Consider the following 72,089-nt stretch of genomic DNA (forward strand, 5'->3'; position numbering starts at 1 on the left):
TATTAGTAACGGGGGTGTGTTTTCTTATAGTGATTTTGATAGGTTATACTTTCAAAGAGGTCATCTGTTCATTAATAACAGGGTGTAAAAAGTCATCTGTTTGTTCTTAGCAAAGTATATTACTCTGGCGGTTTAATAGATTATATCTACGCTGAGCTTAGTAAAGATGGGCTCAAATTGTTGCTAAGTTTTAGTAGTAGAGAATCGTTATTTAGTAGAGAATCGTTATTTATTAGTAACGGGGGCTTACTTTCTTAATGATTGTTTTGCTAGGTTATGTTTGCGTTCAGTTCGTCATCTGTTTGTTAATAAAAGAGTATTAAAAGTCATCTGTTTATTCTTAACAGAGGTATGTGTGACTCTGACGATATAATGGATTATATTTACTGGACTCAGTAGTGATAAGGGGAATCGAAATGGAAATTAAAATTAAGCGATAAATGAAAAAAAATAATATAACAGAAATAGATACATACATTAAAATGAGGGATACTTTTACGGGTTATCAATAATTCTGATATGAGGTACGTTTGTGTAACGTAACTCATGTTTCAGATTTTTTTAAAGTGCATATGTGTTCCTAAAATTGGTCATATTTGCAGGTTGTTTTGACCTACTAGTACATTTATATTATATTATATATGAAGTGTGAATTGATTAATAACTAATCGTGGAATCATTATAACCACAATCCTCTATCTTTCCATAAGACAAGGTATGTACTTTTCATAGTCAGATATTGGAGGTGGGTCCATATGTACATATAGGGGAGGGTAGTATATCATGAGGTCATAGTTGTTCGTATGCTTTGCTTTTGTGTGGGACCATATATTGCTTTTGTATGGGATCATATACTGTTTCTTGGTGGAGCTAATATAATTGAGGGGTATTTATCCTGCCTTCTTTTTGAACAGGATTTGTGTATTAATCACCTATTAGTTTTAGACTTGATTTGTTGGAATCTATTAGTCCGTTGGATGCCCCTTTATAGTCACTTATTTCTGGTTTAGTGTAAGGGGGGGGTTATATATATCGACTAGTACCTAGAGGGGAAGATCTATATTATAAGTCACCTTAGTTATACTAAGTTGTATAGGTGGGATAAATCTTCCTTATTGTTCAAACCCTTCGGATGAAGGCAATCCAATCTGAAAATCCACTTGGATTCAGCGGTAAGTAATTTCTTGGTGTAGTTTCCACCTCTCCAGTCTTTTCCGATCTTCTGGATGCCCATAAAGGTCAGTTCTTTGGTATTACCTTTATGTTTGGTGGAGAAGTGTCTGTATAAGGCTGTATCCATGTTTAGTTTTTCTATCTGTAGTATATGTTCACGTATCCTGTCTTTCAGGATGCGTGAAGTCTGGCCTATGTATTGGAGGCCGCATGAGCATTGTAGCATATATACTACTCCACTGTCATTGCATCTGATCAGCTCATTGATTTTGTATTTCTCTTTGGTGTGGAAATTGCAAAATGTGGTCGATTTTATACCACATCTGCACGCTTTGCATAGCGGGCAGGGAAAGAAGCCTCTTATTTCCTTTCCGAATGTGTCTGTGATGCCTCGCCTTTTCTTCTTTTCGATGCTTGGAGCCAGTCTGCTCTGTAGGTTTTTGGTCTTTCGATACACAAACTTGGGTTTGGATGGCAATCGGTCTCCTATTAGGTCGTCATCTTTCAGAAGTGGCCAATGTTTCTGGAATATTTTCTCGATCATGTCTTTGTTCTCACTGTATTCTGTGATCATGGCCACATTCAGACAATCATCTTCCGTTGGATATGTTCTTTCTTTATATTTCAGAAGGTCCTTCCTTTCGACATATTTTACTTCTTGAATCTTCTGGTCTAATAGGTGTTCATCATATCCCCTCTCTATGAACTTGTTTTTAATGATCTTGGCCTGTTCTTCCCATTTGTCGTTTCTGGAACAATTCTTCTTGATTCTCAGTAATTGCCCTTTGGGAATGTTATTTTTCCAGTTTCTATGATGGCAACTCATACTATGTATGTAGTTGTTGCTGTCAACACTTTTAAAATGTGTTGATGTTTCAATTTTGCCATCTATAATTTCAATTTTTAGATCTAAAAATACAAGTTCTGTTGTGCTCCACTTATATGTAAACTTTAGATTATTTGTACTTCTGTTCATGACCTCAATGGTATAATCCAGGTCCTCCTGGGTGCCTCTCCAGATGATGATTATATCATCTATATACCGGCGGTATAGGACCAGGTCCGCGCCCGCTGGGCAAGAGTCCCAAAAGATGTTCTCCCACTTGCCCATATATAGGTTCGCATAACTGGGCGCGAACCTGGTCCCCATTGCTGTACCGCATATCTGCTGGTAATAGTTTCCCTCATCATAAAAATAATTATGATTTAGTATATACTTAATTCCATCCAGAATGAATTCTTTTTGGACGTCGGGTATCTCTGGATCTTTATCCAGGAAGAACTTTACAGCTTCTATTCCGTCCTCATGGGGGATGCATGTATATAGCGACGTCACATCACATGTCGCCAAGATGTAATTTTCATCCCATGGGATCTCATCTAAAAGGTTCAACACCTGGGTTGAATCTTTGAGATATGACGGTAGCCGTTTTACATATCCCTGGAGGTTAAGATCAATATATTGTGAGAGGTTGCTACTAAGCGAACCAATCCCTGAAATGATTGGTCTTCCAGGTGGTCTCTGTAGGGATTTATGTATTTTCGGTAGATGGTATAACACCGGTGTGATAGGATGGTTTATATTGATATAATCGTATTCTTTTTTGTTCAGAATACCTTGTTCCTTTGCTTGATCCAGGATCTGTAATAGTTCTTTTTTATAGGTCCCTATTGGGTTTGATGGTAATTTCCGATAAGTTTCGGGATCATTCAAGATTCTGGCGTTTTCCAATTTGTAGTCCATTCGGTCCATGACGACAATTCCTCCCCCCTTATCAGCTGGTTTAATAATTAAATTGTGATTCTCTTCCAATGTTTTTACTGTCTTCATCTGTTGGTGAGAGAGATTTTGTGATCTTGGTTTTAGTTTTTTGGTTTGTAGTTCCTTAATCTCTTTGCACACTATGGTTTCAAAGGCTTCTATGGAGGCTCCTTTGCTGCTTATGGGAAAGAATGATGACTTTGGTTTCAAACTTGTATGTTTGTAACTGTCTTGATGTTCTTGAGGTTTCCATAGTGTCCTTTCCAGTGCTGATTTGGCAAAGAACCTCTTCAGTGTTAATTTACGGATAAATTCTTTGGTGTTAATAAAAGTCTGGAACTTATCCAAACCTCTTGTAGGAGCAAATGAGAGACCATATTTAAGGACAGAGTTTTCTTGTTCAGACAGAGTATGCGAACTTAGATTGAATATACCTTCGGTATTACCTGTGGGGGTTATTTCAATCTTGTCGTCAGTCTTTTTGTTTATTTTCGCACCTCCTCGTCTCCCTCGGTGTGTCTTCTTCTTGATGATGTTGTTGGTCTGTCTGCCTCTCTTTCTCTCTGGGATTTCAGGGACCTGTTCCGTTCCCTGTTGTGTGCTTGATCTGATCCTAAAAAAGATGGCGATGAGGTTTCTGTTGTGGTGGTAGGTGTGGATTTTTGAGGCTCTTTATGTTGATCCATCCTTCTAGTGCGCTGTTGAATTTTCCATTCTTCCCTTGTGTCCCCCTCATCTTTTCTATGAGTGATCGGTCCTTCTTTTCTCTTTGGAGTTCTGTACGTGTTGTTGTTAGTATGATATGTATCATCTCTTCTATCATTCGTCTCATAATGATGATAGTTTCTTTGATCTCTGTAAGTGGACTCTATATCATTTTGTCTGTAATAATTCGATCTCCCCTCATGGTATTGTCGTTTTGGTGAATATTGGTGTTGGAACTCTCCCCTATTATATGTTCTATCTTCAGTGTGGTCCCAATTATTGTACCAAGGATCCCTCCTTCTTGTGGGTGTGTATTCCTCCCTCCTTGTATACTGTCTATCAATCCCAAAACCCCATTGTTGATTATTGTTTTGCCATCTATTATTGTAGTGGGGTATTGGTCTATTATTATCGTGAAATGTTGGAACAAAGTAATTTGGTCGTGTGTATTGTCTTCTATATGGTCTGTTATAATAGAAGTTTCTGGGTTTGTAGTGTCTGTTTGTTTCTCTTCTAGGTTCTCGCCCGAATCTTGTATCTTGTTGTTGGTTATTGGCATTTTCAATATGGGTCACTGTATCTGCTGTCTCCTTCCCTGTCTTTGTGTTCGACATCTCTTCTGTCATAGTGTCTATGTGTTCCTCTTTTATCGTTTCTTTATTTTCTAATTCTCTTAGAAGTTTTTTTGTTTTTTTGTTTTTTTCATTATTGAATATAGAGAAAGTTCTATAATAGATATGGACTCAAAGATTAAAGAGAATGAGGAAATCCTAATTAATTTAGAACATTCCGGACAAGGGTCCATAGACATAACAGAGAAGAAAGATAATCTTTTTAAAAAGGTAAAAAAGACCAGAGATGATGTCATACAGAAAAAAACAAAAGAACTTCTAAGAGAATTAGAAAATAAAGAAACGATAAAAGAGGAACACATAGACACTATGACAGAAGAGATGTCGAACACAAAGACAGGGAAGGAGACAGCAGATACAGTGACCCATATTGAAAATGCCAATAACCAACAACAAGATACAAGATTCGGGCGAGAACCTAGAAGAGAAACAAACAGACACTACAAACCCAGAAACTTCTATTATAACAGACCATATAGAAGACAATACACACGACCAAATTACTTTGTTCCAACATTTCACGATAATAATAGACCAATACCCCACTACAATAATAGATGGCAAAACAATAATCAACAATGGGGTTTTGGGATTGATAGACAGTATACAAGGAGGGAGGAATACACACCCACAAGAAGGAGGGATCCTTGGTACAATAATTGGGACCACACTGAAGATAGAACATATAATAGGGGAGAGTTCCAACACCAATATTCACCAAAACGACAATACCATGAGGGGAGATTGAATTATTACAGACAAAATGATATAGAGTCCACTTACAGAGATCAAAGAAACTATCATCATTATGAGACGAATGATAGAAGAGATGATACATATCATACTAACAACAACACGTACAGAACTCCAAAGAGAAAAGAAGGACCGATCACTCATAGAAAAGATGAGGGGGACACAAGGGAAGAATGGAAAATTCAACAGCGCACTAGAAGGATGGATCAACATAAAGAGCCTCAAAAATCCACACCTACCACCACAACAGAAACCTCATCGCCATCTTTTTTAGGATCAGATCAAGCACACAACAGGGAACGGAACAGGTCCCTGAAATCCCAGAGAGAAAGAGAGGCAGACAGACCAACAACATCATCAAGAAGAAGACACACCGAGGGAGACGAGGAGGTGCGAAAATAAACAAAAAGACTGACGACAAGATTGAAATAACCCCCACAGGTAATACCGAAGGTATATTCAATCTAAGTTCGCATACTCTGTCTGAACAAGAAAACTCTGTCCTTAAATATGGTCTCTCATTTGCTCCTACAAGAGGTTTGGATAAGTTCCAGACTTTTATTAACACCAAAGAATTTATCCGTAAATTAACACTGAAGAGGTTCTTTGCCAAATCAGCACTGGAAAGGACACTATGGAAACCTCAAGAACATCAAGACAGTTACAAACATACAAGTTTGAAACCAAAGTCATCATTCTTTCCCATAAGCAGCAAAGGAGCCTCCATAGAAGCCTTTGAAACCATAGTGTGCAAAGAGATTAAGGAACTACAAACCAAAAAACTAAAACCAAGATCACAAAATCTCTCTCACCAACAGATGAAGACAGTAAAAACATTGGAAGAGAATCACAATTTAATTATTAAACCAGCTGATAAGGGGGGAGGAATTGTCGTCATGGACCGAATGGACTACAAATTGGAAAACGCCAGAATCTTGAATGATCCCGAAACTTATCGGAAATTACCATCAAACCCAATAGGGACCTATAAAAAAGAACTATTACAGATCCTGGATCAAGCAAAGGAACAAGGTATTCTGAACAAAAAAGAATACGATTATATCAATATAAACCATCCTATCACACCGGTGTTATACCATCTACCGAAAATACATAAATCCCTACAGAGACCACCTGGAAGACCAATCATTTCAGGGATTGGTTCGCTTAGTAGCAACCTCTCACAATATATTGATCTTAACCTCCAGGGATATGTAAAACGGCTACCGTCATATCTCAAAGATTCAACCCAGGTGTTGAACCTTTTAGATGAGATCCCATGGGATGAAAATTACATCTTGGCGACATGTGATGTGACGTCGCTATATACATGCATCCCCCATGAGGACGGAATAGAAGCTGTAAAGTTCTTCCTGGATAAAGATCCAGAGATACCCGACGTCCAAAAAGAATTCATTCTGGATGGAATTAAGTATATACTAAATCATAATTATTTTTATGATGAGGGAAACTATTACCAGCAGATATGCGGTACAGCAATGGGGACCAGGTTCGCGCCCAGTTATGCGAACCTATATATGGGCAAGTGGGAGAACATCTTTTGGGACTCTTGCCCAGCGGGCGCGGACCTGGTCCTATACCGCCGGTATATAGATGATATAATCATCATCTGGAGAGGCACCCAGGAGGACCTGGATTATACCATTGAGGTCATGAACAGAAGTACAAATAATCTAAAGTTTACATATAAGTGGAGCACAACAGAACTTGTATTTTTAGATCTAAAAATTGAAATTATAGATGGCAAAATTGAAACATCAACACATTTTAAAAGTGTTGACAGCAACAACTACATACATAGTATGAGTTGCCATCATAGAAACTGGAAAAATAACATTCCCAAAGGGCAATTACTGAGAATCAAGAAGAATTGTTCCAGAAACGACAAATGGGAAGAACAGGCCAAGATCATTAAAAACAAGTTCATAGAGAGGGGATATGATGAACACCTATTAGACCAGAAGATTCAAGAAGTAAAATATGTCGAAAGGAAGGACCTTCTGAAATATAAAGAAAGAACATATCCAACGGAAGATGATTGTCTGAATGTGGCCATGATCACAGAATACAGTGAGAACAAAGACATGATCGAGAAAATATTCCAGAAACATTGGCCACTTCTGAAAGATGACGACCTAATAGGAGACCGATTGCCATCCAAACCCAAGTTTGTGTATCGAAAGACCAAAAACCTACAGAGCAGACTGGCTCCAAGCATCGAAAAGAAGAAAAGGCGAGGCATCACAGACACATTCGGAAAGGAAATAAGAGGCTTCTTTCCCTGCCCGCTATGCAAAGCGTGCAGATGTGGTATAAAATCGACCACATTTTGCAATTTCCACACCAAAGAGAAATACAAAATCAATGAGCTGATCAGATGCAATGACAGTGGAGTAGTATATATGCTACAATGCTCATGCGGCCTCCAATACATAGGCCAGACTTCACGCATCCTGAAAGACAGGATACGTGAACATATACTACAGATAGAAAAACTAAACATGGATACAGCCTTATACAGACACTTCTCCACCAAACATAAAGGTAATACCAAAGAACTGACCTTTATGGGCATCCAGAAGATCGGAAAAGACTGGAGAGGTGGAAACTACACCAAGAAATTACTTACCGCTGAATCCAAGTGGATTTTCAGATTGGATTGCCTTCATCCGAAGGGTTTGAACAATAAGGAAGATTTATCCCACCTATACAACTTAGTATAACTAAGGTGACTTATAATATAGATCTTCCCCTCTAGGTACTAGTCGATATATATAACCCCCCCCTTACACTAAACCAGAAATAAGTGACTATAAAGGGGCATCCAACGGACTAATAGATTCCAACAAATCAAGTCTAAAACTAATAGGTGATTAATACACAAATCCTGTTCAAAAAGAAGGCAGGATAAATACCCCTCAATTATATTAGCTCCACCAAGAAACAGTATATGATCCCATACAAAAGCAATATATGGTCCCACACAAAAGCAAAGCATACGAACAACTATGACCTCATGATATACTACCCTCCCCTATATGTACATATGGCCCCACCTCCAATATCTGACTATGAAAAGTACATACCTTGTCTTATGGAAAGATAGAGGATTGTGGTTATAATGATTCCACGATTAGTTATTAATCAATTCACACTTCATATATAATATAATATAAATGTACTAGTAGGTCAAAACAACCTGCAAATATGACCAATTTTAGGAACACATATGCACTTTAAAAAAATCTGAAACATGAGTTACGTTACACAAACGATACCTCATATCAGAATTATTGATAACCCGTAAAAGTATCCCTCATTTTAATGTATGTATCTATTTCTGTTATATTATTTTTTTTAATTTATCGCTTAATTTTAATTTCCATTTCGATTCCCCTTATCACTACTGAGTCCAGTAAATATAATCCATTATATCGTCAGAGTCACACATACCTCTGTTAAGAATAAACAGATGACTTTTAATACTCTTTTATTAACAAACAGATGACGAACTGAACGCAAACATAACCTAGCAAAACAATCATTAAGAAAGTAAGCCCCCGTTACTAATAAATAACGATTCTCTACTAAATAACGATTCTCTACTACTAAAACTTAGCAACAATTTGAGCCCATCTTTACTAAGCTCAGCGTAGATATAATCTATTAAACCGCCAGAGTAATATACTTTGCTAAGAACAAACAGATGACTTTTTACACCCTGTTATTAATGAACAGATGACCTCTTTGAAAGTATAACCTATCAAAATCACTATAAGAAAACACACCCCCGTTACTAATAAACAATGGCTCTTCACCACAAAAACCTAGAAACAATTTTAACCTATGAACAGCGCCAACAGGTCGTGACGTCACGACCAATAGAAACTTCCGAAAAACGGGACTAAATTTACATCGATAGAAACCCCTAAATTCAAAATAAACACATGAGTCAAAATATATAAGTTATGAATATCCCCCATCTGACCATCTATACTAGTGATTTGATCGCCAAATAAGAAGGACAAAACTTAACTGATCGGTATCGATTTAACCGGAAGTGACGTCACAATCACGGAGGTTAGGGACTATTAAATATAAAGTAGACACGATTTAAGCCCTTCACAGTTGTCATACAAACTTCCAAAAACACAATACGAATAAAAGGGATTCAATACCTATAACTTATAAAAAACAATCTTATAAGTTACGAAAAAAACGGAAGTCAGAAAGCATTACTATTTCCGGTCACAGGTACACTTCCCCTATAAAAGACCCTCAATTAAAGCTTACCATCAGTCTTGATAAAGGCCTAGGAAAAGGCCGAAACGCGTAGACCTGGTAAGCAGTTTTTCAATAGGAGTACATATTTGAAATTGTTTTACACATTGTGTATTATTTCTATCCCACAGGTTTCTATTTTTGAATTTTAAACACTTTTTCTTCACCATTTTATTTTCATTTTTATTGTGATAAATCTGCTGAAAACTTCGCACTCAGCACCTCTCTTTTTTATATTATTCACTGGGGCAGGGACCCTCTGGCTGCATAAGGACATCACATAATAAGAGACAAGGACAACACTGTACACAGAGACTCCACTCTACATTCATTTCCCCTTTTTTCTTCACGTATTTTATTCATTTTTTCTCAGTTCCTCAGTGAACTCAGGATTGACATATTTTTCACTTGATTTGTCATATTTTTTCATTTGTATTTTCAACACAGGATTTACTCTTTTTATTTTTGGAACACTTCACACAGGAACACTGTCACATTTCCTTTTCTGGACATTGGATCACCGTCACATTTTTATATTTTTATATTTTACACTTTTTTTCAACATTGTCAATTGAAATATTTTTATTGTCATTTGAATTATTTTTATTGTCATTTAATTACATTTTTTATTGTCAATTGAATTGTATCTGTATCACCCACATTTACATGTTATATTATCTCCAACTAGATTTCTTCTCCAATGTGTTTATGCTTTCAAGATTTTAATCATATATATTTTTAGCGTGGATCCATGCACATGTAATATTGTGTTTTTATGAAACATTGCAATTTTATCGTCTCATATATGTTTTATCTACAATAAATTGTTTTAACACTTTTACCACATACTTGCAGCACACGACAGAGTTTACTCAAATATATAACCTTAGCCTCCTCATTGTTGGCGCCTGGGCATATTTCTCATAGTTCTATTTCTATAGGTGGGAGCTAGGTACCACCGCCTCAGGCTTAAAAGGTTTCAGTTGGCGCTGGGATATACCACTACATCCCTGTTGGAACTACCAGATACAGCATCAGCCCTTAGGGGAATGAAAGGTAGCAGAGTCTCCTGTAAAGGGATGAGCATGACAGGTTAGTGAAAATCCCAGTGCAGTGTAGTAGCAACAATGTTGCAAAGTTAGGGGAGGTCTTAAGCTTACCTCTTATAAGGGAAGTTCTGGAACAATCTGGCCTCTTCTGCCTGGGATTTTGCAAGGAGAAAGTTTCCCTCCCTCCCAAACCTCTCTTTTTTATTTTTGTTGAAAGGTTGATACAATCAACATATTGTTGGCGTCATTCAGGCAGATGGCTTCCTAATAGGTTGCTGGTCTTTAGATGCAAAAGGCAGGGATAGGGTTAGTTGGCCTAGTCGTTGTAAGTCCTTAGCTGTAGTTTTAGGTGCTTCCTGGAAGGATCCTTGCTGCATGGCTTGCCTTCACCAGTGCCTTAGAGGTAGAAGCGCATCATCAGATACATATATCTCCTAGCGGCGGGAGGTCGTAGCCTTTAACAATTGAGGGCGGAGTCTGCAGAGGTGACAGTTGGGCTATTGGGTGGGGTGTTGTCCTCAGGTCATGACCTGGGGGGCCCCACCCCATGGGTCTGCTGACTGAAGATCCTTTAAGACATCTGCGCCTACTAGACGGAATGGGGTGGGGCCGCCTTTGCGGACCCCTCTTGGCAGTTGCAATTCCACAACACCTGGCTGCGACCTCCGGTCATATGGAGTTAATAGTGATAATTTTTACTAGGCCTCGAATGCCGCCACATGTTAAATATTTACTGACTTCCGTTGAAGCCAAGTTATTCAATTTGTTGGAACTACCAGATACAGCATCAGCCCTCAAACGAAAAGGTCATTGTGCACAGGGAAGCGAGAATAAAGTGAAAAGGCCAAGGGTTGCAGGTTATGACACGGTGTTCACAGGGAAGCGAGTATAAAGGGAAAATGCAAAGGGCTGCAGGTTGTGACACGGTGTGCACAGGGAAGTGAGTATAAAGTGAAAAGAGTAAGGGCTGCAGGTTATGACACGGTGTGCACAGGGAAGCGAGTATAAAGTGAAAAGAGCAAGGGCTGCAGGTTATGACACGGTGTGCACAGGAAAGCGAGAATAAAGTGAAAAGGCCAAAGGCTGCAGGTTATGACACGGTGTGCACAGGGAAGCGAGTATAAAGTGAAAAGGCCAAGGGCAGCAGGTTATGACACGGTGTGCACAGGGAAGCGAGTATAAAGTGAAAATGCCAAGGGCTGCAGGTTATGACACGGTTTGCACAGGGAAGCGAGTATAAAGTGAAAAGGCCAAGGGCTGCAGGTTATGACACGCTGTGCACAGGGAAGCGAGTATAAAGTGAAAACGGCAAGGGCTGCAGGTTATGACACGGTGTGAACAGGGAAGCGAATGTAAAGGGAAAATGCCAAGGGTTGCAGGTTATGACACGGTGTGCACAGGGAAGCGAGTATAAAGTGAAAATACTAAGGGCTGCAGGTTATGACACGGTGTGCACAGGGAAGCGAGTATAAAGTGAAAAGGCCAAGGGCTGCAGGTTATGACACGGTGAGCACAGGAAAGCGAGTATAAAGTGAAAAGGCCAAGGGCTGTAGGTTATGACACAGTGAGCACAGGGAAGCGAGTATAAAGTGAAAAGGCCAAGGGCTGTAGGTTATGACACAGTGAGCACAGGGAAGCGAGTATAAAGTGAAAATTGCAAGGGCTGCAGGATATTACACGGTGTGCACAGGGAAGCGAGTATAAAGTGAAAAGTGCAAGGGCTGCAGGTTATGACACGGTGAGCACAGGGAAGCGAGTATAAAGTGAAAATTGCAAGGGCTGCAGGATATTACACGGTGTGCACAGGGAAGCGAGTATAAAGTGAAAATTGCAAGGGCTGCAGGTTATGACACGGTGAGCACAGGGAAGCGAGTATAAAGTGAAAATTGCAAGGGCTGCAGGATATTACACGGTGTGCACAGGGAAGCGAGTATAAAGTGAAAATTGCAAGGGCTGCAGGTTATGACACGGTGTGCACAGGGAAGCGAGTATAAAGTGAAATTTGCAAGACCTGCAGGTTATGACACGGTGAGCAAAGGGAAGCGAGTATAAAGTGAAAATTGCAAGGGCTGCAGGATATTACACGGTGTGCACAGGGAAGCAAGTATAAAGTGAAAAGGCCAAAGGCTGCAGGTTATGACACAGTGTGCACAGGGAAGCGAGTATAAAGTGAAAATTGCAAAGGCTGCAGGTTATGCTACGGTGAGCACAGGGAAGCGAGTATAAAGTTAAAATTGCAAGGGCTGCAGGATATTACACGGTGTGCACAGGGAAGCGAGTATAAAGTGAAAAGTGCAAGGGCTGCAGATTATGACACGGTGTGCACAGGGAAGTGAGTATAAAGTGAAAAGGCCAAGGCCTGAGGGTTATGACACAGTGTGCACAGGGAAGCGAGTATAAAGTGAAAAGGCCAAGGGCTGAGGGTTATGACACAGTGTGCACAGGGAAGCGAGTATAAAGTGAAAAGGCCAAGGCCTAAGTACTATACAGAGGCACTAAAAAAAATCACATGCAGCAGAAATGACAACCTCCACTACATCATGAGCAGTCCAATGTAGACTAACAGCACTATCCCAGCAAACACCCCTCAGTATAACCACAACAACAACGATCCACAGCACCACTTATAGGAGGAATTTTCTCGTCTTTATTTCTTATCTTGTGAAAAGCATGTAGACACACAGCAACAGCAAAAAGCAAAGTTTCGGGTTATTCACCCTTAATCATGCTAATCTAATTAGCAGGATTAAGGGTGAATTACCCTGAATAAGCATGATTAAGGGTAAATAACCCGAAACGTTGCTTTTTGTTGTTGCTATGTGCCTACATGCTTTTCACAAGCTAAGAAATAAAGACAAGAGAATTTCTCCTATAAGTGGTGCTGTGGATTTTTGTTGTTGTGGTCACTACATCATGAGAAGCGATGTCTGTTTGCTAGTTGTAAGTAATCCATTATTGACTTAAATACACAATATAAAAGTATGCTATTTAAACTGTATGGTTTGCATGATTTGATATTTGACTTCATTTTAAAGCTTATATCTAGATCCTGCACTGGCTTTGTTTCAAACAAGGGTAGTTTTCTACATAAATACTTTTGGGTGCATGGTAAATTGCATCTAAAGGAAAAATGCAGTGTTCTAGCAAGGACTCTTTATGGCTGCTGGAAGTGTTTTATGAAGCAATCATTTTGTTTGGTTTTCGTTTAGCAATCAGGGGTTAATCTACTGCAGCTCGTATATTAGTTACAAGATAAATCCTTGAGTGTGTTACTGGCGATTAAGCAGGTCAAAGTGAATGTAAACTTTCATGAATTAGTGCCCGGTTTTTAAAAATACTATTAAAAACAGAAGCACTTTAATTCATGAAAGTTTACATTGCAGCATATTTTTAAAAACACTTACCTTTCTCTTTAGGAAAGCTGGATCGGCGATACCCCGCCCGCTTCTCATGCTGTACTTACACAGCAATGACTAAACCAGCTTCCTCCAATCACTGCGTGGCCTCACGAGATGGACGCTCTGGGGGGTGGGGGGAAGCCATGATTGGAGGAAGCCAGTTTTGTCATTGCTGACGTAGGTACAGAGGAGCTGCGGGCGGGGGATCGACAATCCGGCTTTCCTGAAAAGAAAGGTAAGTATTTTTTAAAATACGCTGCAATGTAAACTTTCATGTATGAAAGTACCCCTGTTTTTAATAGTATTTTTAAAAACCGGGCACTAATTCATGAAAGTTTACATTCACTTTAAAACACTCCTTTATAGTAACACATGGGTTAAAAATGTGTGTCTCTGTGTGTTTATATGTGCGTATATTTATATGTGATTGTACAAAGAATAAGAGTGCGCTCAAAAGAGCTCTACCAAAACTACTAACTAGTTATTTTGAAAAGTATATAAGGACAATGTAAACCTTAATAAAATCAGATCTAATACTGTAAATAAGAATATGAATATTTATTTATATAATCAACTTTAAAAAACTTACGCCTAGATTTAGAGTTCTGCGGTAGCCGTCAAAACCAGCGTTAAGGGGTCCTAACGCTGCTTTTTATCACCCACTGGTATTTAGAGTCAGGCAGGAAAGGGTCTAATGCTCACTTTCCAGCCACGACTTTTCCATTGAGCTCGCATTCTATTGGCTGATCGGAACAGCCAATAGAATGTGAGCTAAATCTGATTGGCTGATCCAATCAGCCAATCGGATTGAACTTGAATCTGATTGGCTGATTCAATCAGCCAATCAGATTTTTCCTACCTTAATTCTGATTGGCTGATAGAATCCTATCAGCCAATCGAAATTCGAGGGACGTCATCTTGGATGATGTCATTTAAAGGAACCTTCATTCGTCGTTAGTCCATCGGTGAGGAAGGATGGCTCCGCGTCGGATGCTTCAAGATGGACCTGCTCCGCTCTGGATGGAAGAAGATAGAAGATGCCGCCTGGATGAAGACTTTGGACCCTCTAGTGGACCTCTTCTTGCCGGATAGGATGAAGACTTCGGACCCTCTGGAGGACCTCTTCTTGCCGAATAGGAAGAAGACTTCGGACCCTCTTCTGGACGGATCGGTGATACCCGGCTGGGTGAATACAAGGTAGGGAGATCTTCAGGGGCTTAGTGTTAGGTTTTTTAAGGGGGGTTTGGGTGGGTTAGATAAGGGGTATGTGGGTGGTGGGTTGTAATGTTGGGGGGTATTGTATGCTTTTTTTTACAGGCAAAAGAGCTGATTTCTTTGGGGCATGCCCCGCAAAAAGCCCTTTTAAGGGCTGGTAAGGTAATAGAGCTGTTAACTTTTTATTTTAGAATAGGGTAGGGCATTTTTTATTTTGGGGGGCTTTGTTATTTTTTTAGGGGGCTTAGAGTAGGTGTAATTAGTTTAAAATTCTTTTTATCTTTTTTTATTTTTTGCAATTTAGTATTTGTTTTTTTGTAATTTAGTGTTTGTTTGTTTTTGTAATTTAGTTTAGTTGATTTAATTGTAGGTAATTGTAGGTAGTTTAGTTAATTAATTTATTGATAGTGTAGTGTCATCTTGAAAAAAGCATTTCTGCTGAAACGCGTAGATGATTCAGACCTGTAAAAGCTGGCCAGCTTAATGTGGACGTCTCGTAAAGGAAAAAGATTGAACTTTGCATAAAATAACACTGAAGCCGTTAACACGTAAAGGTCCTTCTTAGGACACGACTAGGATTATTGGGAAGTTTCCTGCTCGAAATAGGTGTATAGCTGTTTGCATCAGCTGGAGTATTGCCCTTTGAATAACTTTTGATCTATTGCTGTCTACATAGCTTTCAGTCCTTTGAAAAAAAATTAACCACCGGTAATCTGACCCTGTGATTGGCGGAGGAGCAAAGCACGTGTGTGAGACACGTCAGAGCCAGATCCAACGGCTATCTGAACGCCGAATCTACACAGAAGGTAAAAAAAAGGGGTCAGAGAAAGGCAGTGAAATATCTGTGAACTTTCATATTCTGGTGAGTAAACTTTATTGTGGGCAACACTCATCCTCTACTACAAGACAATATTACACCTAAGAAATTAAACAGTACAACTTTTGGAAATTATTGTGCCAATATCGTAACTCAGCTGTCCGCTGGGTGTTACTATCTGTTTGATATATATTCAAAAATTGGATACATCTATTCAGAGTTGTAAAATACTTTGCTGCAAGATTTGGATACATTCTCATAAACACACTAAAAAGATAAAAAAAACTTCAATTAATTCTTTGTTTTTTCCTGATGTAAAGAGATATAAGTAACCCAATTGTGTATAAAATTTAATTGTGTATAAAATATAAGGTGCACCTTATTCTCATTTTATTGTATGAATGCTTATAAAGTATAAGTTTTTTAAAGTTGATTATATAAATAAATATTCATATTCTTATTTACAGTATTAGATCTGATTTTATTAAGGTTTACATTGTCCTTATATACTTTTCAAAATAACTAGTTAGTAGTTTTGGTAGAGCTCTTTTGAGCGCACTCTTATTCTTTGTACAATTGGATATTTTTAGTGTGATTGTTGGGAAATATCACGCTTCAAGAGTTGCTATAACTACCTTTCTGGGTATCTCTTATTTTATATTTATATGTGCATATATTTGTGTAACTATATGTGTATGTATTTGTGTCTATATATGGTGTCTGTGTATATGTATGAGGTACGTGTGTATGTTTATGTGTGCGTGTGTAAACAAAAATACCTGCCCACCCTGACAATAGAAAAAAAGAAACAAAGTTCTGGTTTAATATAACATTTTGCTTCTAAATTTGTTAAAAATAAGTCAATCCATTTTGTGTATTAGGGCTGTATGTTATTGCACTTTTTTTTAATAAATGGAGACTAGTTTGGGGAGGTTAGGTTACTGTCTCCTATCTTACCATAGGGTCAATATGTTACTAGTTATGCCCTTGGCTTTGTGAACCATGACACCCCCTAAACAAAGCAGGTCATATATCAGTTATTTATGTCAAATATAAAAATAAGTAAATGTAGTAAGCCTTCTATCTTTTTGGGAGTCTTATGTGGCATACATACTTGGTATAAGTTGTGCTTGGGGCCACACATTACAGTGATTTAATGTGGTATAATTAACATAGAGGTACAGAGGGACCGTGTATCTATTATGTGGCTTTTTAAAATGTTTGTGATGTTGTTTACAACAACCTTACTGTATAATATCTCTTTAGTCAAAATTTGAAAGGAACAAAGTTGTACCTGGGTCACTGTGTTGAAATTGCCCCCTGTGCTAAATGTTGCTAGTCCTCCCATGGTTTCTAATATTTTTGTAATTTTCTCTATGGGTTTTGCACCAAGGCTGTCCTGGAGTTAACTGCCTGAGTCCCTGAGAGCTGTGCAGCTCTCTATGAGTGCTGGTGAGTACCCAGGGCTTTGAGTTTTGCATGGTCATGGGATGTGCACCCAGTCTGGTTTGAGAGTGCAGCACATTTCCATGTTTTGTTTGTGTCTAGGACAATTTCAAAAGGCTGTGTCCCCCTTCTTTGTATCTACAGTATCTCACAAAAGTGAGTACACCCCTCAAATTTTTGCAAATATTTTATTATATCTTTTCATGTGACTACACTGAAGAAATGACACTTTGCTACAATGTAAAGTAGTGAGTGTACAGCCTGTATAACAGTGCAAATTTGCTGTCCCCTCAAAATAACTCAACACACAGCCATTAATGTTCAAACTGTTGTCAACAAAAGTGATTACACCCTTAAGTGGAAATGTCCAAATTGGGTCCAATTAGCCATTTTCCCTCCATGGTGTCATGTGACTCATTAGTGTTACAAGGTCTTAGGTGTGAATGGGGAGCAGGTGTGTTAAATTTGGTGTTATTGCTCTCACACTCTCTCATACTGGTCACTGGAAGTTCAACATGGCACCTCATGGCAAAGAACTCTCTGAGGATCTTAAAAATAAGAATTGTTGCTCTACATATAGATGGCCTAGGCTATAAGAAGATTGCCAAGACCCTGAAACTGAGCTGCAGCACAGTGGGCAAGACCATACAGCGGTTTCACAGGACAGTTTCCACTCAGAACAGGCCTCGCCATGGTCGACCAAAGAAGCTAAGTGCACATGCTCAGCATCATATCCAGAGTTGTCTTTGGGAAATAGACGTATGAGTGCTACCAGCATTGCTGCAAAGGTTGAAGGGGTTGAGGGTCAGCCTGTCAGTGCTCAGACCATATGCCGCACACTGCATCAGATTGGTTTGCATTGCTGTCGTTCAAAAAGGAAGCCTCTTTTAAAGATGATGCACAAGAAAGCCTGCAAACAGTTTGCTGAAGACAAGCAGACTAAGGATATGGAAAACTGGAACCGTGTCCTGTGGTCTGATGAGACCAAGATAAACTTATTTGGTTCAGATGGTGTCATGCGTGTGTGGCAGCAACCATGTGAGGAGTACAAAGACAAGTGTGTCTTGCCTACAGTCAAGCATGGTGGTGGGTGTCTCATGGTCTGGGCCTGCATGAGTGTTGCCCGCACTGGGGAGCTACAGATCATTGAGGGAACCATGAATGCCAACATGTACTGTTACATACTGAAGCAGAGTATGATCCCTTCCCTTCGGAGACTGGGTCGCAGGGCAATATTCCAACATGATAACAACCCAAAACACACCTCCAAGACAACCACTGCCTTGCTAAAGAAGCTGAGGGTAAAGGTGATGGACTGGCCAAGCATGTCTCCAGACCTAAACCCTATTGAGCATCTGTGGGGAATCCTCAAACGGAAGGTGGGAGAGCGCAAGGTCTCTAACATCCACCAGCTCTGTGATGTCGTCCTGGAGGAGTGGAAGAGGACTTCAGTGACAACCTGTGAAGCTCTGGTGAACTCCATGCCCAAGAGGGTTAAGGCAGTGCTGGAAAATAATGGTGGCCTCACAAAATATTGACACTTTGGGTCCAATTTGGACATTTCCACTTAGGGGTGTACTCACTTTTGTTGCCAACGGTTTAGACATTAATGGCTGTGTGTTGAGTTATTTTGAGGGGACAGCAAATTTACACTGTTATACAGGCTGTACACTCACTACTTTACATTGTAGCAAAGTGTCATTTCTTCAGTGTTGTCACAAGGAAAGATATAATAAAATATTTACAAACATGTGAGGCGTGTACTCACTTTTGTGAGATACTGTGGTGCCCATATATCAAGCTCCGGATGGAGCATGAGAGCCCGTGTTTCTGGCGAACCTGCTGGTGCAATTCTGAATACGCCAGACCTTTGTTAAATAGGGGCCTGTAAGTTTGTTTGGTTGAAGGCTGCATTGTTTGCCTTCTTCTTCTTCTTCTTTTTTTTTTTTTTTTGAGCTGGCTCCTACATTTTCAATCATATATCTTAGCATAAGCTCCTACTCAAATCAGTCTTTTTTTTTTTTTTTTTAAATATTTTTATTGAGGTACAAATACATTACAACAAATAAATGACATAAAAGTAAGAGAGTTACAATAATGGCTATATCTTCATATAGGGTTCAGTTTGTTGCATATCAAAAATAGTAAACACAAATTGAAAATAAACCTCAAATTTTCCATTTTTTTGTTGCTAAGAATCTAGGACATTTTCAAATATCATTTTCATATCTGATATACTCTTAGAGATATAGTCATAGCCATTAGATCTCAGAAAAATTTAGCGATACAAAATACATACCTCACATTAAAACAAAAAGAAAGCTAGCATAAATGAAATAGAAAAATGCCACAATAATACTTTCAAAATAAAACGTTGCGGTACATATAAGATTAACCGTTTAAGTAGCTCTTCCAATTAGGAAGGTACATTATGGGGGGGAAGAGGTGGTAAACTGAATATAATAAAGTAACAAAGGTGTGAGAAGGGGTAACCGTGATCCAAATAAGCTAGGTGTATTTATTCTATCTTGTAGCAGCCTTAGAATATTTGTGTGGCGGGATTGGAGAGTTAAGTAACTGTAGATAGAGGAGGTTCAGCCCCCAACCAAAGAGGACAGGACAACATTTAATGAACTATGTGTGTATAGCTAAGGTATATGGGCTATCTTCAAATCAGTCTTTTGACATCAGGGAGCCACCATGTTTAAAATTATGTGAATCTCATTCATACGAAGAGCAACTCTGTCTGCTTCCCATGTTGCCATTTATTATGCTTAGGGTATTTTATTTTTTTGCCTCCCCCCCCCGAAAATTTTCTACAGACACCCAGACCCCTTGGTTACCACCCAGGGATAAATGTACCAAAGACTGAGAAACTAAGCTTTAGAATATTTCTTTTTTTTGGCTCCTAATTTTGTCAAGCCTGCAAATCCTACGCTATTAAAGCTTATTAAAAACCCCTTATTATATAACAGGACGTGTGTTAAAATCAACTAGTGTTGATTTCTGCAACATGTACAGTGTAACTTGCAACCTCAGCTCGTTAGCAATTTAATGTGTTGACAATGGATAACAAACCACAACGTTTACTTGAATTTTTTTTTTCAGATTACATATTTACATTTTTTTTCTACACGAATCCCATAATCATCTACTGTGGGTAAGCGCACACATTTCAAAAGTCCTAAGTGGCTGATTTACACAAATGACATAACCTGAATTCCTTGCCAAACCGCTGAAGCCCAGAGCATTGTTACACATTTGTAACTTGTGCTCTCACTTACAGAGGATTTGCACACAAAAATAGAATCTGACAGCAGATGAGAACCACTTGGCCTATATAAGTTTTCTACTTGGTGAACATAAACTATAATCACAATCATAGCCTTAAACTTGTTTAATATTAAATATGGTACAGTCTATTAATGTTTGAATATCCCTTAAAATATAAACCTGTAATTATCTCTGACAAGAGGATTCTTCCATGAATTCAACTTTCTTTTTAACACAGCAGTTCAAATATCCCTTGTCTCAATAAACTTTTATTTAAAGTGACTAAGGTAACCACTAATATGGGCCTAAATTCATCCTACTTCCAGACTTGAAATCACACACAAAAAAATAGCTTTTGATGAATTATTTTTAAAATGGAGCTGTCCTATTATAGTTAATTTACCTCTTCCGCTGTGCGTTTGAAGGTTCGTCTGCTTTTAATAAAACGCATATAAATTGTCTTCAAAAAGCAGTCTAGTGCTTCACTATATATAGGGTAAGTAACTTCTACAATTATCTGATTAAGTCATCCTGCTGCTGTTGATAATTTACTTTACTGGAATCACTGGACATATTTAGTTATTTTTAACCTTAAAGGGACGTGGAACCCAACTTTTTTTTCTTTTATGATTTAGATAGAGAATACAATAGTTTAAACGTTTCTTCATTCTCATGTTAATCTTTGTTGAAGAGATATATCTAGATAGGTAGCGTTCACATGTCTGGAGCACTACATGACTGGAAATAGTGCTGTCATCTAGTGTTCTTGCTAAGGTATAACATTATTGCAACACTGCTGCCATATAGGGCTGCAGACGTGCACACTCCTGAACTTACCTTCCTGCTTTTCAACAAAGGATAGCAAGAGGACTAAGAACATTTCATAATAAAAATACATTGGAAAGTTGTTTAAAAGTGTATGTTCTATCTAAATCATGAAAGAAAAGTTTGTGTTTTATGTCTCTTTAAAGAGACATTAAACTGCTTGGCAAAACTAAAATAGAATGCTTCTCATGATGTTATTGTTTTCCTATTGTGCCTACAGCTCTCTTTCGAACAGTTCTCCTATTTTAAAGGGACACGGAACCCAATTTTTTTCTTTTATGATTCAGATTAGAGCATGAACTTTTAAGCAACTTTCTAATTTACTCCTATTATCATTTTTTTTTCATTCTCTTAGTATCTTTATTTGAAATGCAAGAATGTAAGATTAGATGCCAGGCCCATTTTTTGTGAACAACCTGGGTTGTTCTTGCTGATTGGTGGCTAAATTAATCCACCAATAAAAAAGTGCTGTCCAGAGTCTGAACTAAAAAAAAAAAAGCTTAGATGCATTCTTTTTCAAATAAAGATACCAAGAGAACAAAGAAAAATTGATAATAGGAGTAAATTAGAAAGTTGTTTAAAATTGAATGCTCTATCTGAATTGTGAAAGAAATAATTTGGGGTCAGTGTCCCTTTAACCCTGCTGGTTAAAACAGATCTTTGACAGTGACAGTGGAGGCATTTTTGACAGCTGCATTGTGCACTATGGGTTATTAGCGTGCATGATGCAGAGCAGACTGCATTGCTCTGTATTATTAATCTAAGATTTTTTTAAAATAAATGATGTAATTTTTAATCTGCGCATAAAAACGGCAAAAATGTTTACATTCTGCTCTGTACAGCTGTGGACGCTAGCAATATCGTTGACCTGTGAATGTTTACCACATCTTGCACAGTGCCCAACAATATGCAAGCTCCAAAATGGCTATGTCCAGAATGAAAATACGGAGCTAAGGTTTAAAATGAGACAGCGGATCTCAAGAGAGTTGCAGGCGGAAAACAACGATAACATGGTGAGTAGTAACCTTACTATTAAAATAGTGTCCAGTTGTTTAATGTCCCTTTAACTAGTTGGTAAATTACTTTTAGAGATTTGTTGATAACATGCTTTAGCTGAGCACTGCAGAGCATTGATTTTATATGGGTTATGTCATATAGAGACATTCCAGTCTGAGGAAGCATCTGAAGATTGGCCGTTCTACCTTTACTTTTATTGGGGCATCAAATGATGTATTGTTTTTCTATCGGCTAGATTACGAGTTTTTGGTTAATAACGCTGCTTTTTCACTACCGCTGCTATTACAAGTCGTGTAGGTATAGCTGTACAGCACACCTTTTTGGCCGTAAGGCAACGTAACTACCGCACCTTTCAAAAAGTCCTTTTTCAATGGGACTTCCATAGCGCAGGTATTACAAGTTTTGCCTGGGAGGCCAAAAAGTGAGCGGTACAGCCTATAAAGACAAGATTTGTACCGCCATCTAAATCTGTAGCATAAAACTCATAACTAAAGTGCTAAAAAGTACACTAACACCCATAAACTACCTATTAACCCCTAAACCGAGGCCCTCCCGCATCGCAAACACTATAATACATTTATTAACCCCTAATCTGCCGCTCCGGACATCGCCGCCACTATAATAAACAAATTAACCCCTACACCGCCACACTCCCGCATCGCAAACACTTGTTAAATATTATTAACCTCTAATCTGCTGCCCCAACGTCGCCGCCACTATAATAAAGTTATTAACCCCTTAACCTCTGGCCTCCCACATCACTAACACTAAATAAATATATTAAACCATAACCCTAAGTCTAACCCTAACCCTAACAACCCTAACTTTAATATAATTAAAATAATTCAAAATAAAACTTACTATCATTACCTAAATAATTCCTATTAAAAACTAAATACTTACCTGTAAAATAAACCCTAAGCTAGCTACAATATAACTAATAGTTACATTGTAGCTAGCTTAGGTTTTATTTTTATTTCACAGCTAAGTTTGTGTTTATTTTAACTAGGTAGACTAGTTAGTAAATAGTTATTAACTTTTTACTATCTAGTTTAAATAAATACAAATTTACCTGTAAAATAAAACCTAACCTGAGTTACACTAACACCTAATATTACACTAAAATAAAATAAATTACATTAATTAAATACAATATACTAAATTACAAAAAAATAAACACTAAATTACAAAAAATAAAAAACACTAAATAAACTTATTAACCCCTAAACTGTCCCCTCCCACATCGCCAACACTAACTAAACCTATTAACCCCTAAACCGCAGTTCCCTGACATCGCCAACACTAACTAAACCTTTTAACCCCTAAACCACCGTACACCCACATCGCCAACACTAATTAAACTTATTAACCCCTAAACCGCCGCCCAGCACATTGCAACAACTTTATTAACCTAACACCCCATAATTTTAACATAATTAAAATAGACCTAAATTAAAGTTACAATTATTAACTAACTACCTATTAAAAAAAAAAAAACTTACCTGTGAAATAAAAATACAACCTAAGCTAGCTACAATATAACTATTTACTAACTACCTAGTTAAAATAAATACAAACTTGCCTGTGAAATAAAAATAAAACTTAAGCTTAATGTAATAAAACCTAACATTACTAAAAATAAAAAAACTAACATTACTAAAAATAAAAAACTACTGTAAGCTAACTAATACATTTAAACTACAATTACAAAAAATAATAAGCACTAAAATTACAAAAAATAACAAACAAAATTATTCAAAGCATTAAATAGTATTCCTATTCTAATACCCTGTTTAAAAAAAAACACCCCAAAATAAAAAACCTAATCTATAATAAACTACCAAGAGCCCTTAAAATGGCATTTGTAGGGCATTGCCCTAAAGTTAACAGCTCTTTTGCAAAAAAATAAAAACAAACACCCCCTAACATTACAAACCCCCACCGCCCCAAACCGACAAAATAAAAAAAGCTAACTAAAAAAACCTAATCTACCCATTGCCCTGAAAAGAGCATTTCTATGGACATTGGCCTTTAAAGGGCATTCAGCTCTTTTACTGCCCTTAAAAGGGCATTCAGCTCTTTTTCGGCCCATTAAAATAAAAAAAGCCCTAATCTTAAAAAAAAAAAAAAAAAAAATTCTAACTTCAAAATCGGTACTCACAGTTGCTAAAGTCCGGCGAAAGATCTTCATCTCAGCGGCAAAGCATCTTAATGCAGGAAGCTCCATCTTCATCCATCGCGGGACCTGCATCTTCTATCTTCTTTATCCCTGCGGCGGCGGAGCGGTAGGTGGATGCGCGGAGGCGGAGGTCCAGGTAGAGTTCCATCGGTCCATTATGGAGGTCCTCTTCATGCGATCGACCACCGCACACTGAAGATTGAATGCCTGGATTAAGATACTTCGCCACTGGCATGAAGATCTTTCGTCGGACTTCAGCAACAGTACGTACCGATTTTGTGGTTAGTGTTAGATTTTTTTTTTTTTTTTTTTTGGATGTTGTTTTTTTTAGATTAGGGCTTTTTTTATTTTAATGGGCCAAAAAAGAGCTGAATGCCCTTTTAAGGGCAATGTCCATACAAATGCCCTTTACAAATGCCAGGGCAATGGGTAGATTAGGTTTTCTTTAGTTAGGTGTTTTTATTTTGTGGGTTTGGGGTGGGTGGGGGTTTGTAATGTTAGGGGGTGTTTGTTGTAATTTTGTAGCAAAAGAGCTGTTAACTTTAGGGCAAAGCCCTACAAAAGGCCCTTTTAAGGGCTATTGGTAGTCTATTATAAATTAGGTTTTCTTTTACTTTTGGGTGTTTTTTTTTTTTAAATGGGGTATTAGAATAGCAATAATTTTTATTATGTTGGATAATTTAGTTATTTTTTGTAATGGGAATTTTTTTATTTTTGTGGTGGTTTTTCTTATTTTTTAGATTAGGCATTTTTTTATTTTTAATGGCCTTTTCGCAGCAATGGATAGATTAGGTTTATTATCATTTTGTGTGTTTGGGGGGTTTGTAATGTTAGGGGGTTTTTGTTTTTATTTTTTTGTAAAAGAGCTGTTAACTTTAGGGCAATGACCCACAAAAGGCCATTTTAAGGGCCCTTGGTAGTTTATTATAAACTAGTCCTAAAGCCCATGTACATGGGCCAATTTTTTAAGTACCGCGGTTCCAACCCTTGCTCCCTCTCTCTCCCCCTTCTCTTTTGTGCTCTCTCTCTCCTCCCTCTCTTTTGCGCTCTCTATCTCCCCCCTCTCTTTTAAAATCTCTCTCTCTCCCCTCTCTTTTGAGCTCTCTCTCTCTTTTGAGCTCTCTCTCCCCCTCTTTTGTGCTCTCTCTCTCCCCCTCTTTTGTGTTCTCTCTCTCCCCCACAATTGCGCTCTCTCTCCCCCTCTTTTGCGCTCTCTCTCCCCCTCTTTTGTGCTCTCTCTCTCCCTCTTTTGCGCTCTCTCTCCCCCTATTTTGCTCTCTCCCCCCTCTTTTGCTCTCTCTCTCTTCCCCCTCTTTTGCCCTCTCTCTCCTCCTCTTTTGCTCTCTCCCCCCTCTTTTGCTCTCTCTCTCTGCCCCCCTCTTTTGCTCTCTCTCACCCTCTCTTTTGCTCTCTCTCACCCTCTCTTTTGCTCTCTCTCTCCCCCCTCTTTTGCTCTCTCTCCTCTCTTTTGCTCTCATCACGGCACGCCCAGCCAAGCCCCCATCACGGCACACCAGGCCACGCCCCCACCAGGCAGCTTCCGCAGTGCTCACTACTCTGCTGCTCAAGGCCAGGTATATTTGTCCTCTCTACTGCGCATGACTTCATCTGACAAACCTTCCTGGCCTTTTATTATATAGGATTAGGGTTTTTTTTATTTTGGGGTGTTTTTTTTTTTGTTTTGTTTTTAAATGGGGTATTAGAATAGGAATAATTTTTATTGTTTTGGATAAAAAAAAATTTTTTCTTATGGTAGTTTTTTTTATTTTTTGTAATTTTAGTGTTTATTATTTTTGCAATTGTAGTTTTAATTTTTTTAGTAATCTAGTAATTTAGTTTTTTTTTATTTTTAGTAATGTTAGGTTTTATTTTTTTAGTCATGTTAGGTTTTATTAGTGTAAGCTTAGGTTTTATTTTTATTTCACAGGTAAGATTGTATTTATTTTAACTAGGTAGTTAGTAAATAGTAATATTGTAGCTAGCTTAGGTTTTATTTTTATTTCACAGGTAAGTTCGTTTTTATTTTTAAATAGGTAGTTGGTTAATAATTGTAACTTCAATTTAGGTCTATTTACAGTAAATTATGTTAAAATTAAGGGGTGTTAGGTTTAAGGGTTAATATAGTTTAAGTTAGGTTGTTGCGATGTGGTGTTGGCCTTGTGGGTGTACGGCGGTTTAGAGGTAAATAGGTTTATTTAGTGTTTTCGTTACTGTTGGCGATGTGGGTGTACGGCGGTTTAGGGGTTAATAGGTTTAGTTAGTGTCGCAATGTCGGAGAACTGCGGTTTAGGGGTTAATAGGTTTAGTTAGTGTTGGCGATGTTGGGGAACTGTGGTTTAGGGGTTTATAGATTTAGTTAGTGCCGACAATGTCAGGGTAATGAAGTTTAGGGGTGAATAGGTTTAGTTACTGTTGGTCAATGTTTGGGAACTGCGGTATAGGGGTTAATAGGTTTATTCAGTGTTTTAGTTAGTGTTGGTGATGTCGGGGAACTGCGGTTTAGGGGTTAATAAGTTTAGTTAGTGTCAGCTATGTCGGGGAACTGCAGTTTAGGGGTTAAAAGTTTTAGTTAATGTCGGCGATGTGGGGGGCGGCGGTTTTAGGGGTTAATAGGTTTAGTTAGTGTTGGCGATGTGGGGGGATGGCGGTTTAGGGGTTAATAGCTTTATTTAGTGTCGGCAATGTGGGTGGCAGATAAAAACAAAATTGGCAATCAGCGGCATATTAGTTATGTTAAGTTAAATTTTTTTTTTTTAAATCCTTTTGTTTTTTAGGGTCCATTCTTTATTTATATGCATTAAGGCTGTGACACACTGCAAGCGGAGCAGCGCAGCGTGTACATGCGGCTGTGCACACTCAGTGTGTCCTGCCTTTTCATCTCTGAGCACTCTGCTGCATCAGGTCGCGTAGCTGAGTGCTCAGAGATGAAATATTTGAACTTCAAAAGCGATGGCTTGCAGTGTGTCACAGCCTTTATTCTATTCTAAACTTTATAATAGAATAATGAATATGAATAAAGAATAGATCCGAAATAACGAACGGGTATGAAAAAATGATTTAACTTAACTAATTTTCCAAAATGAAATTATTTATTTAACTAATGAAAACAAAACTAAACAAAATTTTTAGCGTTGCACATGTCTATTACAAAGTTTATTTTGAGTAGCAAACAATTACCTAGATTACAAATTTTGCGCTAAACAGGGTGCGAAAATATGGCCAAAAAAATTGCGTCATTGCACTCTCCATTACGAGTTACTGAAAAGCCTCCTTGTGCTGTGCGGTATGGTGCATTAAGCTCTATACCGCACAAAAGCCAAGGACTGAGTTTACGTGCTCGTGCACGCTTCCCCCATTAGACATCAATGGGGCAAAAGTGTTAAAAAAACTAACACCTGCGATCGCGGAATAGAGATCACCGTACCGCAACCCCATTGATGTTTATGGGGAAAAGAAAGTTAAGTTTAAATCTAACACCCTAACTTAAACCCATAGTCTAAACACCCCTAATCCGCTGCTCCCCAACATTGCCGACACTAAAAAAAAGTTATTAGCCCCTAATCTGCCGCCCCTAACATCGCCGACACCTAAATAAAGTGATTAACCCCCTAATACACCACCCCGGCATCGCCAACACCTAAAAAAAGTGATTAACCTCAAATCCGCAGCCCCAGCCAACATCGCCGACACTAAATAAACGTATTAACCCCTAAACCGCTGACCCCCCACATCGCAACTAATAAATAAACCTATTAACCCCTAAACCGTCAGATCCCCCACATTGCAAAACACTAAATTAAACGATTAACCCCTAAACCTAACACTCCCTATTTTTAAATAAAAAGTTATAATAACTATCTTAAAATAACCTTACCTGTAAAATAAAAAAACTTAAAAAATAACTATAAATTAACCTAACATAACTATTCTAATAATGAAAAAACTAAATTAAACATTTAAAAAAACCTAATACTACGAAAAAAAATAAAAAATCTAACAAAAAATAATAAACACTAAATTACGAAAAATAAAATCTGTAAGATTGCAAAAAATAATAAACGAAATTATCAAAAATAAAAACAATTACACCTAATCTAATAGCCCTATAAAAATAAAAAGCCCCCCAAAATAAAAACACCCCCTAACAATAAACTACCAATAGCCCTTAAAGTTCAATAGCTTTTTTACAGAGAAAAAAAAAATACAAAGTCTCCCTAACAGTAACCCCCCCCCCAAACCAACCCACCAAAATAAAAAACATAAATCTAAACCATTGCCCCTAAAGGGGCATTTGTATGGGCATTGCCCCTAAAAGGGCATTCAGCTCTTTTACAAGCCCAAAACCCTAATCTTAAATAAAAACACCCCCCAAAAAAAAAAAAAAACTAACACTAACCCCAGAAAATCTACTCACGGTTCCTGAAGTCCGGACATCCATCTCCATCCAGGCGGTGAGAAGTCTTCATCTAGGAGGCTAGAAGTCTTAATCCAGGCGGCGACACCTTCATCCATGTCGGGGACGTCTTCAGTCTTCATCCCGGTGGCGCAGAGCGGAGCTATCCCGGATGGCGATTGCAACCTGCATGGAGCGCCCTTTTTATACGATCACCGCCGTAAACTGAAGTTAAATACAAGGTACCCATTTCAAAATGGCGTACCTTGCATTCCTATTGACTGATTTGATTCTTCAAATTCAAATCAGCCAATAGGATGAGAGCTTCTAAAATCATATTGACTGATTCGAACATGATGAAAATAAAAGACGTCCCCGAGATGGATGAAGGTGTCGCCGCCTGAATGAAGACTTCTCACTGCCTGGATAAAAACCTTTTGCCGCCTAGATGAGATGGATGTCCAGACTTTTTTTTTAACATTTACTGTTGGGGATACTTTGTATTTTTTTTTTCTAGGTAAAAGCTGTTTAACTTAGGGCAATGCCCTACAAAAGGCCCTTTTAAGGGCTATTGGTAGTTTATTGTAGGTTAGGGGGTGTTTTTATATTGGGGGGGATTTTCTATTTTTAGATTACGTGTTGTTTTTATTTTTGATACTTTTGTTTATTATTTTTTGTAATCTTTCTCGTAATTTAGTGTTTATTTTTTTTGTAATGTTAGATTTTTTATTTTTTTCATAGTGTTAGGTTTTTTTTAAATTTTAAATTTAGGTTTTTAATTTGTAGTTTATTTTATTTTATTAGAATAGTTATGTTAGGTTAATTTATAGGTTAAAGTTATTTTTTTTATTTCACAGGTAAGTTTTTAATTATTTAAATATAGTTATATTGTAATTTTAATTTAATGTTAGGGGGGTATTAGGTTTAGGGTTTAATAGTAAAATTTAGTGTTTTGCGATGTGGGGGGCCGGCGGTTTAGGGGTTAATAGGTTTAATATAGTGTTTGAGATGCAAGAGGGTAGCGGTTTAGGGGTTAATATTTAGTTTATGGGTATTAGTGTACTTTGTAACATTTCAGTTATGAGTTTTGTGAAACATTTTTGTTTCGCAAAATCCATAACTACTGGTCTCAGATTGCGGAATGGCGGTATAGGCTTACCTTTCATAAGCTGGTGTCTGCAGTTCCTGTTCCTCTTTGATCCTGGACAAGAAGCTGTCAAGTTGGTTCATCTTTTCTCCATCTTCAAGTCTACTTCTCTTCATCATGAGGTGTACCAGACGTTCTTCTGCTCCACCTTTGAGATTCACAGAGGGAAATATGCCTGTAACACGTTGTAGTATTCAGGAACAACAGATTAGTAAAATTGAATCTGAGGAATTCAATCCCTCATCACAAGTTGATATTCAAGACCCCCCCCCACCTCTTCCCCCTCCTGTCCCAGTACAGCCCCCTGCCAGGGGGGGAGAGAAAGACCTCCACGCCCGCCAGGTACCCGGAACGGCCAGGTTTCCTCCCGGGGGTGGACGGCCGTGGGCGGACTGCGTCAGCCGAGGGGTGAGCGATTCTCCCGGGGTGCGGGCAGGTGCTTCGGGGGCACCTGCCGGGGGAAATCCGGGCCGGCAAGGGGGGCTCCCCTCCCGGGGCCCCATCTCCGACCCTTCTCACCCCCTCCCGCGGCCGCCGCCATCTTACCCCCTCTATGACAATGGCAAAGATTCATCCGCCTCCTCCTGTTTCTCTCCCCATTCCTCTTATTATTGTCCCTGAGACTCAGCCTGCCCCTAGTGAAACAGACACTGCAGGGACACTTCTAGCTATGCCTTCACATTCAGCACAGAACCAGGATCCCTCCAGCTCCTTCATGAACATTTTTACTTCTCTCCCTCCCCCTGCAGCAGGCAGGGCCATTTCTAGAGAATTTGGCTCCCAGGGCGATAATGCAAAATGTGCCCCCCCCCAATGTTAATGCCAAGAGTCCCAATCAATGATTATAAAACATGAAAACTACAAATTAAAATGCGCCATCAAAGAAAATAAATAAATGGTGTATATATATATATATATATCCAGCATGGGACCTCACAGTGGTCGGTCCTGTGAGGTCCCATGCTGAATATTTACTACGTGGTAAGAGCACCTGGAAAGTTGTAACTGATAGAAGGAGAGTGCCATCCATTTGCAGTATATTATATATATATATATATACAGGTAGCCCTCAGTTTACGCCGGGGTTAGGTTCCAGAAGGAATGGTTGTAAATCGAAACCGTTGTAAATTGAAACCCAGTTTATAATGTAAGTCAATGGGAAGTGAGGGAGATAGGTTCCAGGCCCTTTTCAAAATTGTCATAAGTAACACCTAATACATTATTTTTACAGCTTTGAAATGAAGACTTTAAATGCTAAACAGCATTATAAACCTAATAAAATAATCACACAACACAGAATATATAATTAAACTAAGTTAAATGAACAAAAACATTTGCTAAACAGCATTATAAACCTAATAAAATAATCACACAATACAGACTTCACTTGCATTTTTCTTCAAACAGTTCTTTCTATGCATTCTAATCTGGACTGATTTATAGACGGGAAGATCTTGTTCCTTTGAAATCTGCTTGATAGCTCAGGTCTGGTTAAACTGATTAATTTCAGCTTGCTTGGCTTTGCTGCAACACAAGCGGACAGCTCCACCTACTGGCTATTTTAATAAATGCACTGCTTCTCAATGCTTTTCAATAGCAGTCACATGACTGGAAAAAAAGGTTGTTATTCTGAAACGGTGTAAATTGAACCGTTGTAAAACGAGGGCCACCTGTATATATATATATATATATATATATATATATATATATACAATCACACTACACAACAATGAGTACACACCTGAGTAGTATTACTTAAATGTCAAATAAATTAGTCACTCTCCTACAATAAAATCTCCCACTTCAGATAGAAATATGGGCAGAGCATGTGATCTTTTTTGTTTGTATCTGTCATGAAAATTACTTTAAAATGATATCCATCACAGGAGTATATAACGTAAAGGGCCATCAAATACAGTAGAATTGCACAATGCACAGATACACATTTATAAGACAATGCAGTAGCACTTACTCTGAATTTCAAATGATCAGTAGAGTTTTTTTCTGAGAAATTTCAGAAAGCTTCTTTATTTTCCTGCCTACAGTATCATGTGACAGCCATTAGTCAGTTACAGGCTCATAAACGTATACACTGTGATCTCTTGCACATGCTCAGTAGTAACTGGTGCCTCAGTAAGTGTGCATATAACTGTATCATGTGACAGCCATTAGTCAGTTACAGGCTCATATACATATACACTGTGATCTCTTGCACATGCTCAGTAGTAACTGGTGCCTCAGTAAGTGTGCATATAACTGTATCATGTGACAGCCATTAGTCAGTTACAGGCTCATATACATATACACTGTTGTGATGAGAGCAGGAAGTGATGTCACTGTTGTGGGCTGGGCTTAGGTCCGGTTGTCTGTGTCGCAGTTAGTTAGTGAAATCAACCTGACCAGATGTATGTTTCTATGCTCTGTAATAAAATAGAGTTGTACCATCATTGCTGTGTCCTGCATATGTCCTGCATCTCATGACATGGTGTCAGAAGTTCTGGCCTGCGCTTCTGTTCCTGATCGATGATGATGTCAAAGTTTACCCCACCTGAGCCTTTTGACTTCTCTCAGCCTGCAGCTTGGCCCACATGGCATCAGCGGTTTCAGCGCTTCAGGATTGCTTCCAAGCTGGACAAGGAGAGTGGTGAAGTACAAGTTAATTCTCTTTTATACTCTATGGGGAAAGATGTGGAGCCAGTGTTCAATGCTTTTACTTTCCAAGAAGGGAAAGAATTTAACTTTGATATAGTTATGGATAAACTCAGTGCCCACTTTGTGCCCAAAAGAAATGTGATTCATGAGAGAGCGTGTTTTCAAAAACGTAATCAGCGTGTGGGAGAATCTGTGGAGTCATTTGTGCGCAGCCTGTATGAACTAGCTGAATTCTGTGAGTTTGGTGTTGCTAAAGAAGAGCAAATCAGAGACAGAATAGTTATTGGAATTGCAGATGCTGACGTCTCACTGAAGCTACAGTTAGAGTCTGATTTAACATTAGATGGGGCTATTAGGATGGCCCGCCAGAGTGAACTGGTGAAAAAGCAAAGTGCTGATCTGAGGTCTGAGAATGAAAGGCACAGTGTGAGCGGTAGATCTAAAATAATGGATAGACCTAGAAGTGGATGGGCGCAGCATGCCCGATGCACACGGTGCTACCATGGCCATGATCAGAGTGTTATATGCCCGGCCAGAGATAAAAGATGCAGAAAATGTAACAGATTGGGCCATTTTGAAGTGGTGTGTAAAACTGAATACATTAAGGAGATGCAGGTGGACAGTGACCAGGAGGGTCAGGAAGTGTCTTTTGTGGGGTCTATTGTGGAACGGCCAAGCTCAGAGGAAAATTGGAAGGTTACTTTTACTGTAATGGGAGCCAGAGTTGATTTTAAGATCGACACAGGAGCAGATATCACTGTAATGTCTCTCGCTGCATTTATGAAACTGCCTCGACAGCCCCAGCTGGTGAAGGTTACTACAAATGTCCATAGTCCTGGTGGCCGCATTGATTGTGAGGGGAAATTTCTTGCCAGCTGTGAGTACAAGCAAAGGAAATTCACCATGTGGGTGCATGTGATTCAAGGTCAGTGTGTTAGCAATTTATTGAGCAGAAAAGCAGCCTGTGACTTGGGCCTAGTGGCCAGAGTGAATGAGATCTCTGAAGATATGTTTGGTGAATTGGGCCTACTGAATTGCAAGCCAGTCCATATAGCACTTAAGAGTGACGCAGTCCCATACAGTATTTCTACTCCCCGTAGAATTCCATTCCCGCTCATGCCTCAAGTGGAGAAGGAGCTTATGACGTTGAAAGACGTTGCCTGGGTCTGGGGACCTTCACAGGAAAAATCTTTTATGCAGGCCAAGTCCCTGCTGGGGTCTGCCCCAGTGCTGGGGTTCTACGACCCTTCCAAAAAGACTGTGGTTAGTGCTGATGCAAGCAGTTATGGTTTGGGGGCTGCTCTCCTGCAGTTAAATGAAAATAAACTACAACCCATCGTCTACTGTTCCCGCACACTGATGGCTGCTGAGTCAAAATACGCTCAAATTGAGAAAGAGTGCCTGGCTGCAGTTTGGGCCTGTGAGCGCTTTCAGCGTTATCTAGTGGGTTTAGAGAAATTTAGTCTGGAGACTGACCATAAACCGCTAGTTTGTGGCAGATACACTATCCAGGCTCCCGCTGGCTGCTGCTGAAAAATCCTCAACCGAATCTGATGTGAAAGTGTATGTTGATTCGGTTCTGGCCTCAAAGTCCATTTCTTCAAGGAAACTGGAAGTAATAAAGAGACATATTTGGACACAGATCTGCAAGAGGTTAAAAAGTACATAAAAGAAGGCTGGTCCGAGAGCCGGGCAGCCTGGATGTCTTTAAGTTCTTACCAGTGAGAGAGGTCGCAGCTCACAGAGCTGGAGGGGTTGGGGCTGTTCCAAGACCGCATCGTTATTCCTGTCAGCATGAGGAAGGAGATGTTAAACAGGATTCACGATGGCCAGTTAGGCATTACAAAGTGCAGAGAAAGGGCAGCTACAGCTGTGTGGTGGCCTGGGATCAGCTCTGACTTTGCAAATCATGTGTCTAAATGTGCCTTTTGCCAGGAACGCCGGCCTACTCAGAGAAGGGAGCCCTTGATTTCTACTCCGCTGCCTGCGGCGCCGTGGCAGAAAATAGCTGCTAATTTGTGTGAACTGCACGGGGAAAAGTTCCTTGTTGTGATCGACTACTATTCCAAGTATTTGGAAATTGTACCTTTGAATGATATCACAAGTCAAGCTGTTATCATTCATCTTAAGAGCTTGTTCGCCCGGTGGGGCATTCCGATGGAGCTGGTGAGTGATAATGGCATGCAGTTCGCTTCTACCGAGTTCAGTGCTTTCAGCAGGGAATATGACTTTGTACATTCCATGTCAAGTCCACATTACCCGCAGGCCAACGGAATGGCTGAAAGGGCAGTTCAAACAACAAAGTTCATTTTAAAACAATCTGAGCCGTACCTAGCCCTCTTGTCATAAAGGGCAATGCCCATTCAAGCCACCGGGTTTAGCTGATGCTAGGATGCCAGATTCGCACCACTTTACCCTCAGTGGGTGTCTTCAAGCCGACTGGCTCTGTTCCTCGGGACGAAGTCCTTAGGAGGGATGAAGAGGCCAAAAAGGGCTATCGTTTCTTGTACGACAGGAGACATTCTGTCAGGCCCTTACAGGAATTAAATGTGGGGCAAAGTGTCAGAATTAAACTGGATGATGAGAAGAAATGGAAGACACCTGCTACGGTAATTGGACGCTCTCCAGAACCAAGGTCTTATGCAGTTCTTACTGATGGAGGGACGGTTACACGCCGTAACCGAAGACATCTTCAGCCTGTACCTGAGAGTCTGGAACTGGATGCCTCAGTACCACCACCGGTGGGATCCCCTGTTCTAAGAGAGGTGCCTTCCCCTCAGCAAGATCACAGCAGGGATATGTCTTTGCCTCCAGCGGACTCTTATTCACCGTCTTCTGTATCAGAGGACAGTTCATGCAAAGTTACATCAAGCGGAAGAGTGGTGAAACTTACGGCCCGATATAGGGACTGACTTTAGCTAGAACAGTGACCGGAAGTATGGGCAGAATAATCCCATGGTCACTATGGACTAGGGTAGTCTACCCCGATGTTCAAGTCAGGATGTAATGAATGTTGTTTATTTTTTCTGTAACCAATGTGCTATATACTGTTCAAAAAAATGTTGTTGTATACTCTTTGTATAGCCTGTTATTTGTTATATTTAAATGTATGCTTCGCCCTTTGAAAAGGGGGAAGATGTGATGAGAGCAGGAAGTGATGTCACTGTTGTGGGCGGGGCTTAGGTCCGGTTGTCTGTGTCGCAGTTAATTAGTGCAATCAACCTGACTAGATGTATGTTTCTATGCTCTGTAATAAAATAGAGTTGTACCATCATTGCTGTGTCCTGCATATGTCCTGCATCTCATGACAACTGTGATCTCTTGCACATGCTCAGTAGTAACTGGTGCCTCAGTAAGTGTGCATATAACTGTATCATGTGACCGCCATTAGTCAGTTACAGGCTCATATACATATACACTGGGATCTCTTGCACATGCTCAGTAGTAACTGGTGCCTCAGTAAGTGTGCATATAACTGTATCATGTGACAGCCATTAGTCAGTTACAGGCTCATATACGTATACACTGTGATCTCTTGCACATGCTCAGTAGTAACTGGTGCCTCAGTAAGTGTGCATATAACTGTATCATGTGACAGCCATTAGTCAGTTACAGGCTCATATACATATACACTGTGATCCCTTGCACATGCTCAGTAGTAACTGGTGCCTCAGTAAGTGTGCATATAACTGTATCATGTGACAGCCATTAGTCAGTTACAGGCTCATTTACATATACACTGTGATCTCTTGCACATGCTCAGTAGTAACTGGTGCCTCAGTAAGTGTGCATATAACTGTATCATGTGACAGCCATTAGTCAGTTACAGGCTCATATACGTATACACTTTGAACTCTTGCACATGCTCAGCAAGAGCAGGTGCCTCATTAAATGTGCATATAAAAAGAGAGCAAAAATTGATCATGGAAGTAAATTGAAAAATTGTTTAAAATTACGAGTTCTATTTGAATCTTGCAAGTTATTTCCACCGCTCACCTTTAATAGCGCTGCTATTACAGGTTTTCCAAAAACCTGCGTTTGTGGGAAATATGGCAGCGTTGAGCTCCATACTGCACACAAATACCAGCGCTGCTTTGATCTGGTTTTACGTGCTTGTGCACGATTTCCCCATAGACATCAATGGGGAGAGCCGGCTAAAAAAAAAGCCTAACACCTGCAATAAAGGAGCGTAAAGTTCCACAACGCAGCCCCATTGATTCCTATGGGGAAAGAAAACGTATCTTTAAACCTAACACCCTAACATAAACCCGAGTCTAAACACCCCTAAACACCGCCCCGACATCGCTGACACCTACATTACACTTATTAAACCCTAATCTGCCGCCCCCGACATCGCCAACACCTACATTATACTTATTAAACCCTAATCTGCCGCCTCCAACATTGCTGCCACCTACCTACACTTATTAACCCCTAATCTGCCGCCCCCAACGTCCCCACTGCCACTATACTAAAGTTATTAACCCCTAAACCTCTGGCCTCCCACATCACTAACACTTAATAAATATTTTAACCCCTAACCTAACCCTAAGTCTAACCCTAACCCTAACACCCCTAATTTTAATATAATTAAAATAAATCTAAATAAAAATTACTATCATTAACTAAATAATTCCTATTTAAAACTAAATACCTATAAAATAAACCCTAAGCTAGCTACAATATAACTAATAGTTACATTGTAGCTATCTTAGGTTTATTTTTATTTCACAGCTAAGTTTGTATTTATTTTAACTAGGTAGACTAGTTAGTAAATAGTTATTAACTATTTACTAACTACCTAGTTAAAATAAATACAAATTTACCTGTGAAATAAAACCTAACCTGCCTCACACTGATAACATTCCACTAAAATTAAATAAATTACATTAATTAAATACAATTAACTACATTACAAAAAAAATAAACACTAAATTACACAAAATAAAAATGAAATTATCAAATATTTAAACTAATTACACCTAATCTAATAGCCCTATCAAAATAAAAAAGCCCCCCCAAAATAAAAAAAAATCCTAGCCTAAACTAAACTACCAATAGCCCTTACAAGTGCTTTTTGCTGTGTATTGCCCCAAAGAAATCAGCTCTTTTACCTGTAAAAAAAATACAAACAACCCCCCAACAGTAAAACCCACCACCCACACAACCAAACCCCCCAAATAAAATCCTAACTAAGAAACCTAAGCTCCCCATTGCCCTGAAAAGGGCATTTGGATGGGCATTACCCTTAAAAGGGCATTTAGCTCTTTTTCATTGTCCAAAGTCCCTAATCTAAAAATAAAACCCACCCAATAAACCCTTAAAAAAACCTAACACTAACCCCCGAAGATCCACTTACAGTTTTTGAAGACCGGACATCCATCCTCATCCAGCCGGGAGAAGTCTTCATCCAATCGGCAAAAAGTCGTCCTCCAGACGGCATCTTCTATCTTCATCCTTCCGACGCGGAGCGGCTCCATCTTTAAGACATCCGGCGTGGAGCATCCTCTTCTTTTGATTCCTCTTGAAGAATGAAGTTTCCTTTAAATGACGTCATCCAAGATGGCGTTCCTTGAATTCCGATTGGCTGATAGAATTCTATCAGCCAATCGGAATTAAAGGGTAAAAAATCCTATTGGCTGATGCAATATGAACATTAAAAGCCTCTGTTTGGAGCTGTCATAAATCTTGTTTTCCAAATTTGTTAAATGTGGAGGAAACCTCTAATCCGCTAATGGATTACAGAGCTGCCAAAATATACACTTTTATTACCTGGAAAATGTTAATCTGATTGTATAATATATATATATATAAGTAACACCTAATACATTATTTTTAAAGCTTTGAAATGAAGACTTTAAATGCTAAACAGCATTATAAACCTAATAAAATAATCACACAACATAGAATATATAATTAAACTAAGTTAAATGAACAAAAACATTTGCTAAACAGCATTATAAACCTCATAAAATAATCACAAAACACAGACTTCACTTGCATTTTTCTGCAAACAGTTCTTTCTATGCATTCCAATCTGGACTGGTTTATAGACAGGAAGATCTTGTTCCTTTGAAATCTGCTCGATAGCTCAGGTCTGGTTAAACTGATTAATTTCAGCTTGCTTGGCTTTGCAGCAACACAAGCGGACAGCTCCACCTACTGGCTATTTTAATAAATGCACTGCTTCTCAATGCTTTTCAATAGCAGTCACATGACTGGAAAAAAAGGTTGTTATTCTGAAACGGTGTAAATTGAACCGTTGTAAACCGAGGGCCACCTGAATATACAAGGAGTGCAGAATTATTAGGCAAGTTGTATTTTTGAGGATTAATTTTATTATTGAACAACAACCATGTTCTCAATGAACCCAAAAAACTCATTAATATCAAAGCTGAATAGTTTTGGAAGTAGTTTTTAGTTTGTTTTTAGTTATAGCTATTTTAGGGGGATATCTGTGTGTGCAGGTGACTATTACTGTGCATAATTATTAGGCAACTTAACAAAAAACAAATATATACCCATTTCAATTATTTATTTTTACCAGTGAAACCAATATAACATCTCAACATTCACAAATATACATTTCTGACATTCAAAAACAAAACAAAAACAAATCAGTGACCAATATAGCCACCTTTCTTTGCAAGGACACTCAAAAGCCTGCCATCCATGGATTCTGTCAGTGTTTTGATCTGTTCACCATCAACATTACGTGCAGCAGCAACCACAGCCTCCCAGACACTGTTCAGAGAGGTGTACTGTTTTCCCTCCTTGTAAATATCACATTTGATGATGGACCACAGGTTCTCAATGGGGTTCAGATCAGGTGAACAAGGAGGCCATGTCATTAGATTTTCTTCTTTTATACCCTTTCTTGCCAGCCACGCTGTGGAGTACTTGGACGCGTGTGATGGAGCATTGTCCTGCATGAAAATCATGTTTTTCTTGAAGGATGCAGACTTCTTCCTGTACCACTGCTTGAAGAAGGTGTCTTCCAGAAACTGGCAGTAGGACTGGGAGTTGAGCTTGACTCCATCCTCAACCCGAAAAGGCCCCACAAGCTCATCTTTGATGATACCAGCCCAAACCAGTACTCCACCTCCACCTTGCTGGCGTCTGAGTCGGACTGGAGCTCTCTGCCCTTTACCAATCCAGCCACGGCCCATCCATCTGGCCCATCAAGACTCACTCTCATTTCATCAGTCCATAAAACCTTAGAAAAATCAGTCTTGAGATATTTCTTGGCCCAGTCTTGACGTTTCAGCTTGTGTGTCTTGTTCAGTGGTGGTCGTCTTTCAGCTTTTCTTACCTTGGCCATGTCTCTGAGTATTGCACACCTTGTGCTTTTGGGCACTCCAGTGATGTTGCAGCTCTGAAATATGGCCAAACTGGTGGCAAGTGGGATCTTGGCAGCTGCACGCTTGACTTTTCTCAGTTCATGGGCAGTTATTTTGCGACCTTGGTTTTTCCACACGCTTCTTGCGACCCTGTTGACTATTTTGAATGAAACGCTTGATTGTTCGATGATCACGCTTCAGAAGCTTTGCAATTTTAAGAGTGCTGCATCCCTCTGCAAGATATCTCACTATTTTTGACTTTTCTGAGCCTGTCAAGTCCTTCTTTTGACCCATTTTGCCAAAGGAAAGGAAGTTGCCTAATAATTATGCACACCTGATATAGGGTGTTGATGTCATTAGACCACACCCCTTCTCATTACAGAGATGCACATCACCTAATATGCTTAATTGGTAGTAGGCTTTCGAGCTATACAGCTTGGAGTAAGACAACATGCATAAAGAGGATGATGTGGTCAAAATACTCATTTGCCTAATAATTCTGCACTCCCTGTATATATATATATATATATATATATATATATATACAATGTAGAAAGACAAGGATGCACTCTCCAGGAATTTTCTTCAGACACCAAAAATGACAATAACAATATACTCACCCCCACCGTGACATTTATAAAACTTTTGTGAGACGAAGCACCAAGCTGCAGCTGTAATGGGCCACTCCCTCCAGAGTAATGTCACCATCAGCGACCCGATGGACATTTCCTTACGTGAACAAAAAAGAAAGATCACACTACATAATACAATAACAGCCTATACACAAATCATCAATTATACAAACAAGTCAGGCAGAAAGAACGTTTTACGCCAGAATCCATATATTTACTCCATAAAAGGCTCAACGCTGGTTTATATACAACCACCATGGTAACCAAAATGTTTGAACAATGTGGCGGACATATAAACAATATATATCCCTTCAGAGGTAAAGTAACGATCCCATACAAACCAGTGGATCGTAGGGAAACTAAAACAGTATTTATATAGACAAAGCTATTTAGAACATCATTTGTCACATGAATACAGTCGTTATATACAAAAAAAGAGACTTAACGCTAGTATGTATACAGTCGTCGCCCTGGCGACCAAAACACCATGAGGCGATCATACACACAGCAGCGAATTTCAAAGGCTCAATACGGATCATAAAAAAGAATAAACAGAATAAATTATTCAATGGCAAAAGCAAATAAACATCAGCAAATTAATTAGTAAAACCACCATTTTATATCTGTGTCACAAACAATCCTAGATCTTACTAAATACATGGTCTACTCGTACTAATGCAAACACAAGGTATTAAGAAAATTTTTAGATAATGATCTTACTGTGTATGTACATATCTGTGTCCTATTTCATTGAAAAATCAGACTCGCCTAGCACTGAACATGTATCTAGCATTACAAATATCCAGCCCTAAAAATACCTGTCTCTATGTGCCAAAATACTTGTCTGCATTCTAGAGGGCTAATCAGATCAGACTAGGGAGAGAATTCTAATTGCTAAAAGGGGAAAGATAAGATTGCACTATAACTCCAGATATTTACAGATAGAGCTATCTATCTTGGGTCCCTATAACCATAGGCACTATCCAACACTTAAACAGGGAACACATCAGAGCTTGTAAGAAATAGCACGGATAAGGCGGTAACTACAAGTTGAAATTTAGCAACATGATAGGAAACAATTACATCTCCAGGATTTTCAGTGGTTTAAAGGAAGCAGTGCCAATCTAAATGGTAGCTAAATCCCTTCGGTGTCAGTGTCCCTAATATAAAGGTCCACCTTCCTTCTTTTTGAAGAAGAATTTTGCCTCTGTAGCCCCCTCTTGCAAAAGGGTGTATGTGGTCAATTATAGTGTATTTCAAGTCAACTACAGTGTTTCCTTTCGGTACAAAATGTCCAACCAAGACTTCTTCTGGTAACACCTTTTAGGGTCCGTTTTCACTAAGAAGTCGCGCAAGGAGATAGCTCTTCTGTAACCTATCCTTGTGGATGCCATATGACTAAATGGCAGTCCTGTGTCACTCTTCACAATCTCCCATTTTTTATCCAGGCTCACAAATGTCAGAGGATCGTGTTCAGATAGCACCTCGCTCTTTTCCTGACTTAGTGCTTGCATTTGTTTATCCAGTACCTTCAGTGGGTATCCCCTCTGTTGGAATCTAGCGTATATCTCGTGTAGCTGTGCTTCTGCTTTGACATCATCCGTGTTATTTCTGAGCACCCTCTTAAATTGGGATTTAGGTAGAGATATGGGGTCGGAATTAACAAGCAGTGGAAACTAAAGTTAAGAAGTTCCTTAACTTGTCCATCACCCTACTATCGGGATGATATACATCCCCTGCTAATGGTCGATTGGCTGTGAGTGAACAGGGGGCAGCATTGCACAAGCATTTCACAAGAAATGCTTTTGTAATGTTAAATGTCGACAGCGTATGCTGCCTGCATTTAGCAATGTCGGGCGGACATGATTCACTACATAGAATCATGTCCGCCCGACATATGATAAATTGGCCCCATAGATAGATAGATATAGAGTGGGGGCCCAGCTTAAAATGTTTTTTTAATTTGTTTTTATACAATAAACAATGTTGACCTGCCATTACCTGCACTGATATCATGTGAGTGTGACATGATGCTTCACTAGTGTCTCTGACTACAGGGGTTAGTGTTTCTGTTTTACCCATTGGTGTTTATGTGTGTGTGTGTGTATGTGTGTGACTGTGTGTGTATTTATGCATGTATGTGTATGTGTGTATGTTTGTGGAACCAGTAAATACCAGACCTTGTTACTACAGCATGGTGGGGTGGGGGGTAAACAGTGTCAGTCTATACAGTACCACTATATACAGTATGGGGGGTTGGACCATATCACAGACTACTGTGGTCACTTTATAAAGTACTGGGGCGGGTAGGGTCAGGCCAGCCATCTCACCGACAGATTACAGACTGTGTTACTGACTCACTATATACAGTACTGGTAGGTTAAACAGTGTCACTATATACAGTAATAGGGGGTCAGACCATCTCACAGACTGTGGGCACAGGGTACCTCCTTTTGAAGACATGTAATCTGATTCACTTTATTTTTCTGTGTTAAATGTAAAAAAAAAAAAAGAGATAAGTATCAAATTCACTTTTTTTTGTGGGGGGCCCTTCTTAGATTCTTGCACCTGGGCCCTGTGGCTTCTAGTTACGCCTTTGATACAGATTTAGACATGAGTATGTATCTATCTCTATGTTAAAGCCCTTTGCATGCCTTTTTTTTTCTAACACCTGAGATCTCATATCTTTGAGCCCTTATAACTTTGTATGAAAAAAATGTTTTAATAATGTTTATTAGACAGTGTTATTATTATGGAGACTGTACAATTGTACAATTTATATTTTATGTCTATTGTGCAATTTTTAAGTCTCCCGTACCAGTTAAAGGCATATAATGTTTAGGAGAAACAGCACAAACAATGGAGGGGTGCACGCATGATCTGGAGACACTGCCAAGTCCCCCAAAAATAGTCCAATAACAGAAAATAAATCCTCAGCACTCCAAAGAATCTTTTATGGCAATTTATTAATACCAAGTTGCGACGTTTCGGGGTCACAGTCCCTTATTAATGCTTTCTTTTACTGTACCAGTTAAAGGGACATTAAACCCAAAATATTTCTTTCAATATTCAGATAGAGATTACAATTTTAAAAAAGTTTCCAATTAACTTATATTATCAAATGTGCTTCTTTTCTCATGATATTCTTTGTTGAAAAGATATCTAGGTAGGTAGCTTGCATGTGCCTGAAGCTCTACATGACAGGAAATATTGCTGCCATCTAGTGCTCTTTCTAATATATAACATTGTTGGAAAACTGATGCTATATAGTGCTGCAGACATGTGCACACTGCTGAGCTTACATTCATGCTTTTCAACAAAGGATAACAAGAAAACAAAAAAATTGATAACAGAAGTAAATCGGAAAGATCTTTAAAATTGTGTGCTCTATCTGAATCATGAAAGAAAAAATCTGTATTTTATATCCCTTTAACCATAGCTCTGAAGTTGCACTAACCCGACATGCATTAAATTTAATTGTGCTCAAGTGAACACATTTACTTTCAACTCGTAATACGCACTTTATTTCTGATGCACTCAAAGAGCTGCGATAGACCCCTTATCACTTGCGTGCAACCGTTATCGTGCCACTTATAATCAGACCCTATATGCCCAAAAGTAGGTGGACACCAAAGCATCACACTGAGCTTGAGATATGGCTCTGATGTTGAAAGAGAATGTTTTGTTCACAATTAGCATTTCAATTAATCCCAAATGAGGTCAGGAGTGGACTTTGTGCAGGCCTCTCGAGTTGCTCCAAACTGAATCTGCCAAACCACCATGTCTTTATGGACCTCGCTTTGTGCACAGGGACACAGTCAGGCTGGAACATTAAAGGGTCTTCCCCAAACTGTTACCACAAAACTGGAAACACCCAATTGTCTAAAATGTCTTGTAGCATTGGAACTAAAAGGCCTAGCCCAAACCCTGAAAAACAGCCCCAGACTGTTACACCTCCTCAACCAAACTTTACTTTAGGCATTTTATATTCCAGTAAGTAGATATAGTCCTGGAATCTGCCACACACAGATTTGTGTCTGCCAAATATTGAAGCATAATTCATCCCTCCAGAGAACACTTTTCTCCAATCTAATCAATGCTTGGCATTGTGCATGTTGATGTGAGACTTCTATACACCAAAATCTGAAGCGCTCACCATTGTGCCAGCGATCTTAACTAAGATGGCTACCGGCAGTGAAATAAAGAGCACCGCGTGTGCGCAGCATCCATCTTTGTTAAGGCGCCACAAGCATTGTGCATGCGCAGGGGAAGCCGGATGCCGTAGATGTGTAATACTCGTGACAACCATAACAAAGATGGCCACCACGCATGCTCAGTGCTGTTATTTCACTGACCGGTATTTATGATAGGCAGAGACAGGCGCCCCTCTTTGGAGAGGACCTGTAGGCACATGCCAACTCTGCTTTATTATAAATCTGGCCCTGTGTGTACAGCTGCTTGGTCATGGAAACCCATTTCATGAAACTCCTGACGCTCAGTTCTTGTGCTGATGTTGCTTCTAAATGCAGTTTGGAACTCTATAGTGAGTGCAACAGATGATAGGAGATTTTTATATTCTTCGTTCTTCAACATTAGGCAGCTTTGTTCTGTGAGTTTGCATGGTCTTCCACTTTGTGGCTGGTCTGTTATTGGCTGTTGCTCCTTGATGCTTTCACTTCACAATAATAGCTCTTACAGCTGACCTGGGCAGATATTTCATGAAGTGACTGGCAAAAGTGGCATCATATGACAGTGCCACATTAAAAGTCACTAAGCTCTTCAGTAAGATCAATTGTAATATAATGTTTGTCTATAGTGACTTCATGGCCACGTGCTTGATTTTATGAAGCTGTTAGCAATGGGTGTGGCTAAAACACTTGAGAAGGGGTGGCCAAATCATGTATTTACATATCCTCAGCAGCAACAATGCACTATGCGCTAGCTGGTGATTGATGGATATACAAATTTTTCTTGTCAGTGGCTCACCATTTGTTTTTAGCTAGTTCCCAGTAGTGTCATTACCACAAGTCCTGAACTGACAAACTACTTTTTTAGTCGATTTGCAGGATTTAAACACAGTTATTCTCTCTCTCTCTCTCTACTTGGGATTAGCATTAAATCTGCTTGTTTCTTGCTGAAAAAGAAAAAAGGACAGAGGCACCACATAGTGTAATATTGTCTGGATCACCTAGCAGTACAAGAGCCCTGAGCCCCTAGTAATGGCAACTCACAGAAGGTAGCGGCAAAACCGGAGTGCCAAGAAAGACAGCACGGGACCCACAGAGTCACCCGTAAGACTCACGCAGGCTTGAAGGATCAGACAGCAAACAGTGTGCAGCCATGTGGGTGGATGGGCAGCAAACACAGTATAGGCGTGATGAAGCCCAAAGGTGGTAAAAAACAGGAGCAGGAAGATGGATGATAAAATGTGTAAAATTTTATTAGATTACACAATGCTGTTTCATCAGACTGTATAAGCTAATAACTACTTGCTCCAAATATAAAACACTAGCTGACCAATCAAAGATAGATGTGAGGCCACACCTTCTGTAGTGTCATATCACACTCTAATTGGTATAGGCTGTTGGATATACTATCAGTCAGCGATGGGTGAGCTTACAATCAAGTACTTGATAATAAAACAAGAACATAAAACAAAATACATAATAACTTTTTCAAATCAGGTTATACAAAGAAAATAAAAATGCATGCCAGAATATGTACATATCTAATGGTAAAAAAGTATCTTAGATTCCTAGAATCAAAGACTGATGGTAAGACACACCTTGTGGACTAGTACAATTAAACTCTGGTCAATGATAAGGGGTATATAAGACCCATAGAGATGTTCAGAACTTTGGCAGATGAATAATCATTAAAAATCTATCGCAAGTACGTCTGAGATACATGACTCACAGTAAAGACAGAAAATATTCAGGGAAAAATCAATACATTCATCACAAATATTTGATATAATACAAAAAGAGGAAAGTGACCTAAAATCCTCTGTGCAGAGACCCATGTTAGACCAGTGGGGTGTGGCTCAATATCCGTGGATATATTTTACAGTTTAAGCGAGTACGTCGTAATTGCAGCACCCTTGCCGATTACGAAGTACAAAGCTCGATCCTCAAAGAGCGTTTCTTAGAAAAGAAATACCCTCCACATATCATCAATAAGAGCTATTATAGAGCTAGATTTAATGATAGGAATAAATATTTTGTCAATCATAAAAATTTCAAAAATACAACAACTGAATTAGAACTGATGGAAAAATCCCCTCTTTTTATTACTCAATTTAATAATAACCACCAATTAATAAAGAATGCAATTACTAAATATTGGAGTATCCTGACCAAGGATCCGATTCTAGGCAACCTAATAGGAAATGCACCAAAGGTTGTTTATAGAAGGGCTCCCAATTTAAAAACGATCTTAGCTCCCAGCAAGATTGTAAGGAATAAAAGGAATGTGGTTCCTGCTAACACGAAGACCAAACCATCAGTAATTTCTAATGGCAGTTACAAATGTAATAATAGGAGATGTAAATTATGTAATCATATTTCACATAAAACAAGACCTTTTTTTTATCTAGTGTTACCGGCCGGAACTATTCCATTTTGGGCCATATATCATGTTCTTCTAAATATGTTGTCTACCTCCTCACCTGTTTTTGTGGGGTACAATATATTGGACGCACTTGTAGAAGATTAAGCATCAGATGGTCTGAACATCAACGTAACATTAAAAATAACTATAAAAATCATAGTGTCCTGAGACATTGTGGTAACACCTATAGAGTTTATCCCCAAATCACATCTTTACAATCGGTTCTTTAGGTTAAGACAGAGGGAGACCTGCTGGATCCATGTGCATAAGAGCATGCATCCCATTGGGCTTAATCTTAATATTGATTTAGCAGCTTTCAACTAATATATTATATGCTTTGGCATTTCTAATTTCTGCTGGATCGTCCCTGATTTTCATTTTTCACTTATTTTGTCCTCACTGGGACTGTTGCCCCACTACTAATATAGCATTATATGCTGCTAGTAGTTTTTCAGACTATTTCGTTAGGTTTTTGTTAGTTGTACTAGTCATCTGATGAGATGCTTTCTCCACTTTCATTTAACTAAGGTTCACTATACCCATTTTTTTTCCCATATGCACTCATCACTTAGGGTATAGTCAGGTAGTCCTCCTCAAGTATGTGATTGCCTCTGGCATTACCATCTTGTTTGGGTCCTCTTTAGCTTAATGTAGTACTGTCTCGTCTGAATTATGAGATCAGTAGGAATGTATTGTAGACCACCATATTTATGGAGGTCACTTTTAATTATTAATGTCCTTCTTTGGTCCCTCTGAGTTAGGTCCCTGTCCACTCTAGTTTAGGACACCCCCTGATTTCTCTACTCCATCTAGTTTAATACCCTCTGGTAAGCTTCTATATCCCTTTTGGCCAGCTTAACTCACCGTTGATCCCACAGGCCAGCTCGCCTGATCATCTATCAGGGCTCTTGTACTGCTGGGCGATCCAGACAATATTACACTATGTGGCGCCTCTGTCCTTTTTTTCTTTATTAGGTTCCATCTGACTACCTCATCTATCAAGAGTGCAGCCTTTTCCAGTTCATTATCACCTCCTGTTTAGACAAGCGCACATCTTTGGGACCCCGGTGTCCTAGAAATGTTTTCACCTTTTGGGAATTCTCTGCTTTGGCTTTGAGACTGCTGCTGTTTTCCATCTCTTATATCAACTTCCTTCAGCTGTTTTGGGGATTTCTCCAACAAGGGTATTTTTAAGTTTCACTCTTTGTCATCAATTGCACAACTAAGGACTTTTTGTCTCTCAATTTTTTGACTATTTGCTACACGCTAGTTTATTTCACCTTTAACAAATTAATCCATTTACTATTGTGCTATCTGTATTGTTTGTGTGATTGTTCTGGGTTGTTTTACTCCTACTGTTGTAACCTTTAATCCTTTTTTTGTCTCACCATTATTTTATAGTATTTAGATTAGTATCCTGGTATCTATGATATATGATTTTGGTTCACTCCATCTTGTTTGCTTGTTGTTATCAAGGGTTTACCACTGGTTATTTTCACATATACTAGTGTCTCACGCTATATATATATATATTTTTTTTTTAGTGACTATCACTAAGCATTTTATTCTCGGACCTAATATTCATTTATTACTATAGGTCCTACACGACTCACTTTATATTAATAATTTAGATGGAATCTTTATTTATCTATATTATTTTATTTCTCTATATATATTTTTTTCTTTTTACTATTGTCTCAGTATTCTCAGTCGATTATTAATATTGTATTTAAGCAATATTGTTGCAGATTAGTTTGTATTTCCTCATTTGATTAGGTACCAGGCTTTAAGTTCTAGTATCCCTATAAATATCACCTCCTTCTATATACACATTACTTATTTATAGACACATATATAAGATATTATGTTGTCTATTAATGAAAGGAACAATAAAAGACTACTATTAGTTTCACACATTGCCCCTTTGAGTTTTGGATCAACTGACGAAAGCTCTATCGAAAATGTATCCATACACGCCCTATTCGCAAAATTAGAGGAGGCGATCAATATAGAATGTATCTAGGAAGAAAAGGATAGAGGGCGCCACATGGTGCAGATCATAAAAATAAATAAAAACAGCAGCAGATGGATCACAAGAATCCTACTCACACAGTGTAGAGCACTAATGTGCAGTATTCGCAGTCCGGAACCACACGTCGTCCGGTAGACCTCTTTCAAGGGATGTCGTCAGGTGGGATTCCTCGTCTCACCAGGGAGAGTCCAGGGAAATCCAAAATGGTGTGATGGGAGCAAGTCAGTATCCAATATGGTTCATACCAGAAAGTCCCAAAAAAAACAAATGGATGGTAGTGATATAAAATTGGCCTAGGCCAGAAATGATGCAGCAGATGGAGAGTTAAAATGTAATAAAATTTATTCCAAATTAAAAACAACAGCAACGCGTTTCTCAGTGTTCAACACTGCTTCATCAGGCTATACAAACATACTCTCAACTGCCATATTTAAAATAAACAGGAACCAATCAACAATCTGAACAGAATCCACACCCTAATTGGGGTATACCATTATACACTTAATATGGTGAACAGCAGTTTTTATTTATAACATTGTTTTAAATAAAACTATATAAATTCTCTAAAAATCTGCAGAACCTATTATAGTATGCTATATAAGCAATCAATTACCAAAGACAACAAAATGTAGTGTCTTATTTGGGACATGACAATATTCTAAAGTGTTATCAGTTGTAACTCTGAAATAGTCTCATAGTGGTATGAGCTATTTCATAGCAACGGCCTTTTGTGTAGTAACCACTTTTTGTGGTATGTATTTTCAAACCTAACAATTTATATTATTACTGATGATATAGTACCATATATTGCTCCTTTGCTAATTTCGGAAATATGAGGAAATGATGTTTAATATATTTTTACTTTTGATTTAAATTTAAGAGCGACTATACTGGGCGCTTCCTGTTGCCATAGCAACCCTCCTGTATCGGTCTAAAAACAAGTTTGATGACCGGGGGGCGGGGGTGGGGATTTGTGGTTGTAATCATGCCCAGAACTGCTAGATCTATCAGGCTAAATTTAGAGTTACCCAATATTTTGTTAATTGTGGATGGCGATTGTGTTCGTGCTGTCTAAAAAGGGATCAGCAAAAATATAACACCGCGGCGTGACACAGCATCTGATGGCGTGAATAATAACAAGGGGAGTGTGAGGATGACGATGCGGGGGGGGGGGGTGTAAGAATGGGCCAGTCAGAGCGGCCAGTAGAATCCGAGCGCCAATACGGTGGATGAAGAAAACAAGGGAGTGAATGATGTGACGTATGTCCGTGTATAGGAGGCGTGTAAGTGAATAAGCCGTATGTCCGTGTATTGGGGGCGTGTATGTGAATAAGACGCATGTCCGTGTATTGGGGGCGTGTATGTGAATAAACCAATGGAAGGATCAGTCTATTTTAAGAACCTGTCTGTGATCAAATAAATAACCAAGTGGACGGAACACTATATCTATCCCTAATTTAGTGTACGAGAGGATATAACATGTGGAATCATAATATGATATGTATAATGTAATATATCACTAACAAAATAATGATGGGTTATGATAATTAGTAACATCTCATAATATGTGATAATTAGTAACATCTCATTATATGTGCAAATGGGGGAGATTGATCAAACTCCGAAGAGGGTGTTGATTACTAATACCTAAAAGGTATGGAATGTGAGGGTGAAAATGGATATGGGGATGTGAAATGATATGGACTATCAGTGAATAGGTGACAATACTAATGTTCGTGACGCAACTAAATGCGAGTAATACTGCGTGCAGTATGGGGCATGAGACTAGGAGCCACAGACCTAATGTCTATATTAATAAGAGGAGGGGAGGGAAGGGACATTAATAGATATGTCCAATGGGGTAAATGTTATAAGCTGCCAATATTAACACTATATGGTGAGGACTATCTCTCAGGATCAAAAAAATTAAAAGATTAAATAGAATTAATATTGATAATGGGTTCCCAATAGGAACAATTAAAATGCTGCCAGTGTATAAAACATAGTATACACAGAATGGGGGACCATGGGGCACCTAAATGTGAATAGTAATATTTCATGCAAGGACATCAGTAATACAAAAGATGTGGCCATTAGTATGAATAATAACTATGCCAATAGGCAATCTGTGGGGAGTGGTCAATATATACAAACAACATATGTGCTAGAGAAATTAATAAAGGAAGGAAGGAGGGGTATGATAATACCCATAGATACCCTGAGTATAAATAGGTATAAGATTCTTTAAGGGGACAAGTGAGGAAACTACTAATATTGGAATTTTTGTGAACACAATTGGATACCGAATAACCACAAAACACGATACAATATGGTTTATAACTATGCCTATAGGTAATTCATTGCGAGTGGTGAAGAATAGTAATAGTGATATATACTATATAGAAAGAAATACATTAAGGAATAATGAGTCTATTATCATGGTTAATACCTTAATTATTGTATGCAAGCTTCAATATATAAACAAAGAGGGTTTAGAAGGCAGCTAGATCCATATTAAGGTTGAGACCATGGGGAAAGAGTGTTTTTAGCTTGTAGATCCAAAAAGTTTCCCTCTGTCTCAACCTATTGAATCTATTATACAGATGGGAATGAGGGATCATCTCAATAGGACAGATGTTAAATGTATTAGTGATACGTTTATGTATATTGTTACAATGTTTGGGAACACTATGATGTTGGTACTTGTTTTTGATGTTCCTTAGATATTCATTCCATCTATTCCTGACTATCCTACAAGTATGACCCACATATTGGATCCCACAAAGTTTACAGGTTAATAAATAAATAACGTAAGTTGAGGTGCATGTTATAAATTGATGGATATTGTATGATTTTTTGGTGACACTAGATGTTAAGGTTTTACTACCAAATGTGGTGTATTTACACATATTACAGTTTTTTACAGAACATCTCCCTATTCCGTTCTTTTTGGTTGTTGCATGTGCATTTAATCCTGTGCTACGTTTATGAACCACCACCTTACTAGGTGCTAAATCACTTTTAAGTGTTGGGGCTCGTCTAAAGACACATTTCGGTTCAGAGTCTACCAGATTTCCTAAGATTGGATCTTTTTTTATTATTATGCTCCAATGTTTTTTAATGATACGTTTGATTTTGGTATGATTAACGTTAAATTGAGTAATAAACAATGGATTGGAATAATCAGCTGATAATGTATTTGTCTTGTTATTCTTCGGTTCATGAGTAAAATATAGATTTCTATTGTCAAGTTTTGCTCGTTCATATCCAGTGTCAATTATTTGTTGAGGGTACCCTTTTTCCCTAAATCTGGCTTTTAGGACTGTACTTTGTTGTTCAAAATCCTCAATATGGCTACAGTTCCTGCGTATCCTCTTAAACTGCCCATATGGAATGTTATTAAGCCAAGAGTGGTAATGATTACTTGTATAGTTAAGGTAACTATTACAGTCAACTGTTTTGAAATGTGTAATGGTAATGATTTTGTTGTCATTGGAAAAAGATAGGCACAGATCTAGGAATACTACAGATTGATGATCGATAGTGCTGGAGAAAGTAAGACCCATTGTATTGGAATTTAGATAAGCAACAAAAGATTCAGCAGACGGAATATTACCTTTCCATAAAAATAATAGATCATCTATGTACCTGCCATAGAAGACCAGGTTCGCTCCAAAGGCAGATCTATATATGTACCTCTCCTCAAACAACCCCATGAAGAGGTTGGCAAAACTGGGAGCAAACTAGTTTATATTTACAGATACTAGGTACCGCCATGGGGACCAGGTTTGCTCCCAGTTTTGCCAACCTCTTCATGGGGTTGTTTGAGGAGAGGTACATATATAGTATATATGGTAATTGATTGCTTATATAGCATACTATAATAGGTTCTGCAGATTTTTAGAGAATTTATATAGTTTTATTTAAAACAATGTTATAAATAAAAACTGCTGTTCACCATATTAAGTGTATAATGGTATACCCCAATTAGGGTGTGGATTCTGTTCAGATTGTTGATTGGTTCCTGTTTATTTTAAATATGGCAGTTGAGAGTATGTTTGTATAGCCTGATGAAGCAGTGTTGAACACTGAGAAACGCGTTGCTGTTGTTTTTAATTTGGAATAAATTTTATTACATTTTAACTCTCCATCTGCTGCATCATTTCTGGCCTAGGCCAATTTTATATCACTACCATCCATTTGTTTTTTTTTGGGACTTTCTGGTATGAACCATATTGGATACTGACTTGCTCCCATCACACCATTTTGGATTTCCCTGGACTCTCCCTGGTGAGACGAGGAATCCCACCTGACGACATCCCTTGAAAGAGGTCTACCGGACGACGTGTGGTTCCGGACTGCGAATACTGCACATTAGTGCTCTACACTGTGTGAGTAGGATTCTTGTGATCCATCTGCTGCTGTTTTTATTTATTTTTATGATCTGCACCATGTGGCGCCCTCTATCCTTTTCTTCCTAGATATATCATCTGTGTTGCGGCACAACACCCTGGAGGAGCAGCCTATACTATCTTGGAATACCCTCACCTGTCTATCAGCTTCCTTATTGCCCATAGAAAATCTCTAGTGGAAAAAACATCCAAAGAGATAGACATTATTCAAACTAGTTTGGATAAATTTGAAACTCTTCAGCTATATGAGGACCTAAACAAGATGGTATTACAGAAAATGGATTTATATCAAAAAGAGTTGATGGATATAAAAAACCGTAAGATTGCAAGGGATGAAGAAGGTTACTCAAAGGGTAAAATCTTTACTTATAATAAAAATAATAAAAAGAAAGATAGTTCCACATTACCTATTGATGAACAGGGAGTGACTGTTAATTCATTCCGACATTCCACAAACATTGAGGGACAGATTGGTGAATGGTCTACAGTAAGTTACCACAAAAATAAAAAATAAGCATAAAAATAAAAACAAGAATAATTATAATCACCACCATAAACAATATTCTCATTATGACCATTCCATGAATTATCCTTACCAGAGGAATCAATCTAATTATTATGTTAGACCATCTGATGACACTATTAACAAGCCTTTCACTTCTGACTATTCCTTCAGATATGATTGCCCAAATATGGATTTCGAACAACATCACTCAAATAGACGTGATGAGGGTCCTGGTCATTCCTGTAATCAGGGACAAGCTTCTTATAAACAGAGGCATGTTCCCTACAATAGGAGTAACCAACATAATTTGCCCAATAGGAATAATAATTGGTCAGGATATAATAGGTCTCCAGGAAATTATTATCACCATAAGGGTTCTGTGAACAGTCATAGAGATCATTCACAACGAGAACATTTTTTTGATTCTGGCAACAACCAGAATACAAACCATGGATCTGTACAATCCAATAATATTGGATCACAACATCACGCAAATAATCCACCGCTCAGCTCTAACCCAGGGTCATCAAATGCCAATCAGATTCCAGTTCAGCCTATTTTGGAGTCAGGTCCACGCCCACCAGCCTGGAAACAAAATACCATATCAAGTTATTTGGAACCTGTAATCTCCCTGACAACTCCCCAAAAAGGAAAAAGACCTTACGGTCACGAGGATGTAGAGGATGAAGAACATCCGTCAAAAAGGCAAGATTACAGGCACTAAACAAAGGCATTTTCAATTTGTCCTCACACACTTTAACAGATGATGAGGTTTGAGTCCTGGGCAAAGGACTATCGTTTAGTCCTACAAACGGGCACAACATGTTCTCTGTATTCATAGATCTTAACCGTTTTACACAAAAACTATTAATGCAAAATTATTTTGCAGAAAAATGTTTAAAAGATAATACTAGATGCCCTGTTTTAACTGATAATATGGATAGCAGATTAAATGTACAAGATGTTCCAGTCTTTGAACCTGACGCCTTAGTAGAACAACATCATGAAGGCTATATTCACACTAAATTCAGAAACAAATCTAATTTCACACCTTCATTAACCAACAATGCTCATATTGAAATCTTTAAGCAGTTGGTAAGCAAAGAATTTGAACTTATTCCTAAGAACAATAGATTCAATAGGAATAACTTGTTTCCTAATGAAAAAAGGGCCTTACTTAGCCTTAAGAACAACAAATCTCTTGTCATTAGGCAAGCAGTTAAGGGCGGGGGGATAGTCTTACAAAATTTGGAGGACTACCTTCTAGAGGCCAGAAAAATACTCCAAGATGTATCCTATTCCTACTATATCCGCCATAAACAAGATCCCACTGCTCAATATAAGATCAATCTTAAGGGTCTTATTGATGAGGCTTTCAAAGAAGGTATGATTCTCAAACAAGAAAAAGAATTTTCCATTCCCAATGAACCAAATGTGGCTTTCTACTATCATCTGCCTAAGCTTCACAAAAATTCAACTTGTTCCCCTGGCCGACCAATTATAGCCGGCATAAGTAGTCTCACAGATAATGTGTCTACTTATGTAGTTCACTTTTTACAAAAATATGTTCTAGGTTTAGAATCCTACATTTGTGATTCATCTGATCTGAACAGAGAAACTTGAACATCCTCTAATTACATCTGACTGTCTTTGGATCACCTGTGACGTACAGGCTCTTTATTCTAACATCCAACATCACTTAAGCCTTACAGCAATAGCATACTATCTTGAACAGGAGCCTTATCTTCCCTCCAACCAATGTGATTTTTTTGTTGTCTTAAATATCTTTTATTTTGAAACATAATTATTTTTTGTTCCAGGATGAATTTTATTTACAGATCAAGGGAACCGCGATGGGTACCAGGTTCGCCCCCAGTTATGCAAATTTGTTTATGGGATCTTTTGAAGAAAAATACATTTATGATCCGGCAGATGGGGCGAACCTGGTACTCTACGGTCAGTATATTAATGCTTTGATCTTTATTTGGAAAGGTGATGCTATTTCTGCCAATCTTTTTGTAGATCATCTTAATCAAAATGATAGGGGTCTATTCTTCGCTAGCACTATTGTCTCCAAGAGTATTACTTTTCTTGATCTCAATCTTGAGTTTAGTAATGGTAAAGTCATAAGTACGACTCATTGCAAATCAGTAGATTGTAATAGTTATCTTGATGTTACCAGAAATCATTACCTGCCTTGGAAACGAAATGTTCCTTACGGGCAGTTTAAGCGAGTACGTCATAATTGAAGCACCCTTGCCGATTACGAAATACAAAGCTCGATCCTCAAAGAGCGTTTCTTAGAAAAGACATACTCTCCACATATCATCAATAAGAGCTATTATAGAGCTAGATTTGATGATAGGAATAAATATTTTGTCAATCATAAAAATATAAAAAAAAAACAACAACTGAATTAGAACTGATGGAAAAATCCCCTCTTTTTATTACTCAATTTAATAGTAACCACCAATTAATAAAGAATGCAATTACTAAATATTGGAGTATCCTGACCAAGGATCCGATTCTAGGCAACCTAATAGGAAATGCACCAAAGGTTGTTTTTAAAAGGGCTCCCAATTTAAAAAAGATCTTAGCTCCCAGCAAGATTGTAAGGAATAAAAGGAATGTGGTTCCTGCTAACACGAAGACCAAGCCATCAGTAATTTCTAATGGCAGTTACAAATGTAATGATAGAAGATGTAAATGATGTAATCATATTTCACATAAGAACAAGACCTTTAAATCTAGTTTAACCGGCCGGAACTATTCCATTTTGGGCCATATATCATGATCTTCTAAATATGTTGTCTACCTCCTCACCTGTTTTTGTGGGGTACAATATATTGGGCACACTGTAGAAGATTAAGCATCAAATGGTCTGAACATCAATGTAACATCAAAAATAACTATAAAAATCACAGTGTCCTGAGACATTGTAAACTTAAACATCCTGGTAAGAATAACGGATACTCCATTACACCTATAGAGTTTATCCCCAAATCACATCTTTACAATCGGTTCTTTAGGTTAAGACAGAGGGAGACCTACTGGATCCATGTGTTTAAGAGCATGCATCCCATTCGGCTTAATCTTAATATTGATTTAGCAGCTTTCAACTAATATATTATATGCTTTGGCATTTCTAATCTCTGGTGGATCGTCCCTGATTTTCATTTTTCACTTATTTTGTCCTCACTGGGACTGTTGCCCCACTACTAATAAAGCATTATATGCTGCTAGTAGTTTTTCAGACTATTTTGTTAAGTTTTTGTTAGTTGTACTAGTCATCTGATGAGATGCTTTCTCCACTTTCATTTCACTAAGGTTCACTATACCCATTTATTTTTGTCCCATATACACTCATTACTTAGGGTATAGTCAGATAGCCCTCCTCAAGTATGTGATTGCCTCTGGCATTACCATCTTGTTTGGGTCCTCTTTAGCTTAGTGTAGTACTGTCTCGTCTGAATTACGAGATCAGTAGGAATGTATTGTAGACCACTATATTTATGGAGGTCACCTCTAATTATTAATGTCCTTCTTTGGTCCCTCTGAGTTAGGTCCCTTTCCACTCTAGTTTAGGACACCCCCTGATTTCTCTACTCCATCTAGTTTAATACCCTCCGGTAAGCTTTTATATCCCTTTTGGCCAGCTTAACTGACCGTTGATCCCACTGGCCAGCTCGCCTGATCATCTATCTGACTTCCTATCTATCTGTAACATATATCCATGGATATTGAGCCACACCCCACTGGTCTAACATGAGTCTCTGCACAGAGGATTTTAGGTCATTTTCCTATTTTTTGTATTATATCAAATATTTGTGAAGAATGTATTGATTTTTCCCTGAATATTTTCAGTCTTTACTGTGAGTCATGTATCTCAGACGTACTTGTGATAGATTTTTAATGATTATTCATCTGCCAAAGTTCTGAACATCTCTATGTGTCTTATATACCCCTTATCATTGACCAGAGTTTAATTGTACTAGTCCACAAGGTGTGTCTTACCATCGGTCTTTGATTCTAGGAATCTAAGATACTTTTTTACCATTAGATATGTGCATATTCTTGGGTGCATTTTTATTTTCTTTGAATAACCTGATTTTAATAAGTTATTATGTATTTTGTTTTATGTTCTTGTTTTATTATCAAGTACTTGATTGTAAGCTCACCCATCGCTGACTGATAGTATATCCAACAGCCTATACCGATTACAGTGTGATATGACACTATAGAAAGAGTGGCCTCACATCAGTCTTTGATTGGTCAGCTAGTGTTTTATATTTTTAACAAGTAGTTGTTAGCTTATACAGCCTGATGAAACAGCAGCATTTGTTGCTGAGAAACGCGTTGCTGAATTATTGTGTAATCTAATAAAATTTTACACATTTTATCATCATCTACATGCTTCTGGTTTTTTACCATCTTTGGGCTTCATCATGCCTATACTGTGTTTGCTGCCCATCCACCCACATGGCTACGCACTGTTTGCTGTCTGATCCTTCAAGCCTACTGGCTTTTGTTTCCACACGGTACTCTGGATTGGACCATCTGGTCACCTGACCTCATGTCTGCTGCTCCTGACGCCTGTGTGAGTCTTACGGGCGACTGTATGGATCCCGTGCTGTCTTGCTTGGCACTCCGGTTGTGCCGCTACCTTCTGTGAGTTGCAATTACTAGGGGCTCAGGGCTCTTGTACTGCTGGGCGATCTAGACAATATTACACTATGTGGTGCCTCTATCCATTTTTTCTTTATTATGTTCCATCTGACTACCTCATCTATCAAGAGTGCAGCCTTTTCAGTTCATTATCACCTCCTGTCTACACGAGCACACCTCTTTGGGACCCCGTTGTCCTAGGATTTGTTTCTTGCTGCACTGCTACAGACTGGAAAAGAGCTTTAATAACGTCTTCAATTTTTTGCAAATTGTCTTTTTTCTGCTTAACATAAATATCAGTGTGCCACCTGATACTCAACCAAATGTGACAAAAATACCCCTCTGCTTGCAATTTTTTCCCAGGAACAGCTTTAGTGCACAGTCTTTTACAGCAAAAAATCACTCTACACACACTGGATTAGATGTAAAAGCATTAGCCTGTTCATTCAAACACAATTTAACATACACAAAATAAAATAAATCCTTGCTCAATAGCACTTGCTAAATAGAGTAGAGCCATCCTGACAAAATTTCTGTGGCTTTTCCACACAACTGCAAAATCCATACAGGTTCTAACTAGTAGCTCCAGATCTCACTATTTAACAAAATCTGATTGATATTATTTATTAGCTGCAGGTAAGAAATCCTTAGCTTGTCAGGAAAACCTGAACTGGATTCCTTACCTGCAATTTTCTGCCACATCCTAACTGTGGAGGGGATTACCTGCCCATAGTACACAATTAATAATACATTTTCAATAACAGCAACAACACTGCATAATTTGCGGGGCAATACACTCCATTGTACACAATCCCATTAGCTATTTCATATATCACCCCCAGCTCAGACCCACTGGGATAAGTGACCTTAGCAACGAGTGCATTCTGGAAAGAGTATCAGCATTTCCCTGTTTAGTACTCTGTGTTCTATAGAAAATTATCTGGTTGCAAACTCAGAAACCAATGTGTAACCCTACTGGTTTTCGCTTTGTTTTTCCTCATCCGTGTAAGTAGAACATGAGCAGTCACCAGTATGAATTTCCTCTATAAAATATAATATTTAGAGTGTCAACTGGCCATTTTGGGTAAGATTACAAATGGAGCGTTATAAAAATTGTCTTTTCATGTGGGAAACATATACTCCATCGTACACAATCACATTAGCTCTGTCACTCTCTCTCTCTCTCTCTCTCTCTCTCTCTCTCTCTCTCTCTCTCTCTCTCTATATATATATATATATATATATACACACAGGTGGCCCTCAGTTTACAACGGTTCAATTTACACCGTTTCAGAATAACAACCTTTTTTCCCAGTCATGTGACTGCTATTGAAAAGCATTGAGAAGCAGTGCATTGATTAAAATAGCTAGTAGGTGGAGCTGTCCGCTTGTGTTGCAGCAAAGCCAAGTAAGCTGAAATTAATCAGTTTAACCAGACCTGAGCTATCGAGCAGATTTCAAAGGAACAAGATCTTCCTGTCTATAAATCAGTCCAGATTGGAATGCATAGAAAGAACTGTTTGCAGAAAAAATGCAAGTGAAGTCTGTGTTGTGTGATTATTTTATTAGGTGTATAATGCTGTTTAGCAAATGTTTTTGTTCATTTAACTTAGTTATATATTCTGTGTTGTGTGATTATTTTATTAGGTTTTTAATGCTGTTTAGCAATTAAAGTCTTCATTTCAAATATTTAAAAATAATGTATTAGGTGTTACTGGGTTTCAATTTACAACGGTTTCGATTTACAACCATTCCTTCTGGAACCTAACCCCGGCGTAAACTGAGGACTATACCTGTATATATAAATAATCATAGGTGAAAACTTATAATGGATTTAGTTACAGTTTTGTTACAAACTTGCAAAACACACTGAAATCTTAAAAGAAAGAAATATTATTATTATTATAATTAAATATTGCATTTTCTAGGAAAAATATTTAATTTGTTCATTGTTCTTGTACTAGACTTAACCCTAATAATTAAATCAAGATTATGGAGCATTTTAACAGAGCAAACAAATTCTGATTTTTTTTCTACTCTGCAAAAATACTACATACACATACAGCTATGTAACCCTTGGCTTTATACTGGCAGCTCCAGTGCAGCAAATTCTTGATAACAAACACATTGAGTAATTCTACTAAAAACAAAATTAGTCAGTAAACAACGGACAAATCTTGCAAAATGCCAAAATTCCTCCTTTGTGCCAAATCTTCTTTCACTTGTAGCAAATATAATAGCAGCTAAAGATTTCATGACCCGCTTATATTATCTTTCCTAACCTGATAAACACAATTATTTGTTTCATGTTGATTCTTCTTTTTAGGATAACATTAAAATTGTTATTCTATCCAAAATATGCCAATCTTTAAAGTTGTTTATTTATATATTTAAACATAGAAAAAATATTTTCCATTATCAAATAAAGACACCTCTATTTTTCTACTTTAAGGGACATTGTACTCAAGAGTTTTACATCAGGACAGTATTAAAAAAAAGTAAAAACTGCCTATATTTAAATTGAAACAAATAAACTACTATCTAATGCCTATTGGCAATTATCTACTTTAACCTACTCACTGGCTGATAGTTCTACATCATATTTTTTATTTTGAATTCCTTTTTTTTTTGCAGCAGCAGCATTTTTGTTTACTAAGGGAATAAACATGTAAATAACAAAAATAAATTTAAAATATAGGGAAAATTAGGAGCAAAATATGTTGAATCAATTATTAGAAATTATGATTAGAAATCAACCTATGGTACAAATAGGCCAAGGTAAGCTGTTGTCTGAGCAGCCCGATCCATTAGTATGTGATGAAGAAGGCATGGGAGAATTGAGAAGGATCTGGTATGTTGTGCTTTATATATAGCACTTTCTAAGAACTCTAATCTTTTGCAGCCATTTGGGTGAATAAAGGAAATAATAATAAAGGCATTGTTTCCTGGGAAATGCATCTGATAAGAATTTTTAATTAATGCTATTTTTGTACCGTCCTTTGCTGTTCCCTGTTTCAATATTCCGCTTCCTTTAGCTGGGTTGGCACCCTATTTAGTATGTGATGTCATTACCACAAGTCCTGCCCATGCGCACTCAGCACACAGCATTTTACCAAGCACCTATATAAAGAAAATAGTATTTTGTCTGGGCATTTGGTGTTACAGCCATCTTTAAAGTTGTCAGTCTATCTATCTGTCTGTCAGTTTGTGTCTTTCTATTTATCTGTTAATTTGTAAACAGCAAACTAAAAAGTAGTGTTCAATGTCAGGCAGCAACTTCCAATGCATTAATGTCAGTTCACAAGTTAAAAAAAAAGAAAATTCAATGGCTGAAATTGTTTTCTTTAACCTATTCTTCTAGTTTTTAAAAGAACACTGAACCCAATTTTTTTCTTTAATGATTCAGATAGAGCATGCAATTTTAAGCAACTTTCTAATTTACTCCTATTATTAGTTTTTCTTTGTTCTCTTGCTATCTTTATTTTAAAAGCAGGAATGTAAATCTTAGCAGCCGTCCCATTTTAGGTTCAGCACCATGGATAGTGCTTGCTTATTGGAGGCTTACATTTACCCACCAATAAGCAAGCATAACCCAGGTTCTCAACCAAAAATGGGCCGGCTCCTATGCATCACATTCCTGCTTTTTAAATAAAGATAGCAAGAGAACGAAGAAAAATTGATAATAGGAGTAAATAGGAGTAAATTAGAAAGTTGCTTAAAATTGCCTGCTCTGTCTGAATTGAGTGTTCCTTAAGCTTGTCCTAGAACATTTTTGAGCACATTCTTTAATTGTTTGGCTTTCTTACCTATATCTACATTCAAATTACGTAAATATTAAAACGCAATAACCTAAATATGTATAGCTTAGAAGAGAAAAGGGAAAGAGATGATATGATAGAAACTGTTAAATACAGGCGCTTAAAGTGATAGTAAATCCTAGCATTTCTGAAACGCTAGGATTTACCATTGGAACAAATAAAGGGGACTTTCATTCATGAAGTATAAAATACTATACTTCATGAATTATTATTATTTGTTCCAAGTGATTGCCTTCACTGAGCTGCTACACGGAGGGACTTCATGAATGAAATCCAATGGTAAATCCTAGCGTTTCAGAAATACTAGGATTTACCATCATTTTAATAACGTTGAGACTGAGGGGCTGATTTATTAAAGTGCAGATGGACATGATGCAATGTAGCGTATCATGTCCGCCACACATCGATAAATGAAGATAGAAGATGCCCTCTGGATGAAGACTTCTGCCCGTCTGGAGGACCACTTCTCCCGGCTTGGATGAAGACTTCTCCCGGCTTCATTGAGGACTTCTTGCCGCTTCGTTGAGGACTTCTCCCTGCTTCGTTGAGGATGGATGTCTGCTCTTCAAAACTGTAAGTGGATTTTCAGGGGGTTAGTGTTAGGTTTTTTAAGGGTTTATTGGGTGGGTTTTATTTTTAGGTTAGGGTTTGGGCAGCAATAGAGCTTAATGCCCTTTAAAAGGGCAATGCCCATCCAAATGCTCTTTTCAGGGCAATGGGGAGCTTAGGTTTTTTAATTAGGGTTTTATTTGGGGGAGTTGGTTGTGTGGGTGGTGGGTTTTACTCTTGGGGGGTTGTTTGTATTTTATTTACAGGTAAAAGAGTTGATTTCTTTAGGGCAATGCCCTGCAAAAGACCCTTTTAAGGGCTATTGATAGTTTAGTTTAGGCTAAGGTTTTTTTTTATTTTGATAGGGCTATTAGATTAGATGTAATTAGTTTACATATCTTGTCATTTGTTTTTTATTTTGTGTAATTTAGTGTTTGTCGTTGTAATTTAGGTAATTGTGTTTAATTTAGGTAATTTATTTAATTGTAGTGTAGTGTTAGGTGTTAGTGTAACTCAGTTTAGGTTTTATTTTACAGGTAAATGTGTGTTTATTTTAGCTAGGTAGTTAGTAAATAGTTAATAACTATTTAGTAACTATTCTACCTAGTTACAATAAATACAAACTAAGCTGTGAAATAAAACCTAAGATAAATACAATGTAACTATTAGTAATATTGTAGCTAGCTTAGGGTTTATTTTACAGGTTTGTATTTAGTTTTAAATAGGAATTATTTAGATATTAATAGTAGGCTTTATTTAGATTTATTTTAATTATATTTAAGTTAGGGGGTGTTAGGGTTAGACCATGGTTTAGGGGTTAATAACTTTAGTATAGTGGCGGCAACGTTGGGGACGGCATATTAGGGGTTAATAAATGTAGGTAGGTGGCAGCGATGTTAGGGGCAGCAGATTAGGGGTTAATAATATTTAACTAGTATTTGCGATGCAGGAGTGTGGCGGTTTAGGGGTTAATATGTTTATTATAGTGGCGGCGATGTCGGGAGCGGCAGATTAGGGGTTAATAATTTTATTATAGTGTTTGCGATGCGGGAGGGCCTCGGTTTAGGGGTTAATAGGTAGCTTATGGGTGTTAGTTACTTTTTAGCACTTTAGTTATGAGTTTTATGCTACGGCTTTGTAGTGTAAAACTCATAACTACTGACTTTAGAATGCGTTATGAATCTTGAGGGATAGGCTGTTCCTCTCACTTTTTGGCCTAAAAAAAAAGCTTGTAATAATGGCGCAATGGAAGTCCCATTGAAAAAAGACTTTACGAAATTGTGTAAGTTAATTTGCGGTACGGCCAAAAAAGTGTGCGGGACAGCTGTACCTACAAGACTCGTAATAGCAGCGGTAGTAAAAAAGCAGCGTTATGAGCCTTAACGCTGCTTTTTTACTCATAGCGCAAATCTCGTAATCTAGCCGTAAATTTCCAAAATAAAAATACCCACCCCCCAAAAAAAAGAAACCCTAATCTAGAAATAAACTACCAATAGCCCTTAAAAGGGCCTTTTGTAGGGCATTGTCCTAAAGCTAACAGCTCTTTTGCATAAAAGATAAAACAATTACCCCCTAACATTACAACCCCCCCCCAAAAAAATCCTTACAAAAAAAACCTAAATCTACCCATTCTTCAAATTCAAATCAACCAATAGGATGAAAGCAGCTTTTATCCTATTAGCTGATTTGAAGTTGATCAGCCAATAGGAATACAAGGGTACCATTATATAAAAGAGGTACCTTGCATTCAATCTTCAGTGTGCGGCTGGAGATCACATGAAGAGGAGCTCCCTGTCGATGCTCTGAAGAGGATCACTGACATCACTGCCAACCTTGCCAAAGACTTCACAGCCACCACCGGGATGAAGACAGAGGATGAACCGTGGCCTAGATGAAGATTGAAGAAGATGGTCCCGCGATGGATGAAGATGGAGCACCACAGGGATGAAGATGGAGCGCCACAGGGATGAAGATGGAGCGCTGCCCTTTATCAATGGTGAGTACCAATTTTGGGGTTAGTGTTAGATTTATTTATTTTTGTAGTGTTTTTGTTTTTTTGTTTTTTTTTAAAGATGAGTTTTTTTTTATTTTTAATGGGCAGCAAAAGAGCTTAATGCTCTTTTAAGGGCAATGCCCATCTAAATGCCCTTTTCGGGGCTATGGGTAGATTAGTTTTTTTTTTTAGTTAGGATTTTTTTATTTTGTTTATTATGTTAGGGGGTAATTGTTTTATTTTTTTATGCAAAAGAGCTGTTAGATTTAGGGCAATGCCCTACAAAAGGCCATTTTAAGGGCTATAGTAGTTTATTTGTAGATTATGGTTTATTTTTATTTTGGGGTGGGTATTTTTTTTAAGGGTATTAGAAAAGGAATATTTTTTTATTTTGGATAATTTTGTTTGTTATTTTTTATTTTCTGTAATGGTTGTTTTTTTTTATTTTTGATAATGATAGGCGGCTAGATTACGAGTTGTGCGTTAGCCTTAAAAAGCAGCGTTGAGAGGTCCCAAAGCTGCTTTTTTCCTAACGCCGGTATTACGAGTCTTCCAAAAAGTGAGCGGTACAGCCTCTCCTGTCAAGACTGATACCGCATTTAAAAGTCAGTAGTTAAGAGTTTTATCGGCTAACGTTGTAGTATAAAACTCTTAACTAAAGTGCTAAAAAGTACACTAACACCCATAAACTACCTATTAACCCCTAAACCGAGGCCCCCCCACATCACAAACAATAAAATAAAATTTTTAATCCCTAATCTGCTGAACCGAACATTGCCACTAGAATACTAGAATAAATATATTAACCCTAAACCGCTGCCCTCCCGCATCGCAAACACTAGTTAAATTTTATTAACCCCTAATCTGCCGTTCCTAACATCGCCGACACCTACCTACATTTATTAACCCCTAATCTGCCGCCCACAATGTCGCCGCAACTATATTAAATGTATTAACCCCTAAATCTAAATCTAAGCGAAACCCTAACCCCCCTAACTTTTTAACTTTTTAACTAAAAAAATCTAAATAAAATTACTACAATTCACTAAATTATTTATATTTAAAACTAAATACTTATCTATAAAATAAACCCTAAGATAGCTACAATATAACTAATAGTTACATTGTAGCTATTTTAGGGTTTATTTTTATTTTACAGGCAACTTTGTATTTATTTTAACTAGGTACAATAGTTATTAAATAGTTATTAACTATTTAATAGCTACCTAGCTAAAATAAAGACAAATTTACCTGTAAAATAAATCCTAACCTAAGTTACAATTACACCTAACACTACACTATAATTAAATTAATTACCTAAACTAAATACAATTAAATACAATTTAAATAAATTATCTAAAGTTCGAAAAAAACACAGAAAAAAACACAGAAAATAATAAAATAATTACAAGTTTTTAAACTAATTACACCTAATCTAATCCCCCTAATAAAATAAAAAGCCCCCCTATACTAAGTTACAAATAGCCCTTAAAAGGGCCTTTTGCGGGGCATTGCCCAAAAGTAATCAGCTCTTTTACCTGTAAAAAAAAGTACAATACCCCCCCAACATTAAAACCCACCACACACACACCCAACCCTACTCTAAAACCCACCCAATACCCCCTTAATTAAACCTAACACTAACCCATTGAAGATCACCCTACCTTGAGACGTTTTCACCCAACCGGGCTGAAGTCCTCAACGAAGCCGGGCGAAGTGGTCCTCCAGATGGGCAGAAGTCTTCATCGAAGCTGGGAAGAAGAGGTCCTCCAGACCGGCAGAAGTCTTCATCCAGGCGGCATCTTCTATCTTCATCCATCCAGCGCGGAGCAGGTCCATCTTCAAGACATCCGACACGGCGCATCCTCTTCAAACAAAGTCCAACTGAAGAATGAAGGTTCCTTTAAATGACATCATCCAAGATGGCGTCCCTTGAATTCCGATCAGAATTAAGGTAGAAAAATTCCTATTGGCTGATGCAATCAGCCAATAGGATTGAGCTTACATTCTATTGGTTGATCCAATCATCCAATAGAATACCAGCTCAATCCTATTGGCTGATTGGATCAGCCAATAGGATTGAACTTCAATCCTATTGGCTGATTGCATCAGCCAATAGGATTTTTTCTACCTTAATTCCGATTGGCTGATAAAATTCTATCAGCCAATAGGCATTCAAGGGACGCCATCTTGGATGACGTAATTTAAAGGAACCTTCATTCTTCAATTGGACTTCGTTTGAAGAGGATGCTCCGTGTCGGATGTCTTGAAAATGGACCTGCTCCTCGCTGGATGGATGAATATAGAAGATGCCGTCTGGATGAAGACTTCTGCCCGTCTGGAGGACCTCTTCTTCCCGGCTTCGATGAAGACTTCTGCCTGTCTGGAGGACCACTTTGCCCGGCTTCGTTGAGGACTTCGGCCCGGTTGGGTGAAAACGTCTCAAGGTAGGGTGATCTTCAAGGGGTTAGTGTTAGGTTTTATTAAGGGAGTATTGGGTGGGTTTTAGAGTAGGGTTGGGTGTGTGGGTGGTGGGTTTTAATGTTGGGGGGTATTGTACTTTTTTTTACAGGTAAAAGAGCTGATTACTTTTGGGCAATGCCCCGCAAAAGGCCCTTTTAAGGGCTATTTGTAATTTAGTATAGGGTATGGCTTTTTATTATTTTGGGGGGCTTTTTTATTTTATTAGGGGGATTAGATTAGGTGTAATTATTTTAAAAAACTTGTAATTATTTTATTATTTTCTGTAATTTAGTGTTTTTTTTTCGTATTTTAGATAATTTATTTAAATTGTATTTTATTGTATTTAGTTCAGGTAATTATTTTAATTATAGTGTAGTGTTAGGTGTAATTGTAACTTAGGTTAGGTTTTATTTTACAGCTAAATTTGTCTTTATTTTAACTAGGTAGCTATTAAATAGTTAATAACTATTTAATAACTATTCTACTTAGTTAAAATAAATACAAAGTTGCCTGTAAAATAAAAATAAACCCTAAGATAGCTACAATGTAACTATTAGTTATATTGTAGCTAGCTTAGGGTTTATTTTATAGGTAAGTATTTAGTTTTAAATATGAATTATTTAGTTAATGATAGTAATATTTATTTAGATATATATAAATTATATTTAAGTTAGGGGGGTTAGGGTTAGAGTTAGACTTAGGTTTAGGGGTTAATAACTTTATTATAGTGGCAGCGACGTTGGGGGCGGCAGATTAGGGGTTAATAAATGTAGGTAGGTTGCGGCGACATTGGGGGCAGCAGATTAGGGGTTAATAAATATAATGTAGATGTCGGCGATGTTGGGTGCAGCAGATTATGGGGTTCATAAGTATAATGTAGGTGGCGGCGGTGTCCGGAGCGGCAGATTAGGGGTTACTAATATAATGCAGGTGTCGGCGATGTCAGGGGCGGCGGATTAGGGGTTAATAAGTGTAAGATTAGGGGTGTTTAGACTTGGGGTTCATGTTAGGGTGTTAGGTGTAGACATTAAAAGTATTTCCCCATAGGAATCAATGGGGCTGCGTTAGGAGCTTTACGCTGCTTTTTTGCAGGTGTTAATTTTTTTTCCAGCCGGCCATTGATTCATATGGGGAAATCGTGCATGAGCACGTTTTGCCAGCTCACTGCTACCGTAAGCAGCGCTGGTATTGAGGTGAGATGTGGAGCTAAATTTTGCTTTCCGCTCACTTTTCTGTGGCTAACGCCGGGTTTCTAAAAACCTGTAATAACAGTGTTGTCTGGAGGTGAGCGGTGAGGGAAAACTGCTCGTTAGCACCACACACCATTACCGACAAAACTTGTAATCTAGATGAGGGTTTTTTAATTTTTGTAATGTAGGTTTATTTTTGTAATGTAGGATTTTATTTTTTTTTATTGATTTTTTTTCAAGTAATGTTTTTTTTTTTTTTAAGGTAGTTAGTATATTTTTATTTTAAGTGTATTTTAATTGGGGTTAAGTTAGAGGCTGTTAGGTTAGGGGGTTTAGTTATTAGTTTAATACTTTGCGATGTAGGGGAATAGTGGAATAGTGGTTTAGGGGTTAATAGTTTAATTTAGTGTTTGTAATGTGGGGGTTGGCAGTTTAGGGGTTAATAGTGAATTTAGATGCTTTGCCAAGTGGGGGAATGGCGCTTTAGGGGTTAATATATTCATTTAGCTTTTGCAATGTGGGGAGATGGCCGTTTTAAGGTTAATAGTGAATTTTGATACTTTGTGATGTGGGGGGATGGTGGTTTAGGGGTTAATAGTTTTATTTAGTGTTGCGATGTGGAGGGGTGGCAGTTTAGGGGTTAATAGTACATTTAAATACTTGCATTGTGTGTATGGCGGTTTAGGGGTTAATAGTTTATTTAGTATTTGCGATGTGGGGGATCGTGGTTTAAGGGTTAATAGTGGATTTAGATACTTTGCAATGCAGGTGAATGGCAGTTTACGGGTTAATAGTTTTATTTCGTTTTTTGCGATGTGGGGGCTGGGGGTTTAGGGGTTAATAGAGAATTTAGATACTTTGCAATGTGGGGGGAATGGTGGTTTAGGGGTTAATCATTTTATTTAGTGTTTGTGATGTGGGGGGATGGTGGTTTAGGGGTTAAATGGTAGTTTATGGATGTAAGCTTAATTTGTAAGATATTTTTGAGAGAGAAACAAATAAAGGGAGAAAGAGGGGGAGAAAGAGAGAGAGAGAGAGAGAGAGAGAGAGAGAGAGAGAGAGAGAGAGAGAGAGAGTGAGAGGGAGAGAGAGAGGGAGAGAGAGGGAGAGGGAGAGAGGGAAAGAGAGACTGAGGGAAAGTATGAGAGAGAGAGGGAACGTGAGAGAGAGGGGAAGTGAGAGAGAGAGGGAAAGAGAGAGAGAGGGGGGAGGGAGAGAGAGGGAAAGAGAGAGAAAAAGAAAGCGTTTGTATGAAACTAAACACAGAGATGATATCATTGGTATTGTCCAGTCAATTATGAGATTTTACCTACAAATCAATTATTATTAGGAAATATTATATTATGTCAGCCAGTGCCTCCCTGATCATACAATTATATTACTAACTTTATAACCACATCTCTGCTCAGAAATTACAAAATGATTGGCTCTGCATGTTACCTTCATCCTGGGAATACATTTCCTGCCTAAAGGGCAGAATTCCCCAATGGTCAGTCTGCCCCTGCCCAGTGACTTACCTATTACGTTCAGAGTTCACTTAGTCAGCTGCTACCACTGTAGTTTCCCGCCGCCGGTGCTATCATTCTGGGTGTGACAAATATTAATAATGCAGTGCGCACAGAGTTTATACTCCCCCGCCCCTGTCATGCACCGCTCCCCCTCTCATGTACCGCTTAACGTAATTTGTGCGCAGGCCTTACTGCATTCTTGGGAACATTTCCTAAGTCTGTTAGTGAATACAGTGCGCAATGCTTGTGAACTTATGACTCTCGTGCCAATGGAAATGCCTCTGCTTGCCAACTTTGGCACGCGTGCCATAGGTTCACCATCCCTGTTCTAGAACAATGCACAGAATTTGTTTTCTTACATTTAAAACATTTTATTTGGGATAAAAACAATACTTGTCACTCCTCTCTGTTAAAAAAATAAATAGAAAAAATAAAAAAACTACAAACAGATTTATAACATTATTTATGGATTCGTTATGGACTAAGTGATTTCCAAAACTAGACAAATTTATTATGCTTGTTAATGTTCTGCTGACATTGGAAGCTTTGTTTTTCATCCAGCATTATTGAAGAAAACCATAAGGAGAAGTAAAAATAATTTTGGAGATGAATAGATGGACCCAAACAATATGAAGAGATTATGCTTTTAATATTAGAAACCGCATACTGTGTAATAGCAATTCATAGGACATCACATGCATATATTTCTAACATTGCTATATACAATATAAATAAGAGTATGCTGATTTCTAATGCTCAATAAAATGCACCCTAATAACTGCATCTGGGGAGTACTTGTAATATGTATTTTACACTTAAAGGGACATAATATTCATATGCCAAATTACTTTAAAGTGATGCAGCATAACTGTAAAAAGCTGACAAGAAAAACAGAATTTATGCTTACCTGATAAATTACTTTCTCCAACGGTGTGTCCGGTCCACGGCGTCATCCATAACTTGTGGGAATATTCTCTTCCCCAACAGGAAATGGCAAAGAGCACAGCAAAAGCTGTCCATATAGTCCCTCCTAGGCTCCACCCACCCCAGTCATTCGACCGACGGACAGGAGAAAAAAACCGGAGAAACCATAAGGTGCCGTGGTGACTGTAGTTAAAGAAAGAAATTCATCAAACCTGATTAAAAAACCAGGGCGGGCCGTGGACCGGACACACCGTTGGAGAAAGTAATTTATCAGGTAAGCATAAATTCTGTTTTCTCCAACATTGGTGTGTCCGGTCCACGGCGTCATCCATAACTTGTGGGAACCAATACCAAAGCTTTAGGACACGGATGAAGGGAGGGAGCCAATCAGGTTACCTAAACAGAAGGCACCACGGCTTGCAAAACCTTTCTCCCAAAAATAGCCTCCGAAGAAGCAAAAGTATAAAATTTGTAGAATTTGGCAAAAGTGTGCAGGGAAGACCAAGTCGCTGCCTTACATATCTGATCAACAGAAGCCTCGTTCTTGAAGGCCCATGTGGAAGCCACAGCCCTAGTAGAGTGAGCTGTGATGCGTTCAGGAGGCTGCCGTCCGGCAGTCTCGTAAGCCAATCGGATGATGCTTTTCAGCCAAAAGGAAAGAGAGGTAGCAGTAGCTTTTTGACCTCTCCTCTTGCCAGAATAAACGACAAA

The sequence above is a fragment of the Bombina bombina genome, chromosome 3, assembly GCF_027579735.1.
Source record: "Bombina bombina isolate aBomBom1 chromosome 3, aBomBom1.pri, whole genome shotgun sequence".
In the NCBI taxonomy this organism is placed as follows: domain Eukaryota; kingdom Metazoa; phylum Chordata; class Amphibia; order Anura; family Bombinatoridae; genus Bombina; species Bombina bombina.